The 71,818-nt window shown below is 44.1% G+C and overlaps 2 protein-coding genes across 2 annotated transcripts; one reads left to right on the top strand and one right to left on the bottom strand.

Annotated features, from left to right (window-relative positions):
• The first annotated feature begins 16,675 nt into the window (after positions 1-16,675).
• On the top strand, positions 16,676-42,470 carry FBXO9 (F-box protein 9). Its single transcript, XM_080934736.1, has 13 exons — positions 16,676-17,000; positions 21,089-21,172; positions 23,460-23,618; positions 24,954-25,011; positions 26,219-26,318; positions 28,458-28,588; positions 29,185-29,299; positions 37,542-37,660; positions 37,857-37,947; positions 38,548-38,643; positions 38,904-38,997; positions 40,159-40,310; positions 41,909-42,470. The coding sequence occupies exons 1-13, from the start codon at positions 16,998-17,000 to the stop codon at positions 42,015-42,017; spliced, it is 1,311 nt and encodes a 436-aa protein (XP_080790862.1). The 5' UTR covers positions 16,676-16,997; the 3' UTR covers positions 42,018-42,470.
• Positions 42,471-55,872: 13,402 nt separating this feature from the next.
• On the bottom strand, positions 55,873-67,286 carry GCM1 (glial cells missing transcription factor 1; the record flags this gene model as incomplete). Its single annotated transcript, XM_080933995.1, has 5 exons — positions 55,873-56,613; positions 58,366-58,494; positions 59,406-59,518; positions 60,667-60,919; positions 67,212-67,286. The coding sequence occupies 5 exons, from the start codon at positions 67,284-67,286 to the stop codon at positions 55,873-55,875; spliced, it is 1,311 nt and encodes a 436-aa protein (XP_080790121.1).
• Positions 67,287-71,818: the final 4,532 nt, after the last annotated feature.

Genomic DNA, 71,818 nt, shown 5'->3' with positions numbered 1-71,818 from the left:
TCATTCACAGAAAACACAACAGGAACAGTGTCCGCAACAGGCACTGCTGGGCTCAAACCAAGCCGAGCTGCTAAGCTGCTATTCATGTCTAGATGCCGAACTTTAAAGAGATGCTAAAGAACACAGTGGGGGCCCTCGATGAGAGCACAGAATGCTGGAGGTGAAGGAGGTTGGGGAGTACTTTCCAAGTCTGCCAAGTGATATTAGAGGAAAGACTAGTTGCACTATGTATGGAACCTGAGATCAGGACCACGCAGCTCAGGGAGACGTTAGTCAAATTAGCCCCAGTCAGGAAGTCAACCAAAAATCAACTCCTAAGCATGCTCAAGCAAGAAGAGGTTAAATATGTCTGAGATCGGTGTTGTTCAGTTATTATTGTTGTGGTCCAGATGTGATGGACTCATGTCCTAAGTTGAAAGCAGAGAAGGGATGCCCTACTGCTCTGGGACACATGGCGACAGACGGTGCAAAGGAGAGAGGATGCTCTGGCCCTGCCGCCGAGCCCACTCAACAGCAGTATTTGCTTACAGACCCTGACTTGATTCCAGACCAGCAGATCCGGGCCTTGAAGCCACCTGCTCTAGCCTAGGCATAAATTAGAGCCGTGCAAAGATGCAGGACTTCCTACTGAAAACTGCTTAGAGACGAGGCTACGGCACCAGCACAGGATACGGAAGGGGAAGCGAGTGGGTAAGGACGAGGAAGACCGGTGTCATGACAGGGACGCAGCCTGACTTTCTGTCTGGAGCAAGGTTGGAGTCGGCTGTAACCAGAGGACGTCAGCAAAGACAAGAATCTCATCTGTTAAGGATGAACAGAAAGATGCAGGCTCAGCCCTGTTTGCCATTCGCAGGGTTGCTGTACATACCCCAAGCATACCTGCCTTTGGTTTCTTCCTGTGTGACCTGATAAATGCCCTTGATGCTGGACTTCCTATCCTATCAAGAAGAGCTAAAAGCAACCCAGACACAGGTGGAGGTTATGCCAACAGGAAGGTGACAGTCTTTCATTACCAGCATAGGCACCGGGGAACAACAGCTGGCACACACGTTAAGAGGAGAAATGATGTATTTCAACCCACGGTTGGTTGGCTTGGTTGTTTGGGGGGGGGGCGTGGGAAAGCAGAACACTGTGATTAAAAAAAGATGTATTATTAGGCTTGTCCAACCTCCAGCGCCATGAAACAACAGTATTTATGAAGCTCACACCGAATAAATGCACGATCATGTTACCAAAAAACAAACCAAAACGTAAAAACATCTCCTAATGTTTTAAGTTTGTGATTCATGTTGGGATGTGTTCAGTGTTATCCTCTGCCCTGTATCCTTTAGCCAGAGGGTGAGCTCGCTCACTGAGAGCAAAGCTGTGCTTATGGAAGACAGAAAGTAGAGACACACACGGTGGGCCTGGGACAAGACTTTCCTAGAGGACACACCCTCAGTGCTCTACTTCCTCCACCTAGGACCGACCCCCAGAGGTCCCATCGCCACCCAATGCTGCTGTCCAATCAGGAAGCCTCTGCTTAGGCCAGAGCCCCAGGATCTAACCGATCTCAGTGCTCGGGTCCACCAGCTGGGAACCCAGCCTTCAGCCAGGAGCCGCTCTATTTCTAAGCCATACAGACTATAGTCACAGACATGGAGGAGAGGTCAGAAGTCACTGTGTGCTTGCCTGAGGTTCAGTGTGTGCTTGCTTCCACCATGGGTTTCCAGTTTGAAAGGATGCAAGCTATAAGTACAACATAAAGCCACCATAAGAAAGATCCAGAATTTACTCTGGTACCACTCGGAAAGGTCTGGAGAACTAGCTGGCCAAAACAGAGGCTTGTCCTCTTCACCCCTGAGTACTTTGTGCGCCATTTCCCTTGGGCTAGGAATGTAGCTCCATTGCTAGAGTGCTTTCCAAGCTTGAACTGGGTTCAGTCCCCAGCACTGCAGAAACTGAGTATGGTGGTACTTGCCTGTAATCCTGTTACTACTACTGTGACTCCGACATTCAAGGTCACCCTTGGCCTCAAGAGTTTGAAACTAGCCCCGAATACATGACACTCGGTTTCAAAACAACCAGAAGTTACCACAAAACTACTTAGTATCTAACTGTGTGGAGTTCAGGTTCCAATTCAAGTTTCTTGCTCCTCTCTATCTATCACGTTTACCCATGATTCACTGGGACTGCGGTCTAACAGCAAACTGCTGAGTTCCTTACAATTTGGTGAAAAGGCCAACTATTATCTTTTTCTACAGTTGTGAGGTTATCCATGTTTGTGTATCCACATTTGTGATGTACAATATAGATGGGTACTGTATCGATTACTTGTGCCTTTATTACAAGGCACCTGACTAAAGGAGGGGAAGGCTCCAAGTTAAGAACTGCCTCCTTCCCCGGGTCAACTCACACATCCATTTTAGACCTCTTGTCCTGTCCCATAGACACACGCAGCTAAGGACCCCTGCTGATGACATCATCACAGCCTGTCTTCACCTGTGAGGCCCTGGGACATGGTGAGTGACCCAGTGAACAGGTCTCTGCAGGGATGCAGCCCACACCTCTGTTTTCTTTCTTTTTTTTTCCTTCATGATGCACACTCTTTTTGCACACAGCAGGCTCTCAAAGGCTGGCCCAAATGTGAAGTTTAGACCTTGCTATTTATTTTTGTACCTCTTTGGGTACAGAGACCTCTCAGTGCATCTCTTTTCTTCAAGGACAAAGCAAAGATCAGGGTCTCAGCTGAGCTCTCCGGAAGCAGTCTGAAGTTCTGGAGCAGAAGATGGAACAACACAGAGCTGTTTCCATGCTGTTCCAGGAGTCTTTTGTGTTTCGGCAATGCTCTATCTAAACAGAAAAAGGCTTTTCTTTCAAAGAGTTCTGGCAAATGTTTGAAACGAATGTTACCGTTTTCCTAGGAAGGTGACTCTGGTGAAGAACTTCCTGTGCCCTGCCCCAGTTCCCTCTCCTCAGCTTCACAGGACATCTGCTCATGACCAGGCACCTGCAGCCCACTCTTTACTTTGGAATCTTGATGGTCAAGGAATCGATATCACAGTCACATACAACATACATGTAGGTGCGGACTCGGGGCTCCTCTGCTGTGCCTGACCAAACAAAGCTGCTCAGACTTTCCAGACTCCCAGGGAGTGCTTCTGACCCCCGGCCTCAGTGGGATTTTATACCCTTTTGCTTATGTGCGTCTGCTTAGGTGAGTCTGCAAGTTCCTGACCCCTTCTCACGGCACTTCTGAAACTTACAGGTTTCTAATTACTTTCTGTATCCTAGTTTAAATGTATAACAACTTTATGAAAGTAACATAATACTGCAGGTTTCTTTATTAGCTGCCTTAAACCAGCAAATATCTTTTATATTTCCCTCTCCAGAGATTCTTCCCCTGTCTACACTTTAGCAAACAAGGCTTACAAGCATTTTGACTCTTAGACGACCACACGTTCCTATGAGACCAGAAGTACCTTTCCACAGAACTTGGTTGTCTGTATCATGACAAAGGGGTGCATTAAATGTGCCTTCAGTCGTCACTGTCACACTGAAGGCACAAGAGCGGAGGAAATCAGTTATCAGCTGGGCTTTCTATGCCCAGGAAACGATTCTTGATCTTAACCCTTGTATTAGTGATTTCTTTTTCATTGCTGAGAGAAAAAAAAAAAAAAAAAAAAACCTCACTAAAGCAACTACAGGAATCCTTAACACAGTGTGTTCCTTTAGACTCAGTTTTAAGGTGCAGCTATCACGGTAGGCAGAGCGTGGAAGGAGGCAGCGGTCACGTGGCACCTCAGTGGGAAGGCGGGAGGGAGGAGCACCAGTCAGTGCTACAGAGTCTTTTCTCAGTTCTGTTGGGTCTGGGAGCCCAGCCGTGGGATGGCACCACCCACATCCGGGTGGGTGTTCCCTGGTAAGGATTTCTGGAAGCACCAGACACATGCAGCAGTATGTTTCCATGGTAATTCTAAACCTTGTCAGATTGGGATTACAACACATTTAACTAAGGAATGGTTGTAACTCAGTTTACCATGCTTGGCTAAAATGTATAAGGATAAAACAGTGGTTTAGAATGAAAATAAAAATAGAGCAGGGATCAGGAACAGTTTTCTGCAGAAGGAACAGTGAACACTTGAGGCTCCAGGGGTTACACGACTCCATAGCAATTGCTCACCTCTGCTGCTGTCAAAAGAAAGGGGCACATAAACAAATGGCACTCCACTGCAGCTTTATTCAGAAACACAGGCAGAGGCCAGGACCAGGTCCCCAGGTATAGCTTCCTAACCCCAAACAGGTAATCCCTGTGCAAACGAAAACACTCTCCACATAACTTGTCTTACAAAAGTATAGTTAGCCTCACACTCTATCTCAACACAATCACAACTGCGCTCCTAGTGTTAAGAATCAGGCAGTCAGGGGGACACAGACTAGCCGTCCAAAAGGTGTGTGGAAGAGCTGTTTAGGTCTGAGTGTAGGTGACTTCCTGTACCAGTGAGCTACTTCCGCCACCATTCTTCCCAGCCTCCTTCTGGCAATACCCGTCAACCATGTTAGGACTCGGGCACAAAAATATGTCCTTCTAAGGTGTTGGCAGTAATTTTGAAAAACACGAATATCTTGTGTTTTTTTTTTCCCCCTTCAGTTTCTTCTGAAATCATTCTCTGATAAACTTACTTACAAAGAAAATCCGAGAGGACAAAAACATTAACTATCATTCTTATGAACTACAAGTCTAGGAAGAAGCATATTTTGGAATGTTTGTATATGGGTGGTATTTGTATATACTTTAAACACAGACTATGGCTCACAGGCAGAGTCAGAGGGTAATTTCATACAGTATACATCTGCATTTCAACCACAATCTATTACAGAATCAGGTGTGGAAGTCATAAATGTCCGATTGTGGGTGTTTCACATTTTGAAGCACCTCAGATTTTGTTGTTTTGGCTAGAGATGGTACTGTCAAGTAAGTAATTGTAACTCTTCATCTTAGTTCTGAAAAATTAGATGTTACTGTAATATTTTAAGTTTTAGATTTATTTATTTTATGTATGACTGTTTCAACTGCATGTATGTACGTGTGCATGCTTGGTAAAGGTCAGAAGAGAGTGATTTTGTGTGCATGGATGAGGCATTCTATGGTGTATGTGTACAGGTCAGAGGACCACTATAGAGAGTTGGTCTCTCCTTCTACCACGTGGATCCCAAGGAATCATATATGTTTCTTGATCATATTAAAATATTTTATATGTATGGGTGTTTTGCCTGCATATATATCTGTGTGTCATATGTGTACTGTGCCCATGGAGGCCAGAAGAGTGTGTTAGAACTAGAACTTTAGCTATGGATAACTGTGAACCACCACACAGGTGCTAGGACTCGAACCTGGGTCCTCTGAAAGAAACAAGAGCTCTTGACTGCAGAGCCATCTCTTGTGCTTGTGAGCACCACACTTTAACGTGACCACATTAGCAGCACTTGACCCTGGCTTATGCTAAACCTGTGTTACATAAAAGCTACTTATAATAATATTCATTTTTTAAAAAAGTGTGTTTCAGATGGGTATGGTAATCCCAGTACTTAAGAGGTAGAAGGCGGGGGGATCACTATGAGTTTGAGGCCAGCCTAGGCAAGTACCAGGCATGACCAAGTACCAGGACCAACACAGACTAAAGAATGAGACTGTCTCAAAATAAATAAATAAATAAACCCAAAAGTTTTACAAGTTGTGTTTCTCACATACCCCAGCTCACCAGCCTTAAGTGGCCACAGAAGTCCTCCACCACAGGGGAAAGACGTGGATGAAACACAAAGCACTACCATGGCCATTCATCTTAAAAAACTGACATGCTGGAAATCTAGGAAAATATTTAAGGTATGAAAATAAATGCCTGGATGCTGACTAGAACAGATTTCAATGCTACGTTCAGCTGGATCAAGTCCAAGTGATGGACCAGCCTGCCTACATCTTGAGCTTGAAAGCCATCTTAGCATAAAGACTACCGAGTTGCATTCCCGTTTATGATTAAATCTTTTTCTCTACATTGTGCTATGCCCACCTGCAACCTTAATGACAAATCGGTCTGCACTGCCTGCTCCGGGAACCAGCCACCATGCCCTCATTTCAGTGTTATTATGCCCACTCGGCCACAGCCTCCTGCTATTATGATATGTGCTGCTTCTGTAACTCCATCTATTTGCCAACTCCCCCAATTGAAAACCTCCTCCTCTGAGCTATAAAAACCTGTGTCTTGTCAAGTCCAATGCTGTCCTCTCGAAGCCCACATCACGGGTAGGCAGTATAAAGGAAGCTCGCTTTAGTTAATTTGGCCATGATGATTTGGGTTGGTGGTCTTTCTCTTCCCGTCTTTGGAACTAGCACAAGGAAACTGGGAATTCTTCTTTCTGTATGTAAACTTGAAGATCATCCAACACCAGACCTTTGTAGAAGAGGACAGAAACACCACGAAGAAGCATCAAATCTTTATCATCTTCAGAGTGGCGAACTTTTAAGTGTGAAAATGAAAACAGCCTTTTGTCTACCACAGGTGCATCAAATGCTCCCACAAACTTTGGTAAAAGGCTTATGAATATTTTCCTTTTTTTTTTTCTTACAACTTTATTTAAAGAAGAGAGATACATGTACAGATTTTTTAAAAAGCATTTTGGCAAATCTTTTAGAGGTTTGGTAGCGTGCATTGAAATCCCACCAGTTACCATAAGCACAAAGTACACGTAGAACAGAATGTAACATGGAAACAGTCAGTGAATATTTTCCTAATCCTGAACCCACACTTAATTTCACAGAACCCAGAATGTGGATACAGTCTGTACAGTGAGTTCACGAATCACACTTCCTATGGAGAGTTCACCTTTCAAAGGTGTGGAAGACACTTCAGTAACTTCATAAGGAAATGAGGAATGGAAGCGTTCAGTTTGGGCGGCTGAACATCTCCCTGAACTGTCCAACAGGGCGATGGTCCTCTCACTGCCCACTGGGCAGCTCAGGGTAAGCAGAGAAGTGCCAGGAAGTGCCACAGCACTGAGGATGGTCACCTTCTCTGGGACAGGCTGACCTGCTTCTTTTACTTCCTGAGCTTCAAGTAAAGGCAGCTGCATTTTCTTCTTCCCATAATATGTCCCCAGGATTTTAATGCAGTTTGTACCAGAAATTATTTGCTTCACCAAAGTCTTTTTTACAAAATGAGTTGTTGGGGGGTTTTGTTAGGGGGTTGTTGGGGGGGTATATCTCCCTCTACAGCCCAGGCTGGCCTGGGACTTACTACGTACTCTAGGTTGATCTTAGACACACTAATCTCTATGCCTCAGCTTCTTGAGTGTTGATATTGTAGGTGTGAGTCACCAGACCTGGCTAGAACACATGTATTATGATAAGAAAGTTAGAGCTGCAGTGCAAAGGTACCAACCAGCATAAGTTCGGGCAAAGTCACACCATTATCTCAGAATAATGTGTCTAATTCGTCCAGCACACACCACTGTACACTCTCTTAGGCAATCACACCATGTGCAAACACTAAAGTGCAAGGGCAGAGTCTGACACTCCAGAGACAGGCCTTTTTCTGGGCGTCATGCCCAAGCAAGGTGTGCTACACCTGAAAGACCAACACTCAGGAGGCCGTGGTGATGCTACCTTGTATGAGAGCAGCCTGAACTACCAAGATCCTGTCTTTAAAACGGAAGGCGATAGAGCCAGGTGTGGTGGAGCACGAATTCAATCTCAGCACTCAGCGGGCAGAGGCAGGCAGATCTCTGTGGATTCGAGGGTAGTCCGACTCATAGCAAGTTTCAGGGCTATACAATGAGATCCAACCTCAAAAATTAACTAATTAATTACACTTAATTGTTAATAGTGCTTTGGCCTTCAAAGAATGCTCATGAAGAATGGACAGTCAACTGAGATACTGCTCCTTAGTCTATAAACATCGGCTTACACAGAACAGTCACTGTCCTATTTAGTTTTCACTGCCAACTTGACACAGCCTAGAGTCACCTAGAAGGGAATTTCAACAGAAGGATTCCTTTGATTGTTCTGTGGGGAATTGTCTGAACTGTTGCTTTAGGAAGGCCCAGCCCACTGTGGGTGGCACCATATCCTGAGCAGGGGATGTTAGGAAGGCTAACTGAGCATAAGCTATTAGCCAGCCAGCAAGCAGCATCCCTGCATGGCTTTGGCTTAAAGTTTCTGCCTGACTCCCCTCTATAATGGAAAGTATACTGGAAGATAGAATAAACCCATCCTTCCCTAAGTTGCTTATGGTCAAGTGTTCTATCACAGCAACAGAGATGAAATTAGAGTGGTCATTATAACCAGAATTCTGTCCAGAAACCAACACCAGGTAAGCAGTCTTGCATAGGTGTATATAGTCAAAGCCAGGAGTGATGGTTCACACTTTCAATCCCAACACTTGGGAGGCTGAGGCAGGAAGATCACCATAAGCCTATTAGCCAGCCTGGGCTACAGAGCAAGCCTCTGTCTTGGTTAGGGTTTCATTGCTATGAAGAGATACCACAGCAACTCTTATAAAGGAAACATTTAACTGGGGCTAGCTTACAATTCAGAGGTTTAGTCCATTACCCTCATAGTGGGAAGCTCAGTGCCACACAGGAAGACATGGTGCTGGGGAGGTAACTGAGTTCTACAACTTAAAGAGAGACTCTGGGCCTGGCTTGAATTTCTGAAACCTCAAAGCCTGTTCCCAGTGACACACTTCCTCCATCAAGGCCACGCCTCCTCCAACACCTCTTAATAGTGTCACTCCCTTAGAGCATATGGGGGTCATTTTCATTCAAACTACCAGTCTCAAAAAACAAAACAGATAAATATAAATAGATAAAAAATATATAGTCGTATATCTTTCATAAGCACCTGAGTACACTGGATAGGTATATCTTTAACTTGACAAGGTCCTACAAAATGAAGTAGAAGAGGTTGCTGATTTTTTTTTTTTTTTAAGGCAGAAATGTTCCTGGCAAGGTTCAGAAGGGAAAATAGCAACAGATTGTAGAGCAGCAGCCCACTGTGAGCTCCAGCATTGGCAGTGAGGGCAAGAATCACTGCGTGGTGAGCCTGGTCCTCTAGGCTCAAGTCTGAGTTGTCTACTGCAAACCTACCAAGTGGATGCCACTTGTTTAGGAGCCTGCCTGTAGCTGTGAGGGATAAACACACTGGGTCCAGCCATCACTGCACAGGCACCGCGCACCATCTCCGCAGTACAACTTCAAGAGGACAGTGATGCTGGGAGAAACTGGCACAGCCATGTGACTGGACCGTAGGCCAAGCCCAACCACAACTCTGCCTCGATCTGAAACCAGAAAGACATACTGCCATCCATAAAATACGGTTCTTGGCCTCAAGAGACTTAAAATAACCTAAGCCAATCAGAGAACAGTTATGACGACAGGCTGGTGAATATTTCAAGACTTTCAGGAAAAAGAAATGACAAGAAGACGCACAGGTCTTGAGACTGGAGAAAGTACTGGCTATGCAAGCCTAAGGACCTGAGTTTATCCCCACAAAACAAAAGGTCCCCCCATGGGTACAGTTAGCACAGGGGAGTGTGGAGGATAAAGAGAGATTCTAAAGAGAGTTGGATGATGGTGACATTTTGAGAAAGAGTCTGGCCCCCACCATAAGACACTGAGTGCAAAGAATTTAGATGTGAAGGATGAGGCCCGTTATGAATGAATGGCCTTGAAAGATCGGCTGGATTAGCATGGAGCAGACATGAGAGGAACTCAGAGTCGCATGGCCAGGAGACAGAAGCAAAAGTGACCATGTGAAAAACTCAGACAGGCAACAGATGAAGAGAACAGAGAGGGTAACCGTCCCACGAGGGCTCGCTAACGGGCTTGGGAGGCCGGCGACAAGGTGGTTCAAGTGTCTCAGGCTGCAGGAAGGGAAGGGCAAGAACTAGATTAGATGCAGAAGGAAGAGTCTATAAAACACATTCCAAAGGTCTTCATGACTCACTGATACAAAAGACAAAGGGAAAATGGCTAAAGACCATTCAAATGCTTGAAAATGGAAACAACTCCCAGCTTTATTAGGAGCCTTAGAAAGCCATGAGGGAAAAGCAGGACAGAGCAGAGTCTGTGAGAAGGGCTTTGATGGAGTGAACACTCAGTAAGACTCCATTTTCCTGATGGCCAACTCTTTATCCTCTTAGCAATTATGCATGGCACAGAGAGATTTCAAGAGGAGACACGAGTTCCTTGTGGCTAGTATAAATGCTCAGTCCCCTTGGCAAGGACGCCCACGCAGGCAGGCCTCACGGACCCTCCGGCACACTCCTCCATTATGGGAAACTGGCTAGTCTCATTAAGAATTGAAGCTGCCCTCTTCCCACTCAGTTACCAGTGTGACTGAAGAAAGGAAAGAGCAGAAGACTGGGGTGTGTGTGTGTGTGTGTGTGTGTGTGTGTGTGTGTGTGTGCAAGGCTTCATCTTGGAGGCAAGGATTACACAGGATGTCATCTTAAAAACTCCCAGCACTGTCCTGGGTTCTACTCTGACTTACAGTCTCCTCCAAGTCTAGGTTCTTAAACAATCTACCAAATTGTTCAGAAACTATTTCAAATCTGCATATTTATGCAGACATTAGCTACTGTAATAGTTATGCACAGAGTCAAGGCACAATAATTTATATGCCGACTACACTGATTTAAAGCTCTTTAAAATTTCATATGAGGCAAGGGTACCATTCGTTACTGAGACACACCCCAAGCCCCTGACTCACCAGGAAATGGACGAAATAAAATCTGCTAACTATCAAACTCCTCTCGTTACAAAGAATGCTGGGCTCAAAATAATAAAACAAACAAACAAGCAAACAAAAAACCCGGTGTTGATAGCTCAGAGATCAGTCAGGTGGGCAAAATCCAGGGTGGAATCTCCTCAGACTTAGTAAAAGCTATTCCTTCGTAATAAGTGGAAATGAATACATTCCTCTGCAGAAAGATGCATTGATTTTTACCTCCTGTACAATCGATAAATGCTAGTATCAAACTTCTAAAAAGGTTAACAATAAAAAATAAAAATAAACGTTCTGAAAAAGAAATCTTTCAACATCCCCCTCCAAACATCTGATTGAAGTGGAAAGAAAGAAATCAGAGTAAAAGGAAATCTGGGGTAAAATGGTTGCGAGCAAGTGTGTTGCTGAGACCCGGGTGGGACTGACAAGGGCCTAGTTAGGCAAATGATAATCCCAAATCGTCAGCACCCACCCACCCGCAAACCCACCCGCAAGAGGTTTCAAGTCGGCCAGGGTACTCTGCTTCTTCAGACCGAAAGGTAAACACACCCATCAAGAGCCCCAGGCTCGGGAGTTTAGTCGGCAAAGGGGACCCACAGGACCGCGGGGGGTCCACCGAGAAACCGCAGCCCCTAGCCTTCTCGGGTCGCTCGGGTCAGCCGGTACCGCCCAACATCCAGCGACAGGTCGCGGTGTAGCCCTCCAGCCCCAGCCCCACTTACTGGCGGCGATCGCAGCCCGGCGGCGCGTGCACCCGAGCGGGCCCGGCAGGCAAGGGCAGTGGGATCCGAGCGGGCGAACCCGGCAAGTCCACACCCAGCAGCGCGTGGCATCCAGCAGGAACCCGCCGCTCCGCGGCCTCCGGTAGCAAAACAAACAAAAGGCGGAGTGGCTTCTAGTGGGGACGACCAGCAGCTTTCCCTGGAAAAGCTGCCCTGCAGCTCCCCTAGCTGGCCCCGCGCGGCCCTGCACCACGGCCGTCTCTCGGATGCTCGGCAGAGGGCAGCGCTGAGCTCCTGGGCTGGTTGACCCCAGTACACCCAAAGGGAAAACACGCTTCCTGCTTGAATGTAAATCAATGCGATTGAATTGCACATTCCCAATGCTTTCAAACAACACATTGTGATGTCTGTATTTAACCACAGTAGAAAGATGATTTCAGCAGTATTGCAACTCTAAGTTTGCAAGACTGGATGGATACCAAGGAGAGGCAACCTACACACGCCTTTCTATGCAGTGGTAGGAAGTCTAACACTGCCTGCAGAGGTTCTCAACCCCTGGTTAACCCCCTTGAGGATTCAAACATGGCCTAAGACCATCAGAAAACAGAGATTTACACTGTGATTCTTGACAGCAGCAAAGTTATAGTTAGCAAGTAGCAACAAAAATAATTTTAAGGCTGGTGATTACAACTGTATTAGGAAGGTAGAGAACCATTGGAACAGGCTCACATCATAAGTTATATCGTAAAACCTTAGTGGTAGTGCACACCTTTAATCACAGCACTTGAGAAGCAGAGGCAGATGGATCTGCGTGAGGTCTGGGACAGCCTGGTCTACATAGTAAGTTCTAGGATGGACAGAACTGTGTAATGAGACCATGTCTCAAACCTCCCCAAAATAAGTAAGTGAATATATATGTGTGTATGTGTTATATATATAATATTGTGGGCTTCACCTTAAATCATCTTAAGGGATAGCTCTGAAACATTTTGAAAAAAACCAAATTACCACTCGGCCTCTGGATTCTATCGTCCCGCAGGGTGGAACCCTAGAAGGCTAGTAAGAACAAATTGCTAGGCCCCACAGCAGAAGTTCCTGGAGCAGATGCTGCTGGGGAGATCCACACTTTCCTATGCAACACTATTTGAGCCAATAAATCAGTAACTCTTTAAACTGTACATCTTTTTTTTTTGAGTTTAACTCTTCCCAATCATGCTGGGCAAAGTTAGTGACACACACCTGCAGCCCCAACAATGGAGACAGAAGAGCCAAGAGCGCTCGGCCAACGTGGGCTACGTGGAGAGCCGGCCTTACAGATAAGATCAAGTGATCCCCGCCTTGTCACCATTTCCTTTCATTTTTTGCTTCTGAAGGCAGTTTTTCTCGGACCCTGAACCTATCAAAGCTCCGATCCTCACTCCTTGTGCTCCACTGTTGAAGAAACCTACAGGACAGTCAGCTTCCCTTAGGCTTCTGCCAGCCTCAACTTATCTCCTTGTTTACCTCTATGATAACCAGCCCATATGACAAATGGAAATCACAAGTCATCATTAGTGAACACAAGATATGGAGCCTAATAAGTCATATTGTTCTAATCTATATTGTTCATAAAAAGGCAGTTTTTAAACTAACTAACATGATCACGTTTTAGTCAAACTTAACAGTTCAAGCCAGTCTGCCTTACAAACAGAGGAACCGTTTCTGTCTACTTTTGGCAGAGGTAAAAAGTAGCTTAGATTAGTAGTTCTGGCCCTTGGGAAATTATGACCCAGTAAATACATGTTGAGACAATAAACACCAGTGATGAGGGTTACTGGTTATGATGGAGTTCATCTAAAACACAAAGAAGCAGCAGTGGACTGTTTAAAAAAAAGGGCTTGTCACCATGAAGCAAACAGTGCTTCAATAATAATCATAATGATAATAATAGTAACAGGGCTTGTCACTATGAAACAAACAGTGTTTCAATAATAATCATAATCATAATAATAATAGTAATAGGGCTTGTCACTATGAAGCAAACAGTGTTTCAATAATAATCATAATGATAATAATAGTAACAGGGCTTGTCACTATGAAACAAAAAGTGTTTCAATAATAATCATAATCATAATAATAATAGTAATAGGGCTTGTCACTATGAAGCAAACAGTGTTTCAATAATAATCATAATGATAATAATAGTAACAGGGCTTGTCACTATGAAACAGTGTTTCAATAATAATCATAATCATAATCATAGTAACAGGACTTGTCACTATGAAGCAAACAGTGTCTCAATAATAATCATAATCATAATAATAAAACAGGCTTATCACCATGAAGCAAACAGTGCTTCAATAAAGTAGGTACTGAATTTATCTTCACAAATATTTATTTTGTTAAGTTTGTACTACTTCATTAACTTGTTAAATAATAGGAAATGCGTTAATTGGCCGGCCTACTGTCCTTAATCATTCAATCCTTTCAATAAAGTTGACTAGTTCTAAAAGTGTGTAAAATCATTCTTCATCTGAAAATTGATGTTTAGGACTCATTTTTGTTTTATGTGCATTGGTGGTTTAACTGCATGTCTGTCTGTGTGAGGGCATCAGATCCCCTGGAACTGGAGGCACAGTTATAAGCTGCCATGTGGGTGCTGGAAATCGAACCCAGGTCCTTTGGGAGAGCAGCCAGTGCTCTTAACTACTGAGCCATCTCTTCAAGCCCTAATCTGTAGAATTCAAATCACTTCCATTATAAGCCTTTTTTTCCTCATCTAAAACCCAATTTTAAAGGAATCATTGGGAGAAGTTTTTTGTCTTCAAAGACCTGAAATGTAGAGTCTCCTTTAAAAACAAAGGAAACTACTGATGTATTGGCATCCATTGGACATCTTCACTATAGGTAGTTAATGGTGTACAAATAAAAACATTCACAGGAATGGGTTTTCTAAAATATGGTATTTAGGCAACATGTGCCCAAAGATGCAAGTGGCATGAAACTTACAGGGAAAACCAACTGCTTTCTCATTGGCTCTGAGACGTGCTCTAAAAGTCCATGGCCCTATGGAGGAAGCCTATGACTGCTGTTTTATTAAGTGGATGTTGTTAAACTGCTTTTTACATCTGTCTATACTCAGCTTAGTGCTGCTTTTAACCTTCCCCACAGAAACATCTTCTACAGTGGGCAGCAGCTAATGCAGAGTCATAACATGTCAAGAGGATGCTGTCCCGGGGCGGAGGAACAGGTTCCTGTTCTTTGCTGATTAAAGAATTAAGACCCAGGGAGCTGCAGAGACGACCTGGCTGCCAAGAACACTTAACTGCTCTCTCAGGGGCTCCAGTTTAGATTCCCGGAATCTATGTGAAATGACTCACAATCACCTGTCACCCCAGTTGCAGGCGATCCAGTGCCTTCTGGCCCTTTTGGGTACACTCACATTCACGGTGGCACATAAACTTACACAGGCATACACACACAGAAATAAAAGTAAAGCCTTTTAAAGAAAGAAATTAAAAGGTGGGTAAGAAATCTCAGGGAGTCTCTGCAGAGCCATCATATGATTCTGAAGAAACAGAAGCCTCCTCCTAGGGTCTCATTAATAAAAGAATTTAAATTTGGACACAAATGGAACCTCAAGAGTTAAAAAAAAAAACTCTAGGACAGGCAAGTTGTAAAACAGGAAACCACCAGGAAGAAGATAATGAAACAGAGGAGCAGGCATGGAACACTACCAGAAGGGTTGAGAGAACAAGGAAGCCCAAAGCGTTAGTGAGTGAGTATAAAACAATTTTTGGGCTCTAGCTAGAAAAGAATTTACCTGGGTCTGCCTGAACACGTCATGGTGGCTTCTAGGGAATGCCACCCTAGATTCTGGGAAGGAAAATTACAATATCTTAAACCGTTTCCACCTTCCTAAGAGTGATCCTGCAGCCAAATCCCTGACCTATCTCCCACTGGATTAATCTATAAGGGAGGAGACCAGTACAGTCTCCACCTAGAGGTGGATTCCATTATTTACAAAACCTGCTGAGAATAGGTTACTGAGTGCGCCCTAAATGGGACATCTATATCCACTCCCCAACCCCCAGCTCCGGGGACATTTAAGAAGATGGGGTGGAGAGAATGTAAGAGCCCGAGGATGGGAAAGTGCTCCGAGATGCTGTCTTCTGGACATGTCACGACAGGTGTATTCATCAACCCACTGCAATTATGATAATTTCTACAAAATCAAGCCCAAAAGATGAGGTAATATTCCAGCATTAACTGGACTCGGTGGATTACAAACTATAAACAACATACACAAGATTTTGCAAATTCTTACTGTAATCAAGTTGCACCCCTTCCCTTTTACCTCCATGTCTTTGCCGAAGACGTACTTCTTTTCTGAGCTCCAGAATAAAGTAGCACAATAAAAATTTTAATTCTGTGAAGTCGGGTGAATGTGGCGTCCTGGCTGTTAGGTTCTAACACTTACAGAAACTCAATAAATGTTATCTAAATGTCTGTCAGAGGCTGAGAAGCCTGTAAGTTTTGCTAGCATATGTCTGCAGGTGAAAAAGTTCTAAAATGTGCAACCCAAGTGCCTTCTATTGACGTGGAATCGGATGTTTGGACTGTAAGAAGTGGCACCGGGTTGGGGGTGGGTGGGTGTAAGTTCCGGCTGAACGTGGAACAGTCGACTACAAATCCCAGCGTGCATTGTAGAGTCTTAGCCTTCAGGAGTCAGGTTTCAGGGCTTGGAAAGGCACATCCTTTCCCCGCTGCATTGTGGGATCTGTAGTTCGACGTGGCTTGCGTTGGCTGTTACCACTCTCGGGCTGCACACATGAGCGTACGTTTTCTTCGGTTCAGAGGCTGTGGGGTGCAATGACGGTTGGGTTTTCGCTCTATCGTCTCTTTCTGACAGGGCACCCAGTGTCCAGAGCGCCTATAGAACTATTTCCTAGTGTCCAATTAGGGTCGACTCAGGGACTCTACTCCAAATTCAGGTTCAAACATTTTAAGCAAACATCTGCTCCTTCCTGCCTGGGTGTTCTCAGCATCCGGCAGGCGGCTTGAGTGAGGCAGGTCAGCTTAGCTACACCGACGGCTGCACACAGTAGGCCCACCATCGCCTTAGCCCGCGACCGGTGGCTGCCAGCCAAGCAGGCGGCGGCGGCGGTGCGCATGCGCGGCGCGGCGGCGCAGTTTCCGCAGCAGAGCCGGCAGCTCCGCGGCGGCGTCCAGACGTCTCCTGCCGGGCGGACGCTCGGGTCCTCCCTCGGTGCTCGGCCTCCGCTGACGACCGGCGACCCCCCTCCGCAGCTCGAGTCCCGGGCCGCCGCAGCGCGCCTGCCTCCGGCCCCCTGTCCCACGAAGATGGCTGCCGTACGCCGGGCCCGCAGTTATTGCCGCTGCCTGGTGCGCTTCTCCGACCGAGAACTCTGCTAAGCCGCGCTGCAGCAGACGGGCAGGAGTAGACACCGGGCAGCAGCCACCCCTCCGGGAGCCGGGCGCGGGGAGCCCCTCGACTGGGCAGGCCGGCCGCCAGCATGGTAACCGGGGAGGGAGGGCAGCGAGGGCCGGGCAATCGGAGAGGGAGGTGGCCCCAGGTGAGGATAGGGTTTGACGGACGGCCAAGGAAAGGCCCGCTTCGGTCGCTCGAGACTGTGCGAGCCGGGAGTCGGGTCTCAGGTGAGCTGTCCTGCCTTCTGCACGAGGGAGGTGGTCCCCTGCAAGCGGAGACACTTGTTGATTGCTCATGTTCTGGCAGCCCGGCTCAGAGATGAATTCTGGAGCTCCGAGTTTGGGACGCACGTCCCCGAGGCTTCAGTGGCGCCGGTAGGATATTGGCATACAGTCCTGGCAAACTGGGCTTGGGAGATACTCCTGCCTAGTTTCGTGGTAGCGAGGGCCTAAGCCGCTTTTCTGCTGTGCAGGACGGAGCCACTGCGCTAAGCTCCAGGTGTGACAACTCGGGTCTCACGGGACTGTTGCATGGTAGGCTCTGCAATGACTTAAGGAAGTAATCTCTGGCTAGGGCTGAATGATTTAAGAATGAAGGATACCAGACTGACGGGGAGAACACTCATGTGGCTGTCGTGTTTTACTCGAAATGGCTGGAACGGTTTATTTTATGCAACTAGACTGGCGCACAGAAAACACACTAATTGATTATTCTAAACTTTCAAAAGTAGTCCTCTGACCAGGATTATGCCCTTAACCTTTATGTTTAGTTAATCTCTAAAGTCTGTGAAGAAATTAGCCCACTAAAATAATGTGGTGAATATTAAATTAACTAAGCTCCTGCTTATTTCAATTGAAATCAACCAAGTGTAGTAAAATTCCAGTTCTTACTATCAAAATCAAGGTTAACAAAATTCTGTTCTAAGATAGGCATTCTGTATTCACCTAGTTATTTTTGAGCCTCTTACTGGCGTGGCATGGTGTGGATTTTGGAACAGTACCAGATCTTCAGTACCAAACCTATAAACAGCGATCTGTGATAAACTTTTAATCACAAATGTTACATCTGAAAAGATGACCCAGAAATCACCAACTCTCTTTACAGATCTCTCTCTTCTTAAATTAATGTTTTAAATCGTTGTGTGCTAAGATAGTTTCATGTCAACTTGATACAGGGTAGAGTCATCTGAGAGGAGGGAGCCACAGTTGAGAAAGGGCCTCAACTGTGGCTCAAATTAAAAAGTGTAGGGCATTTTTTAATTGATTGATGGGTGAGGGCCCAGCCCACTGTGGGTGATGCCATCCCTTGTCAGGTGGTCCTGGGTTCTATGAGAAAGTTGGCAGAAAAAGCCATGCAAGAACAAGTCAGTAAGCAGCACCCCTTCATGGCCTCTGCATCAGCTCCTGCCTCCTAGAGTTCTGCCCTGTTAGAGTTCCTATCCTGACTTCCTTCAGCGGTGTAGAAATGTAAGCCCAATAAACCATTTCCTCCCTAAGTTGCTTTTGGTCATGGTGTTTCATCACAGCATTTGTGACCCTAACCAAGACACCATGCCATGTATGTGCAGGTGCCCACAGGGGTCAGAAGAGAATTCCAATCTTTTGCTGTTGGACATGAATGTTGGGAACCAAATTCAGGTCCCCGGGAAGACTATTCAGTCCTCAACTGCTGAACCATCTCTCCAGCTCACAGATTTCTCTCCTAAGAAAAGGAGGAGATCACAGTGTAGTGGCTCACACACAAATTCCTCCTAGCATTCAGGAGTCTGAGGCAGGAAAATCATTGCAAACTCAAGGCCAGCCTGGGCTACGTGTTGAGTTTCAGTCCAGCCTAGGCTACACAGAATGAGACCTTGTTTCAACCAACAAAGACTATGGAGGCTGGCTTTTTACCAAGAATCATGTGGTGTGTTTGGTCCTAAAGGTACCAGCTGTGACCAAGATGCGTTTCTGCCTTCAGTGTACTGAGGGAGACAAATCGTTTCACTGTGAATGTGTTTGTAGGGTAGCACAAAAGACAACTAGAAAATGCTGCTGACTTGAACTCTTACCTGAATGTTGAAGTAGATGCAGCTAAGCCAGGAGGGTGGCAGTCCAGGTCCAGAAAAGCACATTGACTATCAACAACCAACCAGAGCAGGAGAGCTCTTCAGATAAGGCTAGTTTAGTCTGACTGCCCAGCAACAGCAAGAAGGTCTTACTAAAAACGTGCCCTGTGGGACTCAGGTCCTCTCTCATTACCTATAGGATTTGCAGTGATAAGCCAGACTCTTAGAAGTATACTTCTTAGTGGGATCCATGCATTTCAAAGTCCCTCTTGTATTTCCTAGGTAGATCAGTTTCTTATTACAATAAAATAGGGCTAGAGGTTAAGAGCACTAGCTGCTCTTCCAGAGGTCCTGAGTTCAATTCCCAGCAACCACATGGTGGCTCACAACCATCTGTAATGGGATCTGATGCCCTCTTCTAGTGTGTCTGAAGATAGCTACAGTGAATTCATATAAAATAAAATAAATAATTCTTTTAAAAAAAATGCCTGAGATCATTTATAAAGAGTTCATTTTGACCCACGGTCTGGAGGATCAACTCTGGGATCCAAGTGGTTCCCTGGCTTTGAACCTCTGATGAAACAGCACATCATGGCAGGAACTGTTCCCCTTCCTTTAGGCCAGATCCTACAGGTTCCTTGGACCTCCAGGAGTGCCACCCTGAGGACCTTTATTTACACAGGGATCCTTTGGGGAGCAGCTGTCCACCCTTTGTCCAAACCCAGACTCCCAACTTAGAACAAATGCTTCTTTCATGTATGTCCTCACCGCAGTAACTTTACAGAGCACCAAGGATTTCACTCTACCAACTAGTCAAGTTTTACAGGCTCCCTGCTTTGAGTCTGGTTGCCAGAGATAAGGAATGAGCAGAGCTTGTTTATGTTGCTGTACTTACGTGGTACAAGTGTGTCTGGTTGCTGTGCTCAAAGATCAGTGGTGGCAAAACCTTTTCTCCCCTGGAAATAACTTAGAGCCAAAATTTGCCAAAATAAAAGTTACTGTCTACTGTCTTTGGGACTAGGTGGAATTGCTTTTTTGTCTTTTCTTTTTTGTGGGGGGTGACGGTGATATGTATATGTGTTTCCCTATGTGTGCAGGTACATGTGTGTATTAAAGTGTACATGTAACTTTCTACACGTGTGTAGAGACCAGAGGCAATAAAATTCAGTTGTTGTTCCTAGCTAGCCGACAAGGTCATTTCCCTCATTGGCATGTTTCTGTGTAAGACTGGTCATGCTGAGTGTTGAGCAAGCTCCCTTGCTGATTAGTTATTAGCTAACAGACTGAACTAGGCAATACTTTATTTTCCCAAGGATTCATTTTAGTTATTTAACTTACTGAGACTAAAAGTATATGATGGTAATAGTAAACAGAAACATTTATTAAGCCCAAAGCTACATTCTGTTCAGTCCACCTTTATTCCACTTGAAGCCACTCCAATGTAAAAGATTGGGTTTTTACTAGAGATAAAATAGGTTAGTTTGGTTGGGATATAGCTCAGTGCTCTGTTAGAATACTTGTTTACATTGCAACGCTCTGACTCAGTTCCTCAGCATTTAAATAGGGAAAAGGAAAAGGGCTGCTTTTCTCTTTCTTTCCTTCCTTCTTTCCTCTTCTTAAGACAAAGGTTTCACTGTATTCCTTAACTTGGAACTCATTATATAGACCAGGCTGGCCTAGAACTCAGATGTGGCTTCTCTCCCCTGAACGTGGAAACTAAAAGCATGGGATGCCATGCCTGGCTGAGATGTCATGACCACTGAAGCCAGAAATAGACGTTGTATCCGCTGGAGTTGGAGGCAGCTGATTGTATGTCACCATATGGGTGCTGGGAACTGAGCCTGGGTCAACTGGAAGTGCAGAACTGATTCTACAGTATTATAGGAGTTAAAGCACAATTTCCTTTTTATTGGTATTACTTAAACTTAACCAAACTGGATACCCAGAGAGAAGGAACTGTATCTCATTGACATGAAACATCTCAGCCTCCATAACTTGAACTTTGTGCAGCCTTGATATTCAAAGTGGGTCCCACAAACTCAAAGGTGTATTAGTTAACAATTGCCTGAGAAGATCACAGAGGGAAACTAGTGTTTACAGTTTCTGACGCTGTTCTGGTTTGTTCTCAGGCAGAAGCGGAGGAGGATTGTCATTCTGACGCTGTCAGAGTAGGCGATGAAGGAAATGAGAGTCCAGCCGAGAGAGACCTGCAGGCATGTGTCTTCAGTTCTGCGTTGAACTCTTCTCCCTTAAGTAGAAGTTGGTCACGATTGAGAGCTTTTATCAGTGCTTATTTGTGTGGAATTTAGCTGAACTCAAATATTTGTGTTTTTTTGTTTGTTTTGAGACAGAGCCCTGGCTGTCCTGGAACTCACTCTGTAGAACATGCTGGCCTCGAACTCTTGCCTCTGCCTCTGAGTGCTGAGATTAAAGGTGTGCACCACCATGGCCGAGTTTGGGCTTTGATATTCTTTTATTTTTAAGATTTATTTATTTATTTAATGTGTATGAGCACACTGCAGTTGTCCTCAGACACACCAGAAGAGGGCACTGACTCCCGTTACAGATGGTTGTAAGCCACCCTGTGGTTGCTGGGAATTGAACTCAGCAGTCTGTGCTCTTAACTGCTGAGCCATCTCTCCAGCCCCTGATATTTTTTATAACATATTTAAACCATATTTTTTATAAAAATATATATATCAATAACTGTAGCTATGAAACTCAATATATATTTTAAATTTTTAACATTTGTTTATTTGTGTGTGCATGTGTGTGGTATTCTCATGTGTCACAATGCCTGTGGGGAGGTCAGAGGACAATTGGTGGAATTCTTTCCTTCTAGCTCATGGGTCTCAGATATAGAGGTCAGGCCATTAGGCTTGGCAGCAGGTGATTTTACCCACCTAACTGTTGTTTTGGACCCAGAATGTAGGTTTAAAGTATTAAAAGTAATATTTAAGCATGACTCAGAACACATAACTCTTAATGAACAAGTTTGAGATTTGGTCATTTGAAAGTTTAAAGCCTGTTTATAAGAAAAGGTACCATAAAGGTGAAAGAAATAGAACAGCTGCTTGCTATGTGATCAAAGGGTTAGAATCCTCAGTGTATAGATCATGTGCATGAATGAGGAATACAAGACAGAGGTGAACAGACAGTTAATGGAAAAATACGAGTGGTTGTTAAATATTTGACGAGGTAATAAGTCTCATTAATAATTTAACTCAGTGAATTAGTAATTTGCTGAATAATGTTCATTTTTGTCTGGACTGTGAAAACACACATTACACTAGAGATTAAAAACAACCATTATTTTTCTGGCGCATACACGAGCAATGTGGATCAAAATTAAAAATATTCACCCTTTTGATAAAGCAATTGACCAGGAAATTAAGTCTCAGGAAATAACAGAAACATGAGAGGATGCTGTAAGTGTAACATGTTAGAAGACTGGGAAGCAAGCGCTGTGCAGAGTATTTCTAAAGTATATATAAGACTCCTTTCTAGAAAGTTAGCCAGAAATACTTCATGTTTCTACTAGCAGTGGCCCTCCTTTTCAGGAGATGTACAATGGCTTGAGTCCCTCAGAAAGAAGGCAGCGAAGTAGAGATTACTCTTTAGACCCTTTTAGAAAAGGGTCAAGGCCTTGGGAGGAGGAGGATGGGAAAGACAGCGAAGGAGGAAGCCTGGCTGCCCACAGTCTATATGGACCTCCTGAGCTAGTCCTATGGGGGTTCTGAGGATGGACTCTCCTCCCCAAAAGCCAAGTCCTTGGGTGGGGAGCAGGAAACTAGTGTGATCCTGCTGAGGTAGTACCTACATTGGGTGATAGCTTGACTGTTTTCAAGAGTTGGGGTAACAATTTCTTCATTAAAAGTTTACCACATAGGAGGATTGACTTTTTCTGTGTTTTGTATTTAAATGACCTGTGTTTAAAAGAATTTTCTTTTTGGATTATAGAATGTTTATTAAAAAAGACTTTTCCTGACCTATAGAACTTTTTAGTAACTTTTTATTACCTACTAGATGTGCATTAATAACAAATGTTCAGTAACATAAAATCTGCCCCTCCATAAGGGCAGATTTTATAGTTCAATTCTAATTAAAATTTAGTGCTCCAGTATTTTTAGGCTTTTTACCATATGGACAGACTTCTCTCTGGTATTCATTCTTTAATGTTTTAAGTAGAAAATGATTCCTTTTGCTGTTGTTTTTGTTTTCATTTGTTTGTATTTTGAGACAGGGGTTTCTCTGTGTAGCCCTGGCTATCCTGGAACTACTCTGTAGAGCAGGTTGGTCTCAAACTCAGAGGTCTGTCTGCCTCAGAAAATGATTTTTTAAAAGTATGTTTATAAGGTATTTGATTTTTAAAAGAGAGAGGCTGTTTTCTGGTCTTGGAATTGCAACAGTGTACAGTGAAGTGGATATTGGAAAGGTTGGTGACTCACTCCAGAGTTTCACTGCCTTCTATGATGAGTCCTCAAATATTCTCTGTCGCAGACGCAGCTCCAGATGTTCAGAGCTCAGTGGATGTTTGAACTTACCCCAGGTGTAGGTTCCAGTAATGCAGAAACTCGGCCTTGCAGAGCAGGAAGAAGCTCTGTACTGAAAGCAGCTGCAGACACCAAAGGAAGACAGGAACTGGCAAAGGAAGAAAAGTTAAGTGTTGAAATGCTCTAACAAAGTAACTTAACTCTTGTTGATACACAGCGAGTTTCACGACAGAGCGGTGGTTTGTAAAGCAAAATAATGTCTTTTTGATGTGGGAAAATTTTCACTGACTAGCACTGTTGCTTATCTTACCTGTACTTGTAAGTGTTTCGGTTGGTGATCCTGTATGATTCTGTATATGGAGGAAGTATGTCACTGGAGGTGGGCTTTGAAAGTTTAAAGACTCGGGCCGTTTCAAGTTTGCACTCTGCTTCCTGCTTGCGGTTAAAGACACGAGCCCTCAGCTTCCTGCTCCTTCAGCATGCCACTGAGAATGCCAAACCTCTGGAACCATGACCCAAATGAACTTTCTTTTACAAGTTGTGTCGGCCGTGGCACATTTATCACAGTAACTAGTACAAGCCTATTTTCCTGTCACCCACCTCCCTATACTGTTTGTTACTTTTTTTCCTAAGTTTCCCTTAGTCTAAAAACATCGATGTCCAAAAATTACAGCAGAAGCCCTAAAGGTGGGAGTAAAATGTCTTCGCCTTTTAAAATAATTTTATTTTTCTTGAAACAGTTTCTTCTATAGTCTAGGTGACCTGGAATGTACCGTGTTGGCCAGAAAAGTCTAGAACTTACAGCGATCTCCCTGCCTCATTCTCCTTAGGCCTTTGCCACCTAACCAGGTGCCTGGGTTCCTTGTCTTTGGGAGGTTTCACCGGGTGTTTGTTTTCAGGTTTTAAACTAAGCATCAGCTGTGTCAGTCATCACCTCATCAGGAGCATTTGTAGCTGTTCACACAGGAAGGTCTCCACTTGGCAGCTGCTTGCCTGATGCCTGCCATTTCATTACAGTCTTCCTCAAACATGGGGGCTGTCACCATCACATCCAGCAGGTGTTCCCCGCAGAGTCGTGAGTCTCTATGAGGCAGAATGTGTCACCTTTCCTTTCATGGCCCACATATAAGAGCCATCTAGGTCCCCAAGATTTTTTGCATTTTCCTGAAGTTTTGCATTTTGCTTTTAAGTTCATATTCATTTTGAGTTATTTTTATGTAAGCTGTGAAGCTTAGGTCAAATTCCATTCTTTTTCTTTAGATGTGCAGTTTCTACAGCACCATTTAAGAATGCTGTCTTTCTGCTCCAAATTTACTGTTATTTACTTATTTTTATACAGGGTTTGATGGAATCCGGGCTGCCCCCACATAAGGATGACCTTGGACTCCTACCCCTGCCCCTCTGCCTCCCCAGGGCTGGGATTGTGGTTTCTGCCGCCACACCTGGCTCGTCCACTTACCATACAGATTTTCAAAGTTTTTTTCACCTTCTCGTTTCACAGGCTCGAGAACTCTTCCTGAAGGCAGTAGAGGAAGAACAGAATGGAGCTCTCTATGAAGGTAGAGCTCTGCTTCTGACCTGCACTCTTTGTTAGTGATCAGTACTTTTTTGTACTGGAATTTATTTGGTATAAGACACTTTCCTCCTCCTACTTGAAATCCTTTTTTAGGTAGTGTATGCCTGAGACTAGAAGATCCTTGCAGGTCTGGGGCCAGCCAGGTTACATAGTAAAGACCTTTCTCACAAAAGTAATTTATTAAGACAAATAAGTACAAAATACATTGTAGGGTAGTATTATGTCTGTAGGATGAGTAAGCTACATTTTCTGTATTTAGTTTTGTTTTGGTGGCTCACTGATGAAGATCATGTGGTGTTCTTTTCACGTGGGAAAATATTTCAGATGAATAAAATACAAAAGGTAAAATCTAAGCCTGACTTTTAGTTTACCAAAGCTTCTGTCTCTGTAAACCCAGTAGAAGTGTATTAGTGATGGAGTCCTTGCCTGCCCTGCGCAGTACGTGATCTAGGTTCTGCCTCCAGGGAGAAGGTGGGTGACAGGAGTAGGATAGAAAACACACACTGAACAGAGGGGTCGTGCTCAACAGTCTGTAGTAAGGTTTTTTTTTTTTTTTTTTTTTTTTTTTTTTTTGGTGGTAATTATAGTAACCGAAATGTTTTAAAAAGCATGAAAAAAAACGTTTGAGGTTGAGTCTTTTGAAAACACATAGAAAATGACATTATTTGAAGTTATTATATTTATTTGCAAGTTTCTTCTGGTGTTTTTATCTGCATGTTAAGCGTCTAACTGGTCCAGTCCCTTTCATAAGTCTGCATTAATTTGTGAGGTTTCCACATCTGCTCAGGATGCAGAAGATGCAGAAAACATGACAGGATATAACAAGTTGGTTGGGTGGTGGTGGTGCTCACCTTTAATCCCAACACTTGGGAGGCAGAGGCAGGTGGATTTCTGTGAGTTCAAGATCAGCCTGGTCTACAGAGTGAGTTCTAGGATAGCCAGGCCTGTTATACAGACCCTGTCCTGAAACCAAGCCAAACCAAACAAAAAATGCGCCCCAATCCCCAAAATAACAACAACAACAACACAAAGAACTGAGCAGCATGGTGTGGAGATATTTGTTCAGTATGCATGTTTGCGGGATTGTGGTATTCAGCTGTTCATAAAGTCTGCCAACCACAGTTAACGGCAGTCAAAGTAAGTGAGAGAAGTGCGTGGCCATAGCTAATTAGCTTTATCTCTTCTTCTAGCCATCAAGTTCTACCGTCGGGCTATGCAGCTAGTACCTGATATTGAGTTCAAGATCACTTATACCCGGTCTCCAGATGGGGATGGCGTTGGCAGCAGCTAGTGCGTATCTAACTTGACAGAAAGTAATATGTAAAGTTTGTAAGTTAAGCACTTTGCAGTTCTGACTCTTACCCTGCTAAGAAGGTGGCACTGTTCTGTTACTGTTGCATTTAATGTGTCCATATTTATAACCAGGCTTGTTTAATTAGAGACATTTTAAGATTTACATTTTAAATAGCTATAACAAACAAGGTCACTAAAGTTTGTAAAATTAAATTGATGATTATTAAAGAATATATTTCAACTTTTCAAAATCTATTTGAAGTGGAAAGTACTAAAATGTAGTTACACTAGTTGACAAATATGTTACTAATGCTTGAAGTTGGGTGGTGGGCTTGGAGAACTTCATTTATACTAGTCTCTGTGTGTTTGAATCTTTTTGACATTTCAAAAAAGGCGTCTTGTTAGGCAAATGCTAAGCTATAGTGATTTCATTCTCCCAGTATATCTGGAATTAGCATCATCAAACCTCGAAAACACCGCTGCCTAAAAGCATAGGTGCAAGGCATAAATGATCATCTGGAGGAGCCGGGTCCCCTCTGCCTGGTGGCACTCCATTCCGCAGTGATGGTTTCAACGGAAAGAACTGTAAGAGGAGATCTCGAAGCCAGTGCTTTCAAGACCGTTATAAAATTGTTTTGGCCTAATTTTTCCCCAAAGCTCACCTTGGTACATGAAAAGTGAAGCTATTTGTGGGGTTTTAAATAAGCATGCCAGGATTAAGGATACACTCAGTTGGTAGATAGCGTTTGCCTAGCATGCTCAAAGCCCCGGTTGTGGTCCCTAGAACCATATTCACCAAATTAGATTGAACAGTGGGAAGTAGTTCATGTGCAAGTGAATCATTTGGGCTTAGTCACCTAGACATGGATCTTGGTCAATTTTGTAAGTATTTGCTAGGTGCTTTTAAGAAAAAAAATGTATAGAAACTCAGATGTTATGGGAGGTACATAAGAATTCAGTCAAGTTGGTATTGCCACATCTTACAAGTTTGTGTTACCAAATTTTTCCCTTTATGTTACTATATGTGTTAGGTTTGGGTTACCAGATCTGTCAAGTTTGTACAGCCTTATACCAAATCTGGGAAGTCCTGAAGATTCTGTTTTGGTGACAGTTTCATCTCCGTTGAAGTGTTTGCTTGTTTGTTTGTTTTCATTTGAATTGGGGGGAGGGCTTTTTAATTTTAATTTTTATTGTTTTTGACACACAGTTTCCCTGTGTAGCCCTGGCTGCTCTGTAAATCAGGATGGCTTCAAACTCAGAGATCTGCCTGCCTCTGTCTCTTGAGTGCTGGGATCAAAGGTGTGTACCACCGCTGCCATCTGTGCCGAGGGTTTGGTAGATGGGCCATTCTGTTTTTCTAAGACCGACCATATCTGCTTCTGTATTGTAACATGTCCTTCCTGTTTTCCTAACTTCATAGAAAGTCTTTGTAACTGATCACCTTTAAGCCTAACTTCCCAGACTGGGAAGCTGAGAGAACCTTGCAGCTGTGAATATCGCAGATGGTTTGTAGATTCTAAGGCTCATTCAGGTTTGATAGTTTACTGTTTAGGGTAGGGTGACAAGTTAAGACAGTTTTTATTAGAAAACGTAGCAACTCAAATGGCATTTTATTTTTATACAGTCAGAAGGGATTAGACCACTAAATACAGGCTGGAGAGATGCCTAGTGGTTAAGAGCACTGGCTGTCCTTTCAGAGGACCAGAGTTCAATTCCCAACACCCACATGGCAGCTCAAAACTGGTATGCTAGTTCCAGATGGTCTGATACCCTCTGAGGGCTCGGCATGGTGCACAGGTTCATAGAGACAAAAGTTTACTAAAGAACTTACACAAAAATTTCAAATCACTTGTTTCTTTCACTAACTCATTAACTTTCCACAATTGAACTAATTAAATCTCAGCACCTGAGCCTAAACATCTTAACTCTTTGGATAATGACCAAAACCTTTTTGGAAAACTTGGTATACTTTGCAACAAGGCAGGGTACATATTAGCACATCTTTTAGAAGTACTAAGGAAGTTGGTATTTTAGATTGTCTTTCTAAGCATTTTTGAAGGTGCTGTGAAGACCAGTTTTAAGCTGTCTGCTCCAGTGGTCTGACGACTCAGTTTACTCCTTTCCTCTTCATTTCAGCATCGAAGATAACGAGGACGCCAGCAAGATGGCCGATCTCCTGTCGGACTTCCAGCATCAGCTCACATTTCAGGAGTCTGTGCTCAAACTCTGTCAGCCTGAGCTTGAGACCAGCCAGACTCACATATCAGGTGTGGCTCCTTGGCTGTTGTCACTCAGAAACCCTCGAACCTCAGGGTGAAGTCAGGCGATTAGTGACCTAGATGATGTCGATTTAACTACTACAGAAGTAGCTATAGATACAAATCTATGCTCTTCAGAATCTGAAACAACAGACCTGGGCATGCAGGTGTTTGGGGACACCACGCATTTTTCAGGGACGCCGTTTAGAAGCTGGAGGAACACTGGGGCCACACACATCAGCCAGAGTGCTCAGTGGCCGAGATGAAGATAAATGTTCAGGAGTTAGCATGTTCATATATTACCTTCTGCTTGTTTGTGGGAGGATTGTTTAAAATTTTCTTAAATAAAAATAGCTTTAGTGTTAAATGTAAGCATCACTAATTTTCCATATTTTAATATATCTTGGTGATAAGATAATGGTTTTTAGTATTAAATCTTAGCTGAAGAGTGAAGCCCCCCTGTGTTGTAGGAGCTCTTGTTCGCTGCTGGCTAGTTAATGCACCTGTCTGTGTCTGGGCCGCCGGCGGCTGTGGCTTACGGGTCTCTCAGATGCACGAATGCTCTAAGAATAAGGGACGTCACTGAAGATGATTTTCTGTTGCAGTCCTGCCTATGGAGGTGCTGATGTACATCTTCCGATGGGTGGTATCAAGTGACTTGGACCTCAGATCGTTAGAGCAGTTGTCACTGGTGTGCAGAGGATTCTATATCTGTGCCAGGTACTGGTTTCTAGAAATGACTCAGGCAGTGAAGTCAAAAATGATAGCCTTTTGTCACCTCTCCAAAAGACCCCCAAAGCTTATGTTCTGAGTAAAAGCTTAAATAGAAAATTTGCAGAGCTGTACCTAATGTGATTTTTCTCAAATAACAGCACATAAAGTTAAGAATTTACTAGATTTCCAGAGTACAGCACACTGTGGCAGATACAGGTGCACTGACGGCTTCCACAGTTCCATGCTCAGTAGAAGTAGCAGGGAGAGTACATTCCCAGTGTTTGTGTACAGCTCTACCCCCATTAGGAGTTACTGATTTAACTTTAGATTTACTGGAGTTTTGCTTTGACTCCTTCGATAGACTGTTGTACACTTTAAAAATGAGGCAGTTCAGTGTGAAATCTTATTTGCAACTGTTCCTCCACAGGTTTCCTACATAAAACACTGAATCTTTAGCATCTAGAACTTTTTTATATCTGTAGTTCTTAAAATTCAAATGCATTATTTAAAAAATAGTCCAATGCCATTTAGAATCTAGAATTTTACATTAACCATTTGAATTATCCAGAGCTTGGGTTTTTAATAAGTCTGTGTGTTAGTCTATTGCACAATATCCATCCAGTAGTTACTGGATTGCTCTCAACCCTTCAAAACTGGTGAATCTCAGTATCACTCCATTAACTGTATGTGGGGAGAAGTGACAGTTTGATTTTTTAAAAAGGTGAAATTTCAGGAATGAAACTTAATATATCATCATAAAATGAGTAATTGTTAAAGAAACTTTGGGGTTGGAGAAATGGCTCTGGGGTTAAGAACACTGGAGAAGTGGCCCAGGGGCTACACTGCAGCTATGTCTTTTGAGAGCTGTTTAGTTTCTTGCTCGATTTTGGTGTTGTCAGATGTGTAGTATAGCAGGTAGAGATGGTTTCTGTTCTGTAGACTGCCTCTTTACTTGGATGATGATGCTGTTGTTGTAAAGAAGCTCTTTGGTTTCACTACGTTACATTTTTTTTTTTTTTTTTTTTTTTGGAACATTTAAAAAATGTTTTTAAAATTTCATGTGAATGGGTAGTTTGCCTGCATGTATATCTGTGTGAGGGTGTCAGATTCCCTGAAACTGGACTTACAGACAGTTGTGAGCTGCCATGTAGTTACTGGAAATTGAATCTGGTTCCTCTGGAGCCAGTGCCCTTAACTGCTGAGCCATCTCTCTAGCCCTCAGTTGTTGGTCTTAATGCTTGCACTGTGCTGGTCATGTTGAGAAAGCCCTTTCCTGTGTCTATACATTGAAGTGTATTCTGTACTTTGTCCTTGATCACATCCAGGGTATCAGATCCTACTTGACTAAGGTCCTTGATCCATTTGGAGTTGAGTTTTGTGCCGGATGAGAGATAAGGATGTATCTTCATTCTTCTACATGTAGCTGTCATAGGTATCCAGTTTAACTAGCATCATTTGTTGAAGAGGCTGCCTTAGCCAATGGGATTTAAAAATACTTTGAGCTGTATCAAAACCATGACTATATTAATTTTTGCATTTTCTGGTGTGTGTGTGTGTGTGTGTGTGTGTGTGCGTGCGCGTGCGCGCAAGCATTCACAGATTCATCGGCCTGAAGTTGAATAGGATCCTTCCTTCATCCTTTTCCACCTTACATATTGAGACAGGTCAGGCTAGAACATAGAACTTACTGACTTCGATAGCTTGCCTAGTGAGCTTGCAGTGGGGCTCCTGTGTCTCCACAGGGATGTGTGTGTCAGGTGTCTGTGTGGCAGCCATGTCCACCCAGCAGTGTGTGGATGCTGGGAACCAACTCAACAACATACACACTACCACTCACTGACCATCTCCTCAGCCTCTTGCTTCCAGTGTCGGTGCTATCCTTAAAATGTATTTCCAGTTAGCCATTGCTGTACAGATTTAGCCACCGTTTCTCCTGGTCCCAGTAAGTCAGTGACATTCTGCAAGGTCTCACTTCCACTCAGGGACCCATAGAACGCTTCCTCTGTAAACCACCAGAGGGCATTTGTTTTTGACTGACAGAAAAAAAAATGTATTTATTGTTTATAGTGTGATGTTTTAAAATATATTTTCATTGTGGAACGCAGCTCACAACAACCTGTAACTCCAGCTCTGAGATCTGATGCCCTCCTTTGACCTCTGAGGGCACTGACACACCTGGCACACGCATACACACAGACAGACAGACACACACACACAACACACACACACAGTTACAAAAGTAAATGCTTTAAAAAAAAAATCTTTTTCCAAAAAGGTTTATACCCAGTAGTGGGATTGCTAGACCATACGACGAGTGTGTTGTGAATGTGTGGAGGAGACGCTGTGCCAGTCTCAGTGGTGACTGCACTATACACATTCCCACCAATATGCAGAGTTCCTTGTTCCCTGGAGTTGCTACCATTTGCCATTTTTTTCTTCAGTGAGTTTTTAAAAGTCATTATTACATTTTTTATTTGTGTTTGTAAGCGTGTGGTGTACAAGTCCCACAGCATGGGTGGAGCTAAGAGGGCATTTGCCAGAGTCAGCCATCTGTCTATGCTGTCTGCCTTGTAGAGGAAAGTTAACCCTCTTGTACACAAGGTAATTATGGCTGTGGGAGGGTTTATATTGTCATTGTTTTTGTCTTTTTTTTTTTTTTGGTGTACTTATTACAGGTTTGTACTGGCATTTATTTACCATGAAAGTTGCAAAAATTATCTTAGTTATTTTAAGCTAATAGCAACTCTATCTCACACACACACACACACACACACACACACACACTTTCACACTTTTGATTCTGCCCCCCATATTTGAATACTTTAAAAAATTAAGACTTACTTCAGTGTGAATGTTAGACTATATGCATTATCTGCACCATATGTGTGCCTGATGCCTGCAGAAGCTGGAAGAGGACCTTGGAGTCCCTGGAACTGGAGATAGATAGTTGTAAGCAACCACAGGGGTGCTGGGAACTGAACTGGGGTCCTCTGCAAGAGCAGCTAGTGCTCTTCACCCCTGTATTGGAACTCTTGATATGATAGTTTACATTTTTACTTAAACTTGAGTTATTTGTGTTATTTATCAGTACTATTTTCTTTTTTTAAGATTTATTTATTTATTATATGTAAGTACACTGTAGTTGTCTTCAGACACACCAGAAGAGGACATCGGATCTCATTACAGATGGCTGTGAGCCACCATGTGGTTGCTGGGAATTGAACTCAGGACCTCTGGAAGAGCAGCCAGTGCTCTTAACCACTGAGCCATCTCTCCAGCCCATATCAGTACTATTTTCATTCATCTTAGAAAATCTCCTCTAGTATTTCTTGTTAGCAGGTCTGATGACGATAACCTTGAACATCTTTGTTTCTCTGGAAACATCTTTCCCTTGTGTCCGAAGGACAGTTCTGGTGAGAACAGGTCTGACTGGCAGTTTTGTTTGTTTCTAAGAGTTTGTTTGTTGGTTTGTTTTGGGTTTTGAGGCAAGGTAGCCTTATCTAACTTGGTACTGACTGTGTAATATGCTAGTCTCATATGCAAAGCATTCCTGACTCAGCCTCCCAAGTCCTGGTACTATAAGCATGTACCTTAATTTTATTTTGTTTTAGCTAATACATAAAAAGGTAAAAATTTTTCTATATTAATGGCACTGTGGAATGTTTGATATATGTGTATTGTATACTATGTAATCAGATTAAGCATATTTCCTTCCATTTTTGTACTAGGAAAGTACTCTTTATAAAACCACATGTCAGCATTTGTTATTTGGAAGCTAGGTCTTGCTCTATTGCTCAGGATGGCATTGAACTCACTATATAGCACAGCTTGTCCTCTAATCCAGAATCCTCCTGCCTCAGCCTCTGCAATACTAGGGATACAGATATGTGCCACAATACCTGGTAAATTTCTTCTCTTTTGTGGAAATTTAAAAAATGTCCTTTTTTCATATACATCCACCCTGTTGTATCAGCACAGCGCTTCTTGCCATCACTGTGACTGCCATCAGTCACCTCACATCACCTCTTCTCTGCTCCCCGTCTTAGCTAGGGCTTTACTGCTGTGAACAGACACTATGACCATGACAACTCTTATAAGGACGACATTTAATTGGGGCTGGCTTACAGGTTCAGAGGTTCACCATTATCATCAAGGAACACAGCAGCATCCAGGCAGGCATGGTGCAGGAGGAGCTGAGAGTTCTACATCTTCCTCTGAAGGCTGCTAGAAGACTGGCTTCCATGCAGCTAGGACAGGGTCTTAAAGCCCATGTCCACAGTGACACACCTATTGCAACAATGCCACATCTCCTAATAGTGCCACGCCCTGGTCCAAGCATATTCAAAGCACTTCACGCTCCTTCCCAGTGCAGATAAGCCTGGCCACCATTGTTCTCTTCATCTTTATAGGATTGACTTTTTTAGACTCTGCATAATGAGTGAGGAATGAGGCAGTTGTCACCAATATGTCACACAACTTAATGATCTGTAGTTCCATCCAACTTGTTACAAATTATAGGATTTTATTCTTTATATGTCTAACTAGTATCTCATGTGTAAATGTACTACACTTTTAAAGGCCCATTCTTCTTTCTGTTGTTAGCTATTGTGAATAGTGCTGCATTGAGGTGAAGGTGTGTGTGTCTCTTTAACAAACTGATCCCATTGCCTTTGGATACATACTCATTCCTGGGATTGTGGCATCAGCTGACACCCCTATGTTCTGCACTGATTTATGCTCTTACAGCTTTTCATAGGGGAGTCCATGATACCTGCTGATCAGTGGCATGGAACATTTCTTTCATGTGCTCGTTCTTCATTAAAATACCTCTTTTTGAGAAATCTTTTTAGATTTATTGCTCATGCTTTAATGATGTTGTTTGGTTTACATATTCATTTCGCTGTTGAGTATTTAAAGTTTCCTATTCGTCGTGTCAACTCCATTTCATGTGCAGATTTGGCCAATGTTTCTCCCATTCTGTAGGCTCTCTCTCTCCACAGTTAGATGTTTTCTTTGCTATGCAAAAAGAATCCTTTTAAATTATTACATTCAGTTACGTGTTTTGTGTGTACATGTATATGGGCATGCACTCGGTGTAGTGCACGTGTGCAGGCAGAGACAGCCCAGAGTCAGCTCTTTCCCACCATCGGATCCCAGGGGCCACACTCAGGGCATCAGTTTTGTTGGCAAACACCACGCTTGCTGAGCCATCTCACTGACCCAGAAAAGATCTTTAGTTTGAAGTAATTTCATCTTCCTTTGTTCTTGTTTCCTGTGCTTCTTGGAAACATTTTTTGTCTTTTTTTTTTTAGATGGGATATAGAGTTAGCTAGAGCTTTGGCTCTGGTTAAAAGGGAGCTTAAATGTGTAACATCTTTGTGATTTCTTTGGTTCTGATTGATGTCAGTAATGTCTGTGAATAGTCTAGACTGCAGTGATTCATAAGTCAGTTAGACAACTTTGCAGTGGGCACAGGCTTCCAAATACTCATGTGTATTCTCAGGCTCCACTGGGACTTGTCGTATCTGCCATAGTCTTCATCGTATGAGATGTTGAGGGGACTGTCCTTAGGTCTTTCATGACAAGTGCAAGTGATACCAAGAAGTATGATGTCTGTAGCTGCCGTTCCTGAACCATAGGATTTGAAAAAGCCCCTGTCACAACTCTTAGGGTAGATTTAGGAAATGCCTGGACCTTGGTGTCAGCAACCAGTTTTAGAGGTATGTGATGGGATGTAGTCTTCCCTAGCTCCCATGGGATAAAACCAAGTTGATGATGGGGTTTGCAGTATCAGTAACCCCAGATGTTGTATGATGCAAAAGGCATCTTCTCTATAAAGGACAGTTTTGGGTGGCTTTGGGACTTGGACTTCTGACAGTCACTTTTCTGGAGCTGTGGGAACCAGATCTCAAGGGACAAGTCCAGCAGCTTGGTCCATGCACATGGGCTTTGTGGGGCACATGTGGTAAGAGTTCTGTGACCCTGGTGTCCATAATCTTGAGGATACCAAATGTGGTGGCCATGCTAGATCCTATGAGCTGAGTATTCATGGTTCTGGGGACTGTGCTTTTGATACCTGCTGTTCTGCAACTGCGGAATACAGGTATAAAGTTCCTAGGCTGTGTGGGGCAAGCACTGGTAGTCAGAGTCTGGAGCGGCAGGGCATGAGTAAGATGGGCTGAGGTATTGCCAAAGCTTTTTGCATCCTTAGCTGCAGTACTAAATTTGTGAACGGGGAAGAGACCTTGCCTAGTTTCTTGGGGGTGGTGATAGCTGGGTTTCTGGAGCTGCAGGCATAGATGGGCCTGTGATTGTGCCTCACGAAGAAAGCGTGTGAGATAGACAAAAAGTTATTTGGTGGATGGTTTCAAAGGCCTTAGGTCAGTTGGCTCCGTTGCTTTGGAGCCGATAGTAAGATAGACGTTAATGCTTTGGAATATGTGGCACACTGCAAGCCTGATGTTAACTGGGAAGAAAGGACAGGAAGCCAGCATCCTGTTAGTCTTCTCAAAGGTACTCCACGGTGCCTCACCTGCACCAGTAGCATCCGTCTCCTAACATTGTCCCCTCCCAGGAGCACTGTAAACTGAGGGTCAAGTTGTAAACACACAGCCTTTGGGGACATTTGAGGTTGGAAGTATATCAGGATTCTTGCCAAGTTCTGAGAGACAGTGGTGGATGGTGCTGGAATTTTGGCACTCGTAGCTAACATCAAGGCAACAGGCTAGAGAGGAAACCTTGCTCCATACCCAAGAGTGCAGATGGCACCAGGAAGTGGAACCCTGATAGTTGAATCCTAGAGCTACTGGAAATGGCCGGGCCCTTCCTATCTTCTGGTGGACAGCCGTGGGTGAAGCTGGGATTGTACCAGCAGCTGCAATATCAAGAGAGAGGTGGGACAAGGACACCCTCCCAGTGTCCCTTGGGTAAATGCAGACAGGACTCAAGCTGTGGCAAACTGGTGATCTGAGAATGCTCAGTGAGTACCTGTGAGTTCCACAGAAGCCCAAGGCTTCTGCCAGTATCAGGGGCCTGGCTGCTAGTCCCTGAGGCAGAAGGCTGTCCAGCATTGGCTGCTGTTGTTGCAGCTTGGGTTCTGCCATAAGGCAAAGGCGTATTTTGTTTTGTTTTTGTTTGTTTTGTTTTGTTTTGTTTTTATGGAACGTGGACCATATAGGCCCAGCAAGCATCTTAAGTTGTATTAAACCCCTAGGTAGCTCAGTGATAGAGTGCTTGCTGAGTGTGGATTCAGTCCCCAGCTCCATTTCCTCCTCTGTCACCTCAGAGCCTGTGAGGACAGTTAGACCTGGCAGCCTGCCGTGCAGCCGATGCTGGCACGCAGCTACTTGCCTTTCCTGACAGCATGAAGACCTGTCCCCAGCAGCTAGCCCAGAGCTATGGCTCTTCCGTCCTCAGCATTGCCCTCTGTTTCAAGCCCTCTCCCCTTCCATGCTGTTCACAGCGTTCTGCCTGAGCTGCAGGAGCGTCAGGTCTCCCTTCGCTGTCAGATCCTCTGTGGCAGTTGACAGGGGCCTCTCTCCAGCTTAGTGGTTACTTTTCCTTCCGGGTTTAGAATGGATCATCCCAGGCCCCTGACCTGTAGAAGTTGTAGTTGGAAGTCTGTTACCAGGCACAGTGGGTCGCCTCTTTGTCATTTATCATCCTCTATTGTCTGGATGCACTGACTTTGCTCCGATGATAATGTCTCAGACTCTGTCCCTTTTCTTCAGTCCATCTCTTCCAGAGTTACTTTTTGAAAGCATAGCCATGCGCAGAGCTTCTGGCACATGCATCTCTAAGCTGGTGCTGCCTGGCTAGAGGCCAGCAGTGGTGTGCTGGCTCCTCCTTGCCTTGCACGGCCTACCCACTTCTGCGGCCTGTGCTCCTGCTAGCTCTGTGCTGAGCCCACCTTCAACCCAAACCTCACACCACAGCTGCTGCCAAGACAGTCTTCCCTGTTGCTGTGTCAGCCTGTCTAAAGGGTCAGTTTCTTGAACAGTCCTATTCCTATCTAACTACCTCGGTGGTTGATTTTTGCACTGCGCACTCTACCTGAACTTTCCTCTCTCGCCAGTAAACCAAAGGTCTTCACCCTGTCTGTCGCTCTCTGCCTGCCCCTTGACACAGTGTCTTGCAGGTGCCCAAAAATAATTGTTGAATTAAAAATAAATGCATGATAGTTCAAATATTCATTTGCTTCGAAGGATTTAGCTTTTACCGTTTATTGATGCTGTGGTTTCTTACCTAGAGACCCTGAAATTTGGCGTCAGGCTTGCTTGAAAGTATGGGGCAGAAGCTGTATGAAACTTGTCCCATACTCGTCCTGGAGAGAGATGTTTTTAGAACGGCCTCGTGTTCGGTTTGATGGTAAGTTGGACTTGAACTCAGGAGAAATCCTGATCTACAATGGTAATTTTGGTAAAACATAGTTTTCTTTTTTTTGGTAATGGGCCTAAGTGCACATGAACACAGTTGAAGGAGGCAACACTAAAGATGGAGCAGGATGTGCTGCATGATTGTGACCTAAGTTTTACTCATGTACTTAAAGCAACTTTTTTTATAGGAGTGTACATCAGTAAAACCACATATATTCGCCAGGGAGAGCAGTCTCTTGATGGTTTCTATAGAGCCTGGCACCAAGTGGAATATTACAGGTACAACTGTTGTAAACTGAGTGAGTGGAAAATTCTCTCTCAAGTATCTCAGTCATTTGGTCTGTTTTCTGTTGCTTATGATTTATCCACAAAATGGTCTTCAGTATTTTAATCGAATACTGAACTGCACTCAAAAACCTAAAGGTTATTTATAAATGTCATAATCCCTCCAGCCCCTAATAACCTTCCTAAGTCCCCTTTCTCTGTCCTGGTTGTAACATATAAGGCTTGTCCCAGCCTTTGTTCAGCACATGGGTCTGAGGCTGAGAAGTAAGTGTAGTCACTGTGTAGTTACTGGGTCTTGCTTTCGTCAGGCATTAGTTAGTGCCCCAGGAAAACACAGACCTAAAGAGACAAGGTTAACATTTATTTGGTGAGTGAGGTGAAAGGTCAGCAGACCCCCAAGGAGTTACAGGCCTCAGCTCTCCTGTGTGGACTGGTGCTTGATGCTCGGGCCTGGCTGCTTCCCTGTCTCATCCATGCTTTGCTGGTGGTGTTTCAGTCTGGGTTTCACAGCTACAGCTAAGTGTAGAGACTGTAAACTGAGGACATGTTTTATACGGTGTGTGGCGGTATTTGGTGTTGTTTCTTCTTATGTAGATACATAAGATTCTTTCCTGATGGCCATGTGATGATGTTGACAACCCCCGAGGAGCCTCCATCCATTGTTCCCCGCTTAAGAACCAGGAGCACCAGGTAGTGTTTCTATATGGCCTTCTAGCTAGTACAGATGTTCATATTTTACCTAAGACAGTGTTTCTATGACTTAATAATATATGTCATAAAAGCAGTACCGGGGCTGGGGAGCCTCTGGAAGCCTTTCCTGCATAGCCTGTGCAAGCTCATTTTCATCCCAGTACTGTTGCAGGCACTCTGAGTACATGGTGCTGCTACTCAGTTTCCTAGGTTGTGCACATAGGTATAACTGATTGATTTAAGGTGTGTTTATTTTTTAGAACGGATGCAATTCTGCTGGGCCATTACCGCTTGTCACAAGATGCAGACAATCAGACCAAAGTATTTGCTGTGATAACTAAGAAAAAAGAAGAAGTGAGTATGCACTGTGGAGCCTGTGCTGTTCTTATCCCAGCCTCAGCTAGGAAAATACACAATGCTTTGGCATTTCTGCCGGAACTGCTGGGCTTGTATGTAGAACAGTGTGTTTGTCTTTATGCGTAGGAATGTGGCACCAGCATCTCCTGCATCCGACTTCTCTGTCTCTGCTGCCTGTCCAGGCCGCTCGCTGCCAGGAGACTTTTGCAGAGAGAGCATTGTAATGGGAAAAAGCTTTCCTCTTTGCTTTTGTGAAGAAAGAATAAATGCCCAGTCAGTGTGATTACTAGCATATGTCATAGTCTATTAATAGTGCTCTAGATTCTTAGTGGATTGAAGAGCTAATATTTTTTGCAACTTTCTCTAAATTGTTTTATTTAGTCCTGGATCACAGACATAATACATACTTGTCACATTAGTTGGGCACTTGTCTGTGTCCATATAAGTGGTGGGTTTTGTGGGTTCCTCCTCCCTTCCTATTGTCATGTACTGAGATGGTGCAGGGTTTTAGGTGTGAGTCATGTCGTGGCCCATGGTACTGGCTTCCCTGCCTCCTTTGGTAGGTTCCTGCTGCAGTCAGAGGCATTCCCCTGTGGCATGTCGGTGTGTTCTACAGGGTACCATCACAGTGTTCACAGTGTACAAAAGTACAGCTGGAGTGAATCCATCTTACCTGTTTATCTAACTGTTCTGCTGCTGTTATAAAACACGAGTTGTACTCTACACTTTATGTATAACTGTATAGGAAAAAAAATAATAAGGTCTTACTGTGTAACCTGACTGGCCTGGAACTCGCCGTGTAGACCTGGCAGTACTCAAATTTACGATGCGAGCTGCCAAGCCCCACTCCAGGCTTTCTTTGGTAGTCTTCACCAAAGGAGATAAAAGGTTCTATTTCCGGACCTGCTGAGTTACTTTAGCTAACTGCTTGACCTCCCTAGCGCCTCATTTCTTCAGCCATGTGTTTAACACATGAAGTAGCCATGGTGCTGGGGAACAAACCTAGTAGTTTACCTACCATTCTTTCAAACACTCCCAGATTTCCATGTGATACTCAGGGTGACCTGCAGTGTGTAACTGTTAGGTTATTTGCAATGTGACTCTTACATCATATATTCCTATAACGCTATCCTAGCTCACAAGTCCTTTCTCTCACAGAAGCCACTTGAGCATAAATACAGGTATTTTCGCCGTGTTCCTGTCCAAGAGGCAGATCACAGCTTTCATGTGGGACTGCAGCTGTGCTCCACCGGCCACCAGAGGTTCAACAAACTCATCTGGATCCACCACTCTTGTCACATCACTCACAAGTAGGTGAATGCAGGGACAGTGACAGTCAAGGCCACTTGTTGATCTTCCAGAGGACCCAGGTTCCATTTTCAGCACCCATATGTTAGCTTACAACTGTCTAGAACTCCAGTCCCAGGGCATCTGACACTTTCCTCTGGCCTGCACAGGTACAAGGCACACATGTGCTGTAAAGACATGTATAGGCAAAATAACTATGTACAATTTTACAAGAAAAATTTTACAAAAAGAATGCCAAGACTAGCGTAAAAGTAGACTTTTTGTCTAGCTTGAGAAGCTCAGTATGTTTGTAATTCTTCAGTGTCTTTTTACAAAGTACAACCACAGTGTAAAACTATAAAGAACACCTCCCCCATCCCCAACCCTCCCCAAAAGACAGGAAGATTGAGCTTGAGTGAGGAGGTAGAGCCTTGGCTGACCTGCTCACACCTGAGAAAGGGAAGAGTGAACACAGGAGTAAGGAAGCCCACGGCCCACACCCACTCGGAAGTGAAGGGGGCGCTCGTCCTACGGCTGAGGTCTCAGTAGGCTGGGGTCCATTCTCAGGAATTATACAATGATTTTAAAAATTATACTTAAAAGAGTAGTCTGTTGTTAAAATGGTGCTCAGTGTAGCCCAAAGCCAAATGTATTAGGTAGGTGATGCCCATGTAAAAGTCTTAATTCTGTTTGGTAGGGCTTATTCTGTATTAGCTAATTAAGAGCATCAAAAAAGAGCAGTGCAGAAATAAGAGTTTAGAAGACAGCAGAGAAAGGAAACACCCGGTCACATGACTGCCAGTTTGCAGGCAGTGACCTTGAAAGAAGTCTGCTGTCTGGGCTCTTCATGCAGGTTGAATCCAGAGTTCTGAGAGGGAAGTTTTGAAGCAGGGTTCCAATCCGCTCTGCAGTCTTGACTCTGGGGTAACGTTCTCCATCCCATTTTCCACCCTGTGAGTGACTTCAGAACTCGTGTGGAGTCTCTGCCTACCCAGCAAGGCAGTGTCCTCACACCCCAGGCTTTCCCTTTCCCATGTAGTCTGTGATCTAATGCAGAGAATTTCCAGAGGAAAACCCAAAAGCCAAGGTTTATGCTTGGCCCGGTAGGCAGTGAGACTCGCTTTTCAGAAGGAAAGTGCTTCAGAGCAGTGTTGACTGCGGCTGTTAATGACTGCAGTCTTTGTAGTTTTCTGCTGTGGTTGATGTGTCCTCAGGAGTGGTAGCGTAATTAGTGACCTCCTCAGCATGCACACACACACACACATTTGCTGTTGATCCAGTACTAAATCATTAGTTTTGTTGTAATGAAACAGTTTAAACGAGGGCTACAGATTGTACTCTTTGACCTGGGAATTCTCTTAGGAATATGTTGAAAGTCATAATGAAGAATAGCACATTGTTTTAATTGCAGAATATCAGAAACAACCTGAACTTCCAAAAGAATAATGAAGTTATGATATAAGCAGGGGTCATATGCAGCCAATAAAAATAGTTTCTGAAGGAAGGTCTGTTTTACACTGTGCCTCCACTGTTAGACTTTAAGCTCACACTGTACAAGCATGCTGGGATACTAAATAAACTGGAACTTCCTCATTCTGGTGGTTTTGTGCTTTGTTTCTAGATCAACTGGTGAGACTGCAGTGAGTGCTTTTGATATTGACAAGATGTACACCCCCTTGTTCTTCGCCAGAGTGAGGAGCTATACTGCGTTCTCAGAGAGGCCTCTGTAGCGCCTCGACGGCATGTCACTGCTGCATGAGCAGAAGCATAGAGCGCCAGAACACCTAAGTTATATGTACATATACATACATGTATATATACATGCAGATATACATACTTGGAGTTGGAACTTACTTTTAAGTTGTTGGAATTCCTTTAAGAAGAGTATAAATTATTATTTTTTATTTAAAAAAATAGTTGATTTCTGGGGCACTTTGTTTTGAAGTTGTTAAGAACACTTTTGTTGTAATAAACCGTGATGTAGAGTTAAATCATGTTTTCAAGCAGGTTTCCGAGCAGATGTGTCACGCACACTGCCTTGTGCCTGAGCATCCTCATACTCACACGCCAGGGAGCACACTGGGTACTATTTATTCCTGCATGAACTAGTGTCTCCGCATCAGACTCAAAATGTGAAACCTATTCTGGATTTGTTTGAAACTGTTCAATAAAGATCATAAATAAACGTTTCGTTCAAAGAAATGTATGTGGATGTCCTTTCGCAGTGTGAGAGTTTTTAACGACGGTCCCGAGACAGCCAGCAGACTGACGGAACTCTGCCTCAGACATCACTGGTCTTTACCTTTGCCCAGACCGGGGGAGTCCTGATCTCATGTAGGCAACTTGCAGACGGGAAACAGTGGAGTCAGGCGGGAAGTCAGCAAGCGCAAGCAGCAGACACGGTAGAGGGGAGTAAGCGGATGAAGCAGCAACAGCCATTATAAAAACATGAGCCATCAAAGCTAAGTCCCTCCAGGGGCTCTCAGCCTTCCCAACGCTATGACCCTTTAACATAGCTCCACATGTGATCCCCAGCCACAGAAGTATTTCATCGCTATTTCAAAACTGTAATTTTGCTACTATTATTGATCGTAATGTAAATATCTGATATGTAGGATGTCCGATATGCAACTCCCAAAGGGGTTGCACCCACAGATTGAGAACCTTGCCTTAGACATTTTTAATTGGTTAACTCTTCTCATGGAGGTGGTGAGGAAATGCGTTTGAAATATATATATTGTTAACGAGACAGGGTCTCACCATGTAGCTCTCGCCTTCTTGGAACTCCCTCAAGGTCTTGAACTCAAGACTAGGCCCTTGAACTCACAGATCTGCCTCCCAGGTGCTGAGATTAAACATATATGTCTCACCATGGCTGGCCCTATTTTATTTTTTTGAGATAATTACACCATTTTTCCTTCCTTTACCCCCTTCAGAGCCTCCCATATGCCCATCCTTGCTCTCTTCAAATTTACGACCCCCTTGTTTTATTATTGTTATATACCTTTCCTCCCCTCATCCATAAGCACAGCCTGCTCAGTCTGCAAAATGTCACTCGTGTATGTATTCAGGGCTGACCGTTTGGTACTGAATAACCAATTGGAGTGCTCTTCCCTGGTCTCGGCATTTCTTAGTTCTTTGTGTGGGTTTGAGACCTAGGCTTTCCCCTGTCCATGATAGCTTGCCTACTGCTGTCCTCGTTCAGCCAACGCAGAGACAGTCCTGCTGATGAGACATTATTGGGAGGCATTCTCATATCAAACTTCATCTGATCTTCCTAAGCCTCAGGTGTGGGAGTTGTTCTGTAGGTGCATCTGTGGACCAGGCTCCCACAACTTGGCATTTTGAATGGTTTTGGTTTTCTGTAATAGTTTTTTTGTTTTGTTTTTTTTTTTTTTTTTTAAGATTTATTATATATAAATACACTGTAGCTATTTTCAGACACACCAGAAGAGGGCATCAGATCCCATTACAAATGGTTGTGAGCCACCATGTGTTTGCTGGGAATTGAACTCAGGACCTCTGGAAGAGCAGTCAGTGCTCCTAAACCACTGAGCCTTCTGTAATGGTCTTATTGACAAAAAGTTTCCTTGATTAGGGACGAGAGCTACGCCGATCTGTGGGTATAAAGGTAAAAATTTAGAGTGTGGTTGGGGAATTATGCTTTTTTAATGGTATTGTTTAATGGTAATTACACTGTATGTACATCTTCAAGAGCCATGACCTCATTAGGTCTGTGTAGGTGACTAGGTTCAGTACCAGGTATGATTTCCCTCTTGTTGAGTACATCTTAAGTCCAATTAGCTGCCAATTACTGCCACAATGTGTATGTCACTGTCCTTACAGTTACCTATCTCATCATGTGGGTCAATCATAGCTGAGTAAGACTTGGTTGCCTCTCCTTTGGAGCCTGCATGCTGCCTTCAGGTACCATGAAAATAGTTCCTAGGAAGAAGGCTTTTATGTCAGTTTCAGCTCGAGGGCCTTTGGCCTTCTGTCTGAAGTGCATGGCGCCTTCAGCAATAAAGAGGGACCTCACCAAGGGCAGTAGCAATAGTCTGTAATGTTTTGGGGAGTCCTTTGGACAACCCTGACCAACAACTCAAAAGGGGGCTTCTCCTGTCTGGTGTTGGAGTTTTCATCTGGTGGTCTTTGGCTCAGGGAGGGAGTACCGTCAGCCCAGATGGAAAATTTTAATCTACACTATAAATATATATTTACAGTGACTCATGTGGATTACCAGTACTTTGGGTAGATAATATCTGATTCCTTACAACTTTCCCAGACTTCCCTTTACCGTTATTTTGCTCCTTCCTGTCACCATCTCCCTGCCCCTAACTAAACGTCTACTATTTTTCCCATTTGGTCCACAAGATCACTTGCACCTGCTATTCCCCACCCCCTCCACCCTGCAATGGGCCTTTCCTACTCTGTTTCTGAATCTACTCCAGGACATGTATTCAGTTCTGAAGATTTGTCATTCTGGGTTACCTCACTCAATATGATCTTTTCCAGTTCCATCCATTTACCAGAAAATTTCATGGTGTCATTTTTTTCTTTACAGCTCGGTAATGGTCCATAGTATAGATTCCCCACATGTTTATTATTCATTTGCCCATTGAAGGACATTTAGATTGCTTCTGAGAAAATGGATTTTTAAAATTTGAAGTTGGAGAGAGGCTCAGCAGTTAGTAACATGTACTGCTCTGTAGAGGACCTGAGTTCAGTTTCCTGTACATACATCAGGTGACTCAAAACCGTTTGTAACACCAGCTCCAGGGCCCTGACATCAGTGGGCACCAGGTATGAACACGGCACACACACACACATGCATGCAAACACTCATCTACATCAAACCAAATGGAATACATCTAAATAAAAACAAAGTTGCAGTCTCTAAATAGGAAATATCCTGGCAGAAACCAACCTAAGGTTGAAGGAAGGGGTTTATTTCGATCTTTCTTTGTGGGAAAGTCAGGCAGGCAACTCAGACTTTGTTTCTGCCCTCCCTCCCTTCCACAGTGTCCCCTGAACCTTGAGAGTGGGGAAGAGGGTTGGGTGAAAGACATCATATAGTTATGCTTGTTTCTTGAGACAGGGTCTCCCCATGTAGTCCTGGCTGACCTGGAACTCACAGAGATCCACCTGCCTCTGGAATTAAAGGCATGTACACCTGGCCAATTCCTTTAAAATTGATTCCAGTGCCTTGTGGTTTTGCCACTAGATGTCACTGCTGTCCCAAGTTTTTAATATTACTTTGTAGTGTTGTCCTCTCTGTCTGCCTGTCTCTGTCTGTCTGTCTGTCTCTGTTTCTGTGTGTGTGTGTGTGTGTGTGTGTGTGTGTGTTCAGCACCAAAGTTTCTGTCTTAGTTAGGATTTCCATTGCTTCTATTACTGTGATAAAAGTCCATGATCAAAAGCTTTTTGGGGAGGAAAAGGTTTATTTCTTCTTCTAACTCTCAGGTTATACTCTAGCACTGAGGGGAGTCGGGGCAGTAACCTGGAGGCAGAAGCTGATGTTGAGGCCATAAGGGGTGCTTCTTACTGGCTTTCTACTCCTTGTCCCTCCTGCTTTCTTATAGCACCCAGAAACTTGTCCATGGGGCACCTCCCACAAGGACTGGGCCTTCTCACATCAATCACTTGGGTCCCTCCATCTGTACTCTTTGGTTGGTGTTTTAGTCCCTGGGAGTTCTTGGGCATCTGGGTGATTGATATTGTTGTTCTTCCCATGGGGTTGCAAACCCCTTCAGCTCCTTCAGTCCTTTCTCTAACTCCTCCATTGGGGTCCCTGTGCTGCACAGGACAGCCAACAACCAGGCTAGACAGTTTTCATATCCTAATCGCCGCCCTGTTTTCTCCTGTATTTAACACCCAACTTCATTTTAGCAATCCGCCTATGTTCTACATTGCCTCTCTCTCCAGCCTCCTCTCACATTTTAAACAGTTCTTAAAGTTTTACTTTCTCTTATTCTCTCTCTTTCTATTCTTTGCTTTGTTTGTAGGGTCCCAGTACTTCAACTTCCTGAGAGGAAATGAACTATTCTGTGTCACCTGATAGCACCCCCTCTCCCTCCCTCTCTTCCTTTCTCCTTCCTTCCCTCCCTTTAGTATATATATTTGGCCTCAGCTCCCCCACCCCCATTTTTTCCCTACAGACCCAACTCCTTTTAATGTTCCTTCCCCTACATTCTCCCTACCATTGTAGTACTAATTGCTAGACTTACCGTGGGTTTTTCTTCTTTCACTCTTCTCCCCCCCCCCACCTCCACTTGTACCCACAATAACTAATATCACCACACATGGTGCCACCAGTGCCCCCTTTACTCATGAAAATGATGAGCATCTAAGGGAGTGATTGTTGACTGGTTGACTATGACTTTGTGTTCACAGTAGGTCTACCCATGGATAGTTACTGCTGTTGCAGGAAATGGTTAGGAAATAATCTGGTGTCCTGCCCAGAAGTTATAATGGGGGGGGGGGAATGATGTGTCAACCCCATTACAGTCTAGTCCCACCCAATCATTTCAAATACTTGCAAATGAAAGAAGAAAGATGACCTAAATCATTAAGAAAAAAAATCAGACAACTCTCTGACTCTTGATGTGAAAATTCCAGATGAAAACCATACGGGACATGAAAACCAAGTCAGTGTGTCTCCTCCAAGATCTATCGATCCTGGAGTCCATGACCCAGTGAGAGTGACAGACACAAAATCCTGGACAGAGGACTGAAAAGTTTGTTCAAAGAAATGAATAGATGCCTGAAAGAATTCCAAGAGAAAACAAGTCCAAATGAAATGAGGGAGTCAGTTCAGAAAACAAAAATGGAATTCAGGGAAGAGAGAGAGACCCTGAAGAAGGACTGTGACATGACTCAGCAGGTGAAGACCCTAGTGACTACTAACCCCGTGACTGACATAGATTCCCAGAACTCACATGGCAGAAGAAGAAAATTGGCTCCTGCAAGTTGCCCTCGGAGCTCCCCATGTACTTGATGACATCAACATGCTTGCACACATATAACTATGCATAAACAAATACATTTTAAAATAAATAAGTATTGGAGAAAATCAAATTGAAATGATGCTGGAGACGACGATTGCAGGAAGTCAGATCAAAAGCTCAGTGGAAAGCCTATGTATGTTGAACTGACATGAATCATTACATCATAAAATGACTGCACCTTTGGACCTTGGAAAAACACAAACAGGTCAAACTCAGAAGCATCAGATGTAAGAATCATTAAGATGGAAAAGAAATTAAATAAATAGAAACAATAAGAAAACTGCAAAGCCAATGAAATAAAGTTGGTTCATGAAAAGATAAACAAGATTTATAAACAGCCAAACAGACCAAAAGAGAGAAGACCCAAATAAATAATTGTAGACATTAAAAGATAGGTATTACAATAAAAATGAGATTCTTACAATCATATATACCTTAAAACTTATGTCCCACTAAGCCAGGAAATCTGAAAGAAATCGGGGAGTTTCTAGATGCATATGACCCACTCAAGTTAAACCAGGATGAGATAGAGACTTTAAACAGATCTGCAACAAACATTAAAACTGAAGCAAAATAAACCCAAGTCTAGGTGGATTCTCTGTAATTCTACCAGACTCCTCAAAGAAGAACCAACACCAACCCTCCTCGAATCTCCTAAAACAGAAAAGGAAGGGACACCTCCAAATGTATTTAGCAAAGCTGGCATTACTATGAAAACCAGAGCTCTGTAATCTGAGCACTTCTCCAGCGGTGGACACAGGAAAGCAAGGATTCCGGGAGGATGATAATGATTAATGATGATAATAATAACAACAACAACAACAACAACAATAATATAATAAACAACCACAGGAGAGCAGGGATTCCAGGATGATGATGATGATGACGACAACAACAGCAGCAATAACAGCTACTATAATAATCTCCAAAGACTTAAAAGTCTGCAGAGTTACAGACGCGGAAAGATTGGATACGAGGCCTCGTTACTGTTGCCAGGACAAAAGCCGCTAAGACGCGTGTGTTCACCACAATTAATATCACTCTTCTCACTGCACCGAACTCCATTTTCCTCTTCCTCAAATGTTTCTCTCTAATCCCCACGGCTACCATCTGTTCACAAGCATTCCCCCTGCAATGGCTGTGTTAAGAAGAGTTACCAGGGACAGTCTAGGGGTATGTTTTCTTAGCTCAGTTAGGGAAATTTTTCTCTTTGAAATCTGAATAAGCAATTTAGAATTGGAAGACTTCCTATGACCATTTATTTCTGGCAACACTGGGCTCGGGAGCTGATCAAATGACGATCAGCTGTAGTGAGTTCTGGGGAAGGAGCCTAGTCCAGTCAGCGAGGCCCTTGCCCCACACACAGTGGACAAACTCCCAACAGGCAGCCTGCCTGTAGACAGCCAGATAGTGTAAGTCTTACCCCAGTAATGATCAACATCTGCCGGTCTCCAGGCACTGGCGGGGGTGGACTTGAGCTAGGCAGAACAGAAGGCTCTATGCCTTAGAGCCACAATACTTTCAGACATTTTCTTTACTGCTGATTGATGTAGGTGCTCCAGCCCACTGTGGGCGGTACCATCCCTTGGCAGTTAACAGCTTTCTTCCTTGGTTTCTGCTCAAAGCTCCTGCCTTGAGTTCCTGCCTAGGCTTCCCTTGATAAAATCAACTCTCCCTACCAAGTTGCTTCTGGTCATGACATTTCTCACAACAACAGAAAAATTAACTAGAATAAAACAAGATTTAAAATAAATGGCAGCTAAAACTTGATTTAGTGTTTTCCGAGTAATATGTAGTAAGAATTTGGGAAGCAGCCTTCAAAAGGAGGTTGTCTCTGTGGGATTTCCATTCTTCCTGGTAGTACTGATTGCCTGCTCCCCCCATAGGATGACTGGCCTTAAGATAAAGACTTCACTGGCTGCTTCCCTCTCCCCATCCTGAAAAAAAAAAAAAAAAAAAAAAAAAACCCAAGTTTTTTGCCTGATTGGAGCTGGTATGAAAAAAAAAGCCTGCCTGATTTGCCATAAAGAGACTGCCTTTGATAGTTCCCCCAGCCCCCTCTTTGGAAACATAAAGATTCCCTGGAGATCAGAGATGTAAATTGTGTCAAAATTAAATTTCTCGGGCTGGGGAGATGGCTCAGCAGGTTAAGGGCTTGCCCCACAAGCACAAGGACTAGAGTTCAGATCCTCGATCTAGTTATGAAAGGAGTTCAGCAGTCTGCCTGCGATCCTGGCTTTCAGGAGACAGAGGCTCCCTGGAGCAAGCTGGATAGCTACATGATCTGAATTAGTGAGTCCAGGGGCAGTGAAAGGCAGAGAGTGGTCAAGGAAGACACCCCACCTCCACATGCTTCGTCACACACATGCATGTTCACTTGTTTTTATTCTCTCTCTCTCTGTTTGTCATAGATATAAAATGTGTGTGTGTGTGTGTGTGTGTGTGTGTGTGTGTGTGTGTGTGTGTGTGTAGGACCAAAATGATAAAATACAAAAATCCAAAGATGGGTTGGTAGTGACAGGTTGAAGAGAACACAAACTACTGTTCTAACTGCGATTGAGGAAAAGAATGTCTTTACCTGTGCAGCAATCATTGTATCAACAAAATGAATAAAGCCTCAGTTAACCAACTTAAGCCACTTAGGAAGAGTAAAAGGGAAACTGCCAAACCGTATTTTAAAAGGTTGATAGCCAGGAGAGATGGCTCAGTAGCTAAGAGCACTTATTACTCTTACAGAGGATCCAAGTTGAACATCCAGTACACAGGTCAGCTGGCTCACAACCGCCTGTAACTCCAGCTCCAAGAGATCAGAAGCCTTATCCTCTGTGGATGTCTATAGCCACAGACAAAATACACATAATTAAAATAAAGCAAATCTTCAAAAATAAGTTGAAAGATACAAAAAGATACAGAGACCTCCTGTGTTTATGGGGTAGAAGATTTAATGGCTTTTAAAAATATTTATTTATTTATAATTACACTATTGCTGTCTTCAGATACACCAGAAGAGGGCATTGGATTCCATTACAGATGGTTGTGAGCCTCCATGTGGTTGCTGGGAATTGAACTCAGGACCTCTGGACGAGCAGTCAGTGCTCTTAACTGCTGAGCCATCATCTCTCCAGTCCTCTCCCCTTCTTAAAGATTTATTTATTTTATGTATACGAATTCACTATACTGTAGCTGTCTTCAAACACACCAGAAGAGGGCATCAGATCTCATTACAGATGGTTGTGAGCCACCATGTGGTTGCTGGGAATTGAACTCAGGATCTCTGGAAGAGCAGTCAGTGCTCATAACCACTGAGCCATCTCTCCAGCCGCTTTAATGTTTTTAAAATGTCCACATTTCCCAAAGCACTCTGTAGATTCTGTGTAATCCCTACAGGAGTCCCAATACCATCCTTCATAGAACTATATAAAACTATAAAATAGTCTGCTGAGGCAGGAGTTGCAGTTTCCAAAACCTCTGGGCATCTGCCCACTCCTCACCTTTGCTCTGTTGGCATAGACATGCCCCCATTCTCTCGTCCTGTAGCATCTCTGCTCTACCAGAGAAGGTGTGTGACATCTTGAAACATGCAGCTCACCTCCGCTTACTTTCTGCCATTCCCTGGAAGGAAGCACATGTTGGAAACGCCAGAGAAAGGCTGTACATGCTAATTCATATTTCATTTCCCTCCTGCTGAATTATAAACATAGAGGCCCCCTGTCTTTCCCACTATCACTAATCCCAAACCCCAAAACGGTTGCAGTTAGGCACCATATATGTGTCATAATTTTTCTTTCTTTTCTTTCTTTCTATCTTTTTTTTTTTTTTTAAAGCTTTGCCTGGGAAATTCATGGACTGGGAAATTCAGCGGGCTGAAATGGAATTTCACTGTGAACAGAACAAACCCCTTTGTCTCTCTGCAGCCCCAGCCTCTGCTCCTATCCTGTGAGCTATATCTGGGCACACCCTTCACCCTGCTGGGACACTAGCCCTGATGACTAGCAGTGTATTGGCTGGTTTTGTGTTAGCTTCACATGATCTGGAATTATCACTGAGAAAGGAGCCTTCTTAAGGAAATGCCTCCATGAGATCCAGCTGTAAGGCATCTTCTCGATTATTGATCAAGGATGGGAGGGCCCAGCCCATTGTAGGTTGTGCCATCCCTGGGCTGGTAGACCTGGGTTGTATAAGAAAGCAGGCTGAGAAAGCCGGGGAAACAATCCAGTAAGTGAGATCCCTCCATGGTCTCTGCATCAGCTCCTGCTTCCTGACCTGCTTGGGTTCCAGTCCTGACTTCCTCTGGTGATGAACATCAATATGAAAGTGTAAGCTGAATAAACCCTTTCCTCCCCAACTTGCTTCTTGGTCATGATGCTTGTGCAGGAATAGAAACCCTGACTAAGACAAGTAGGGAGAAGCCAGGATCACTTCTAAACAGGATGAGATGCCTTGAAGAAATAGCACCTGGTTTTGGTGACCCAAACTGTCCTGCTATCACCATCCCGAATGGTCAGGATGCAGGGAAATCTGTCTTGGTTAGGGTCACTATTGCTGTGATGAAACACTATGACCAAAAGCAACTTGGGGAGGAAGGGGTTTGTTTGGCTTACTTCCCTGAACCAAAGTTCATTGAGGGAAGCCAAGGCAAGGATTCAAACAGAGCAGGAGCTGATGTAGAGGCCATGTAGGAGTGTTGCTTACTGGTTTGCTCACTGTGGCTTGCTCGGCCTGCTTTCTCATAGAAGCCAGGATCCCCAGGCCTGGGTGGCACTATCCACAGTGGGCTGGGCCCTCCGCCATCAATCACTAGTTATGAACAAGTTCTACGGGCTCACCTACAACCCATCTGATGGTCACATTTTCTCAACTGAGGATCCTCTTCCCAGACAACTCTAGCTTGTTGATATAAAACTAGTCAGCACAGAAGTATTATCCTATTCAGGGTAAGAGACAATGCTATGCAGGTGTGTGTGTGTGTGTGTGTGTGTGTGTGTGTCTGTGTGTGTGTGTCTGTGTGTGTCTTTGTGTTTGTCTGTATGTGTCTCTGTGTATGTGTGTGTATATGTGTGTCTGTGTTTCTCTCTGTGTGTTGTTTGTGTACCTGTGTCTATGTCTGTGTTTGTGCGTCTGCACTTTGAGGCAGAACACAGTGAGGGAGAACTCCAGATAGGATCTAGGACAACTAACTTCAGTTTTCTTCTATCCACGGATTTGTTACTCTTATTATAAATGTTCTAAGCAGTTGGTGGTGCAGGATGACTGAGTTGTCATCTTCTCGTGGTTCACATCCATCACAAACATGGGGGCATAGGCAGAAGGGGTCGAGGCGATGACCCTTTAGGCCCAACCTGGCTTTCTCCATAGCAGTGAAGACACCAGCAGACTCCACAATATACTCAGACACAGCATCACCCTGACATTAGCAGGACCTCCCTCCTGGAAAATGGGGATGACTTTTACCACATGTCTAAGAGACAAGGTAAGAGGATTTTAATTATGTGTATTTATGTGTGTCTGTGTGCGTGTGAGTTAAAGTGCACAAGACCCCCTGGAGTTAGTTATGAGTTGTGAATCGCGAGCTATGAATCCTGTAGAACAGAATAGAATCTTCACTGATGAGCCATCTCTCCACCTCTTCTGCAATCTCACACCAGGAGAAAATTTTAAGGAAATGGTAGTTTTACATGTCTTGATTTTAGTTGGGTTTCATTACAAAAAACAATCAAGTACACTATGAATTAAAAAAAAACATTAAACTATACAGTTAGGAGGATGGAGGTGGGACTGGTACCACTATGTAAATCTTAGATCCTCATCTGTGGCCAAATACCACAGATAAATGAGAACACTCGTGTGTGACCTATTATTTGAAAATCTAGAACTAATTGTGAGAAATATGAGTGTTTAGAAGTAGAAGCCTTTTGGGGGGTTGGGAATCAGACTTAGTCATGGAGATGGTAGTCAATCATGTTCTTGCTTTGATAAGTTTTTTTTTTTTTTTTAAAGAAAAATGTTTGAGATGAAGGGGCACTCCAGTCTAGTGGAGAAAAATGTTTGAGATCCTAAAAGAATATCAAACCAATAGAAACTAACCAGCAGCTATCGGTTCTTACATTTTCTTTCAAAGCAGTTGGAACTCTCTAGGTATAGGAAACTCCAGTAAGCCCATAGCGACATCCCACAACCCAGGTGATTTTCAGTAAGGCCTCACTGGAAGGTCATTGTAAGCAGCTATAGATGTCAAGCAAATGGGGTCATATCTGAAAAGCACAGTTCCCACAAAAGAATGTACACTAGCAGCATGGCAGACAGACCGGGCCACCTCATGTGCTGAGCTATGTGCTATGATTTTTGCACTCTTATGGCTGTTTTACTTCAACAATCCTTTTCCACATCTACCGCGTGTGCTTACACATATAAGCCTGAGTGTGTAGAGGCCAGAGGATAACTTGCTAGGGTTAATTCTCTTTCTTCCATGTGTGTTCCAAGCATTGAACTGAAGTCATCGGGCCTGGTGGCAAGTGTCCTTACCTCTTCCTTAACCATCCTTTACAATGCACCAAGTGGCTTGTTTTGTCAGTACCCCCCCGAAATGCCCCCCCCAAAAGACAAAACTCAGCTGTTGTGTGGAAGCACACATAAACTTAGCAAAGATACAAAGAGCCACCGAAAGATCAGTTTTGAGAGGAAGGGCCTTGGGGTGGAGTGGGATCAGGCCTGCAGTCATGGGAACTCCTGCAGGAGTTCTAGTTTCTGGCCTGCCTGTGAATATACAAGCATTTGTAGAGGAACTCTGCTAAATTAAGTATTTTTTTTTCTGCATTTACACCAAAGCATTTACTGAATTCAAACAATGTGAATGTCTATGGTGAGGACTATCTAATTATAATATTAGTCTTTGTGTGCCATTGAAAATGTAACCACTCAGTTTCTTATGTGCTTATAAAGGTCCAGGTTAGACTGTAACCTAAAATGGCAAAGCCAGGGTAATTCAATACTAGATATGACACCACACACAGACACATAATGCACATAGAAAACAATATATTTTTTATCTTATATATAACAATATTTATATACGTCTCTAGAAAAAGTCATTAATCTATAAAGTAGACAAGCTTAGGTACTGCAGAGAGGCAGAGCAACAAGAGACATTTACTTTTGAATCTTGTATCATACACATTAGTTACCAATCAAATGGTGAAGATTATTTTGAAAACACTTGCTTATAGCAAGGTTCATTCCAGATTTTGTGTTGGGCTATCTTTAATGCAAAGTACTTCAGCAGAGAATAGGAACTGAGTAGCTAGCTAAAGAACAGAAGCTCTTTATTTAGCTGTTTGGGTTTTTGGTACTGAGGCAAAAGCCCAGCTCAGCACCACACGCTGAGTTTATGTTCCACTGGGTAGCCATGCCTCCTGTCCACAAAGAATATTGTTCTAAGTTTGTTTGAGAAAGGGTCTCGCTAAGTCACCTGGGCTGACCTCGAACTCACGATCTGTCTGCCTCAGCCTCCTGAGGTCTGGGATTACAGGGGTACACTGTCATGCCCAACAAAGCTTTGCTGTTGAAATTTGTTGCTAAGGATTGAACCCAGGACCTTCAACATCTTAAACACACTCTCAACCATTGAGCTGTCCTTCAAACCCTTCACAAAGACTTCAACAAAAATTCCTCATCTATGAAGCTGACATGGAGACACCATAAGGGATAAAAATGAACAGAACAGAATCTTAGCCCTTGTGGGAGAAGTCACTCAGGAGCGGGTGAAGGAGAGGTGAACCCTACTCTCTTCCTCTGTCCGTTTGTTTTCTGTTCCTCATAAATAGGATAAGGTCATGCCTCTTCTTTTTTTACAAGTTACAGATCTAAAAACAAAACAAAAAAAAAAAAACATTAAAAAATAAAACTAAACAAAGTATCTAACACTTCTTTGGTAAAGTATTCAACCTTCAAATGTCCACAGTTCTTCTGAGCTCTTTCTGTTCCTTCATTTTTGGCTCTCCAAAACACAGATGAAATGCTAAGTTGCCATGGCCACAATAAGACCCCTCCAGACAGCCCTGCTGAGGGGCTGGATTGGCACTTGGACAGAGGTATCAGAGAACATGTTGCCCCAAAACCAAGTGCTTTTCTTTTTTTTTTTTTTACTTTTCCTCTTTTTTTCCCTCTTCCCTCTTTTTCTTATTCATCTTTCTTTTTCCTTTTCTTCTTCTTCTTCTTTTTTTTTTTTTTTTTTTTTTTTGTTGTTGGGGGAGGTGTTGAGACAGGGCTCTCTACCTAGCCCTGAAACTCACTGTGTAGACTAGGCTGGTCTTGAACTCACAAAGATCCCACTGCCTCTGTCTCCTGAGTGCTAGGATTAGAGGCATGTGCCATTACATCTGTCATGGTGACTTTTTATTCCTCACTAAGGATAGCCACATTGGCGTTGCCAATAGCTCCAGTGAGAAGGCCTTGTCTACTATTTGTTACAATCGATTCCAACATTCCTCTCAGGCTACGCTTTGAACCCCATCTTCTAAGAAAATTCTGCCAAGCCCTTTAACAAATCACAATCGGGAGAGCGGGAAGGTGGAGCTTTGAGTTATCGCAAAGAACAGAGGTTTAGGAGCATCTCATTGTTGAAGTGATCCACGCCCATGCATGCCATCTCTTCATCAAAATCCCACTTGTTGCTTTTGGCTGGCAGTGCGTACTGCTGCTGAGGATGAGAGCCATAGGTGAGCAGAAGGGGGTCCTGCTGAGGTGAGTGGTATGTGAGGGAAGGCACATAGTTGCTGAACTCCACGGGTACTTTCTCTTCGGAAGGCTCACTCATGGGATTGGTCCATAAGGGTGGACGGCTGGGTTGGGCTGTAGGTGGTTCCAATGGAACCTGTTGGGGAAAGTGCTCCAAAGAGTTCTGGGAGGGAAGGTAGTCATAGGGCCAGCTGGTCACAGGCAGAGGATAGGGTGGATAGCAGGTGTCATCAGTAGGATTTCTTCCTAGGGCAGCATTTATATTCCAAGCTTGCAGATCATCATAATCCCCGTACACCCCATGGACAGGTGGCTGAAACTGGTCTTCACTGCTGTAGATCCTACTGCTGGAGAAGCTATTTCTGTCATAGAGCTTCGTGGCGTCTAAGATGGAAGTTGGATCCTCCAGCTCAGTGGTTCCCCCCAAATCATAACTCTTGGGGAAGGAGAGGCAATCATTCAGAGAGTTCTGCTGGGGAACGTTAGCTATTAAAGGTGTGCTGTAACTGCTGGGCAGTTGGACGCCTTCCTGGAATGACCAAGTTAAAGGTAAACTTCCCTGACTCGGGATTTCGCCTGGAAGAGCCTGGAAGGGGAAATGAACACCCACGTTAATAAGTTAAGCAAATCCACATGGCTACCCCAGGCACCCCGAGCTATTCTGCAAATGTCCCTCGATAAGACTGCCTTCATTCCTTGCATACTTCCAGCACAGGCACAGCCTCTCCACTGTTGCCAGGGACCCGAAAGGAAAGACTGACTCCTTATTCCAGTGCACAGATAGAACAACTTTCTCATCTGTAAAGAGCCAGATGCAGTCTGTGGACATACTGGATGCTTACTATACCTTATATACAGACATCAGATACCTGTCTTTTTAAGGCATTTGTAAGGGGCTATTTAATTTAAGAAAAACAAACAAACAAACCCTGCAGCTTCAAAGACTTGTACTAGTCCTGGTACAACTCACAGGGCTATCCCTCACTCCCATTTCTGCCTCTCCCTTCTCCTTCTCCCTCACCTAGACTTTTCTAGCTTTTAGTGAGGAGCAGGGTATTGTTGGGTTTTTTTTTCTCCTTTAGAGACTTTTCTTTGAGCTCATGGAAACTGCACAGAATAGAACATAAACTGGTCAACTTCAATTTCTTTATGTAAATGAAGTAGCTGTCGTTCCACAGTTAGTCACAGGAGGAGCTACCAGGTAACTCTTATGTTGCTCTTTATGTATTCCCCTCAGAGTGTAGTCTGAGGGGGAAGAGAGAAAGGTTCTGTCCAAGCAGAGTAGCTGAGCTGACTGACAAGGACCAGTTGTGTGATTTGAGAGCTCAAGGTCCCTTGCAATCACAATCTCTTCTAGATAAGGTACTCTAAGAGCTTAGCAGGAATTAGCATCACATCAAACAGACAAGCTGATGTTACGAGGCCATGGGGCAGTGGGCTTCCTCACACTCCCCTCCACCACTGGAGTGGCCATCATTTTCAGAAATTAAGAAAAAACAAACAAACAACCCCCCCCCAAAAAAAACCAGTTTCACTATGTAGCCCAGGCTAGCTTTAAACTCTGGATCCTAAGTGTTGGCTTAGCTCAGTGTCTCAAGAGCTGGCACCACACTAAAGATCACCCAGCTTAACAGCTGTCTGGTTCTTTAGATCCATGGTTCTCAACCTGGGGGTCACGACTCCTTTTGTGGGGCTGTCACATAACTGATGTCCTGGATATCAGGCATTGACATTCCAATTCATAACAGTAGCAAAATTACAGTTCTGGAGTAGCAATGAAATAATTTTCTGGTTGGGGGTCACCACAGCATGGGGAACTGTATTAATGGGGTGCAGTGTTAGGAAGGATTTAGAAGTAGGAAGCATGGATTGAGATGAAATTGGACACATTTAAGGTGATATGGCCCTAGACCATCTGATTATTTAGGCCAGTTGAGAAAATGATCCGTTATAAGGATGTGTGGAAATGTGAGAACAAAAAACCCCAAACACATGAGGCTGATAACATTTTGTGAAGACCATTTTTGATTGATTCTGTGTCTATTGGAACTAAAATGTAGAGTTGCCAACTATAAGTTAAATACCGACTCAAGCTTTTTGTTTTAAAACCTGCAGTAGGGATGGTGAGCTGTGATCATATGGAATATTTGCAAGCCTGTATCAAGTATAATAAGAATAGTCACATCGCAGATTCAGCTTGCCTGGTGGATGTCTGCTTATAGATGGGTCATCCAGTACAAAATGTTTGCTTTCCCTGGTCAGTAAAGGACTGGGACCATCTACCGTGTCCACTGCAGGGGGAAGGCTTCCCACTCAGAGCACAAATGGGATAGCTGACCTTCGTTTCTGATTTCCCCTTCATCCGTAAGGAGCTGGAGGCAGAAGCCAAGTGCACTTTCTTCATGGCTCTTCTGGCCTCTGCTTCCAGCTTGGTCTCTGGCCTGGGATGGTCATGTTCTCCTTTGGACTTAGGAGAGACAACGTAGGAAGAAGGAAACAAAAATTAGTAACTGAATTGCCCTTGAGAATGTGTAGCTTTCTTCTCTGTGCTGTTCTCTTGCGACCCGGGTTAGCAAAGTTGCTTCCTGCAACAGAAACTCTTCCTGAGCCCACCTGTGCTCCTGTCTGCTGCCTCCTGTCCTGTGAGGTCCCATGCTTATGTGGTCTCTGACTCCTGCCATGTCCCCACAGTGACACTCACCCCCTTCTCTCTCTGGCTCAGTGCTTCCACACACACTGTTATTTTTCAATCCCACTTACAGAATGAGGACTTGAGGCTTAGAGAAAGGATGACATTTGGATAACCTCCTTTAATGAGCAGGGTCCTGGGGTCTTCACAGCCAAGCTGGGAGCCCAGTGGGAGACATTCAGTACTTGTGTGAGCCCGTCTTTTAAGTGGCCAGTAGCTGGAGCTCAGCCTCTGTGGGAACAGCTATATCACAGCTTGGCAAATGCTCCAGAGCGAGGCCCTGCCTTTGAGAGAGCTGGTTTGCCAGTCTTCCACCGACAGTCTGACCCAGAGCCTGGCCTTCACCCGTTTACATCCAGGCCTCATTAGTGTTTCTTACAAATCTCGCAGGAAGCTGAGATTCCAAGGAGGAATCAAATGGTTCACTGTGTGCAGAGCTAGTGCTGAGTCAGCACCGGTACCCAGGCTGGGGTTGGTGGAAGGCTATGAGCCGAATGCTGCCTTCCTGGGTTTCCAGTGCTCTACCTCTGGTGAAGTAGGGCATGTGGGCATTTGCTCCCCCAGAGGATGGGCATGGTATGATATAGCCCTGCACCCCAGACCACTGATAAGATTCCTCTATAGGGAACATGATAAGCAGTCGCCACGTGAAAGGGAAACCGAGTAAATAAAAATAGCTGAAATTCAACCTGGAAAAAGATGAAGCGTCCGTCGTGCCTCCAGAAGTTGGTGACTGGGAAGCCGCCGTGGCCTCGGCAGGGGATGAGCTTCAGGGGCCCATTGCAGTTGGGACAGCTTTTCCCTACAGAGGAAGCAATGAAATCAACTATTGGGCCTCAGTAGAAGAGGATCTCATGGTAGGGCGGTACCCAAGGTGCGCTCGAGTGTGTGTGTGTGTGTGTGTGTGTGTGTGTGTGTGTGTGTGTGTGTGTGTGACTTCACCCCTTCTCTGAAAGGGAGTAATGGGAGGAGGGATATGTGAGGGTGGGACTGGGGAGAGGGAGAGGGCCCCACCATTGGGATATAAGAGAATTAATTAATTAATTTAAAAGGGAAAGAAAGAACAAATGAAGGAAAGGAAGGAAGGAAGGAAGGAAGGTAACTGACTATGCTACCTGGGCTGATTCTGAGTCTGGGGTACCCAGCTGGCTTTTACCTTTGATTCCAGGATAGTGGAGAGAGGCCATGCACAGTCATGGGAACCTCCTTCTTCTGGACTTTACTCGTGACTACAGCACTGTCTACCAATGGCCAACTGGGATCCCACATGGACACAGTCAACAGCTGTCTGACAAGTGGGATTGTTTTACAGGTCGAATTCTGTAGAAGTCCTCTCTATAGAGAAGTGTTTTACTTTATAATTAAGTAATAAGACTTAAGGAACAAAGCTGCTTGGGAGAGAGAACACCGAAATGTCACCAGGTTGTAAATGTCAGAGAGGGAGTTTTGAAGACACAGGCTAGGAAAGAACATAAGTAACAGGGGGGTAAGGTGGTTAGGTGCAGGAAGCTGGGAGCATCTGTCTCCCAATCCATTGAGTGTGAGAAACAGAAAGAGCAAAGACTTCCATGGGTAGTTATGGCACGAATCCGAACGGACCAAGTTGAGGTCACAAATTTAGTCCCGAAGACTGTTCATTGGGATCTCCCTGGGACTCGGGGGCCAGGCAGTAAGTCTGAACTAATTTCTCCTGAACTTTCCATGAGTCCATCTCTCTCCAAAGCCATGGGGACATTCATGGGGGTGCTCTGCACACGACAGGCATCGGAGACACACAGGGGTTGGGGGAGGGGAGATAGGAGACTCTTCAGAGGGTTCTCTTTCAGATTACCTTGCCTGTCACGGAACTCCAGGGGGAGGGTTGGCTGAGCCCTTGGTACATGTCCACCCTGGCTGGAGCATTAAGCAGACTCTGGGTCCCCCTGGCTGCCACCCCCAAACCTCACTTACTCTGTTGCTTCTGCCTGGCTTTGTCACAGATGGCAGGTCTCAGGTAAATCTTGCGGCCTTCCTCCGTGGAACAGTCTCTGCTGCACACCACCACCCCAAGGCACGACTTCTTGAGGATCCGGGAGTTGTGGTTGTTGGTGTTGCGCATGGCCCAGCTGCTCAAGTGGCGCTGTGCGTTCCTGTCGTCTGAGCTGTAGATGTGTTTCACGTAGGAGTCTGGCCACTCCTGGAACCAGTCGGTCTTTTTCACATTCTGACAGGAACAGAAAGAGTCTGTTACAGTTTCATGCTGAGTATCTACCAGTCTGCCTCTGCAGAGCTGGTTAGGTGTAAGAGATATCCAGGCCACAGGGGCAGAACAAGAGGCCTTAGGTAAAGCTTTAACTGAATTAAATTCCGGTGGTGACATCTGTGAGCACAAGTGGTTCTCAACCTTCATAATGCTGCCACTCTAAAGCTCAAAAAGAAGGAAGGACAGAAGGTGGATGCCTCAGTTCTTCTTAGAAGAGAGAACAAAACACTCACAGGAGGAAACACAGGGACAAATAGAGGAGCAGAGACTGAAGACAATGTCATCCAGAGACGTCTCACTTGGGGATCCATCGCATATGCAGCCACCAAACCCAGTCACTATTGCTGATGCCAAGAAGTGCTTACTGGCAGGAACCTGGTATGGATGCCTCCTCAGAGACTATGCCAGAGCCATACTGACACAGATGAGGATGCTTGCAGCTAACCATTGGACTGAGCATGGGGACTCCAATGAAGGAGCTAGAGAAAGGACTGAAGAAGCTGAAAGGCTCTGCAAACCCATGGGAAGAACAACAATATCAACCAACCCAATTCTCCAAAGCTCCCAGAGACTAGAACACCAACCAATAAGAGAGAGACCCATGGCTCCAGGTGCATATGCAGCAGAGGATGGCACTGTCTGGCATCAATGGGAGGAGAGGCCTTTGGTCCAGAGAAGGCCCATTTTTCCAGTGTAGGGGAATGCCAGGGTGGTGAGGTGGGAGAGGATGATTGGAAGAGGGAGCACCTTCATGGAAGCAAGGGGAGGGGAAGGGGAGATGGGAGTTGGGGGGGGGATAATATTTGAAATGTAAATACAGAGAATGTCCAATAAAAAATGATTTAATAAAACAGCTCTCATGTTGTGGTGGTTCCACCCTCCCCCATCACAAAATTCTTTTCATTGCTACTTCATGAATTAATGTTGCCTCTGTTATGAATCGTAATGTAAATACTTGCACTTTCTGATAGTCTTAGATGACCCCTGTAGAAGGGTTTTTTGACCCCCAAAGGGGTCGTAACACACAGGTTGAGAGACACCATCAGGTGTCTGCTGTGCCTGTCAAGCATTTGGTCCCTGCACGAAGATGAATTCTGCTGTGTCTGCAGCCTGTGGTGAGAACAGTAATGGCAGTTTCTCAGCAAGAATCTTTGAGCAAAGTCATCTCACCAATACGCTTACGTAGTAACTATGAAAATCACAAAGAAGAAAAGAAAAGCACAGCAAGATGATGTCTCATACCACACTGCCTAATATCCGACACATATTACAGATATATTCCGAATATATCACAAAGTCACCAGAGATAGGGCAATGCAGAGCTCAGGTTCACAGAGGTCCAAAAGTCCTTCGTGGACAGTTCCCTTGTTTTCCTCTACTGCTTAGGCATGCAGAGGACTCAGGATGATTACCTGGTACTACCCTAGTCCCTGCATGTGAGCATCTGACGGAACTTTGATGTGCAAGGACAGCGCTGTGGCTCAGTCTGGAGTTCCGATTCAGCAAAGGAAACAACCCCAGAGGCTGCTTAACAGCGTGCCCCGGTGGCTACTCATGCGCTGGCAAAGCAGTTATGAGAGCAGATTTCATGTTACATTTTGAACCACCGTAAAATCATACCATAGAGGTCCTTAGGGCATGAGGTACTGTTTACTATTCTGTGTTTACTATGCATGTGTGAAGTAGGCGTGGTGAGACTTCTCCTTCAGGAGTTCTGAGGATTAAATAGTATGAATGTGAAATGCTTGCCACACATTACAGCAGGAGGCCGTAAATAAATGGAGTTACTGGGTGTGGCTCATTTTCCCAGGCTCCTAATGGTGATGCTTCAGATGGCAGATCCCGCTTAGCTCTTAGAACGAGAGCCATCTTAGTTTGACTCTGCCCATCATCATGACTCTCAGAGACCTGACATGAAATAAGAACAGCTTTCATTTAGAAGATTCTCAAAGGTCATGGTAGAAGATTCTGGAAAAACCAGGAAAAAAATTTAAGGTTCCAATCCTTTGCTTTCCCAACAAGAACATACGACACAGAACATTAGTTAGCAAAGCCTAGGAATGTCTGAAGGCAAACATTCGTGTCAGGACGAATGAGCATTCTCTTGGTTAGGCTTCCACCCAGGAGTGTGTTGCTGGAGACACCCCTGGGGCCCAGCAGTCAGGGGCGGTTCTTCCCCACCGGAAGGTACAACCAGGGAGGATGCGTTGTTATCACTCTCCTACTGGGCACCCTGACCACTGTGGCCTCGTACTGTTCAGTGTCCACGTGAGAATCCCCGTACAATTTCAACACCCGTCTTCTCTCTCCTTTCCCTGCTCACCGAAATTCTAATCATTGCCTTCCAGCTTTCTCTCGAAGGAGAGCATAGCAGAATATTTGGCTTTGCTTTTAAAAGATTTATTTTATTCCTCGATTATGTGTTTGTGTGGAGAGAGGTATGTATATGCGTGTGAGTGCAGCTACCCAGTGTGGGTGCTGGAAACTGAACTCCAGGCCTCTGAGCAGCAAGCACTCCTAACCTCGGAGTTATCCCTCCAGCCGCAAAATGTTACTTTCGAAATACTTAAAATACAGATTAAAACACTAAAATGTATGCTTACCTTTAAACGTCTGAACTATAAAGGTTTGGTGGATCTGTATTATTCTGATGTGACATACAGGTATCAGGATAGGAGAGACAAGGGCAGACATTTAGAGGAAAGCATTGATTTTCTATGCGAGAGTCCCACCTTCCCACTCCCACCATAGCTGGTCAGAACTACAAATCCCATGAGCCCAGAGGAGTGAGAGCCCCTCTGACGTATAGGTGAGAGCCCCTCTGACATTCTGACCAAAACAAAGATTTGTGTGCGCGGAGGAAGAAGTAACGCTCAACAGCTTTGAGGCTATTCCCCTGACACCTTAGTTTTCTACTTCCATTAATTAGTAGTGTGAGGAGCTTCCCAAAAGGAAGAGTGACCATGTGAAGCCGCGACCGCGTGGAGCTGTGACCACATGGAACCCTGAACACATGAAGCTCTTCTCTTGGCTGTCGCTTACTTATTCTGTCCTTTGTCTGGATGTTTAGTGGACTCTTTGGCAACTTTTTATATTAAAATGGGCGGGGTGGTGGGTCCAGATGTCCAAAAACCTAAGGAGCAAGAGGAAGGCAGTTCTGAAAGCTCTTGTAATTTGCCACCGGAAATGTAGTTTTAAAATCAAGAATGTTGCTTTTTAACCTTGCTAGCAAGTCCTGTTTCCTTCTTTTTAGAACTTGCTAATTTAATTTCTAACTTTTCATAAAACACTTTCTTCCTTTTTAGATACGATGTTTACTTTAATTTCTAACTTTTCATGAGTAACTCTTTGCTTTGGCTCTTGGTTAAGAAGTTTATAATTGAAAGGGGACACCCTTAAGTTTCCCAACATGTCTCATCTAACAAATTTGTATTTTTATCATCTCTTGGGTAGCATCATTAGGAATGTAATTGATATCTCTATGACTTATGTGCATAATTTTGTCCTATAATTTACTCAATCAGTACCTTTTAAGTTATATGAAAATACAGGACACTCTTTATATGCTCTTCATTTTAATTTAATTTAGTCATTTTTAGTTGTAATAGACTATCATAAAATTACATATACTATTATACAAAACTAACAAAATAAAAATTTTAAATTAGGTATCAAAACATTGAAAAAATGAACTAGGAAAGATGGTTTTGTCTCTAATTTTAGCATCGGAGAGACTGAGCCATGAGGATTCCTTTCATACCAAAGCCAGTCTGGATTACACCATGGAGATCATCTCAAAAAACAAAAAGAAAAGAAAAACAAACAAACAAACAAATTTTGGGCTGGAGAGATGGCTCAGCGGTTAAGAGCACCGACTGCTCTTCCAGAGGTCCTGAGTTCAAATCCCAGCAATCACATGGTGGCTCACAACCATCTGTAATGGGATCTGATGCCCTCTTCTGGTGCGTCTGAAGACAGCTGCAGTGTACTAATACATAATAAATAAATAAATCTTTTTTAAAAAACCCAAATTTTACATCATGTTATTCCATTAAAAAATATTTTCATTCTTAGTATGGTCCACTCTTATCTAGAGCAATTAATTACCTTCCAGCATAACTAGTTTATTAACCCTTTACATGAAGTATCTCCAAATAGAACAAGGACACCAAACACACAAAGCAAAGGAGGGCTCATCTAATCCACGTTCTAGAATCACAATGTAGCTAAGGCTGGCCTTATGCTAGAGTCATACACAGACTACCACAGCATACCTAGATTTTCTAACAGACACTTTCAGCAAATCTGGTGAAAGATAAGATGTTACTTACTAAAAACAAAAGTAAAATGAAAGTCAGGTGTGGTGGCACACCTTTAATCCCATCACTCAGTAAGCAGAGGTAGGCAGATCTCTAAGAATTCAAGGCCATCCTGGTCTACATATCAAGTTCCAGGCCAGCAAAGGTTACATAGTAGAACCCTATAGGGTTTCTTCTGGGTTGCCTATAGGCAGATGGAGTTTTAAATGTTGCCAGGAGTCAACAAATGTCTGCACCAAAAACTGCTCTCTAGAGTAACCCTGCTGCTTCCCACCCGGGGAATGACCATATTAAAGGGTGTTTCTGTTTTAGTTATCCCCTGAGTTTTACCAGCACGAGAGCTTCTCTGTTCCCTAACTGCAAAGGGTCTGTTTCTAGAGCAAAAGTGGGCATGTTTACCATGGACTTTCCTGTGTGGTGGCCTAAGGAGGCAAAAATGCTTTGGAGTTTGAAAATTCATGCTAGAACAGGAGCTTTTGGGTGTTGAGTTTCCCTCCAAGTTTCTGATGAATGATATGAATCCTCTGTCGAGAAAGTGTGTGTGTGTGTGTTTTCTTTTTCTTTTTAAGGCTAGCCTCGTGGTCACTTGCTTTCTCTGCCTCCTACAGGGGAGTATCACAGGCATGCACCACCATGCCTGGAAAACTGTATGTCAGCACACATGGTGGCTCTGCCCCCCATATTCAAGTTCCTCCATCCACATCTGCCGACCTCAGCTCTCAACATCATCTCCAGCTCACATTCAGGGGGGTGCAAGCATGAAATTAAAAATAGGGAGAAATATGGGCCCCCTAGCCAACAGCTATTAAAATTTACTCTAAAATTTTCCTAAGACGGCGGCAGCAATTTGCAGCGTAAGTTAACAGCAAGTTCCGACACAAGATCTGGAAACCGATGTTTGCTTGGCTTGGTGACAGTTTGTTTGCCCTCTTGATAAATGGGTATGTTTTTCTGTCTTTCAGCTTTCTCACACCCACCAAAGGAGAACTGGAGGAGAAACTGAAGGAAACCAAAGAGAAATAGAAGAGTCTCCATTACCATGAAAACCCAGAAAAGTGATGAGCGGAGACTGGCGTCCCCAGCCCCTCTGGCCTGCCCAGGACAGACTGTTTCAGCATTTGGTACTAGTGGAAGCCAACCTTACTAATCTTAGTCACATACCCAGTAAAAGTATCTTTAGACACCAGGGAGAGAGGACAGGACAGAAGTAATAGACTCAGAAATCTGCTCTTAATTAATGCTTTCCATCAAATCAGAGTTCAAAGGTTATTTGCTAGCTGGGCTTGTGTCTCTAGCACGTGAGAGGCAGAAGCAAGAGGATTGTGAGTTCAAGGCAAGCTTGAACTCTTTTGGGGATTTAAGGTCGGCTTGGGCTGCTGGGCTGCTGAGAAAGACCTCGCCTCCCCCCCCCCCCACACACTCTTTCCTGCACATGCGCACAGCACAGTTATTGGCATAGGGGAGCCCAAAGGCAGCGATAAGCAAAGCACCCTGGGTAGAGCAGGGACTACCCAAGGAGCCCACGGATGGTAGTACCCTATCAAGAGCGGGCTGTGACCCCAAGAGCACCACCATTCACATAGTCCAGCATCGGGGTTGTTAACTGTTAGAAATACTACAGTAAAGAAGGCGCTATGGGGTCTGACGCCTTATGAGGAGTCAGTTCTCTGGCAAGTACTGAGTGTGTGAACTGAGTGAGCTTTGAGAGGGAGGAATCAATGCTTTCTTTGGCTCTATCTGTTCTTGGGGTTTCTGGAAAACCACGAGGCGCTCAAATCCTAGGTCTTACATGTCCCCTTGAAATACCTCAGCTGTAAGGGTGAAGGTCTGAAGTAGTTCACCTGGTAAGGATCTGACACATTCCTTTCTATAGCCCGGAGGGTTAAGCACCGGGCTTCCCAGCCTCCTGCAGAGGTCGTTCTGCAAGCAGTTACCTGAGGCAGCTTCGGGTCGTTTATATCCCAGCTCGGTATCTCTTTGTCTTCGGGATCAAAGTCGTCCAGTTCCATGATAAGGTCGGCTCAACACAGGTTCTTCTCTATTCAAATTGTCAGAGCCGCCTAGAGGGCTCCCAGTCTCAGAACTCTTGCCTGTCCACGAAAAGCAGCTGAAGGGCTTGTTTTTCAAAGCTTTAAGTAAATAAATGATACCGACGCAGAAGATTTAAGAGATTAGAAACTTCGAAGCCAGTTGTGGCTCATACCCTCGAGAATGAGGCAGGAAGATTGCCGTTGAGTTCAGGGCCAGCCTGAGTTACCCTGTGAAATTGTCTCAAAAGGGTGTGGCTGGGGGGGGGCTTAGGAGATAACTTCATTGACATTTTTCCAAGTACCAACTGCTAACAAGAAAACAAACTGCAGAGGCCACTACTAGCATTTGTTACACAGTAGGCTTCTTTGGGGTTCCAATACCCTGGTCCCTATTTTTATCGGCAGGTTTATTTTCATCCTCACTGCCAGACCTGGGTTATAAGAGCCTTAGGAGCCATTATTACCGGGAGCCACCAATTTCTACATAAAGTATGTACATTTACATAAAGACGCCGCTAGCGGAGGATATATCCCCCCTAGCAATTTAGATTAACTAATCTGTTCACAGGTCCCAAGTACTGCTCCGCACCTTTCCAGGATCTGCTACTACTGAAGTCCCTTCTCTGCAAACACTGGCACATCTTTGTCTTTCTTACTGTGCTGAGGTGTCTGTGGTGCTGATAGATGCTGGGGCATCACGGAACCACCCAGGCACTACCATAGTTCCTAATCTGTAACTGCTAAGTAAATCTCTGTTTAGGAGACAATTCTCAAGCTGCTGGGGGAAAAATTGGTTAACATCCCAATTCAGACAGCATACATGACAGTGAAGTAGTGAATACTGAAGTCACCGCCACAGCCCCAGCTAGCTCTGCTAGCCCAGACTTGGAATTAGAATAGATGTGGCCCACAGCATACTTTACACGAAATGGAAAAGACTTATTTTTTAAAAACAAAGTTGGAAAACAAGATTTATATCAAGACCTAAAAATGCTGTTCTTAGCTAACTCTAGGTACCTGATTTTAAATTAAGAGCAGAGGAATAAAAATTTTACTCCCCAAAAGTACAGTAATATTTGAAGCTTTAAAGAGACATACTTTTACGAAGTGAGTGAGGATTCGTTTAGTATTTCTTTAAACGTTAAGAATAAGACATGGGGGAAAACTGCTTTATCCCATCAGTAAGCAAGCTTAATCTTTCCCCAGGATTAAAATAAAAGATCTAAATGTGTCAAGACTTGCTTTTCTTTAAGAGTCATGACCAAAGCGTGTTCAGTTTTCACCATTTTACAGACCACAACCTAGAACAGATAAAGCAGTGTACAGGCCTGTGGCCATGGCCACACAACTTACCCCTTTCCGCCTTCAGTGCTCCGGAGTCCTTCTTTCTTGTCCACCTTCTTGTCCAGGTGTCACAAAAGTGTCAGCTCTGGCTCAGGTCCTGCAAGTTCTGGTCATTTCTAAGTGGTTGCTGTTCCCTAATCCAGGTCAGGGTACACTATGCTAATGACTCTGGCAACTGTCCAATCAAAATCAAGATGCTTTCAGCCAGGGACAGGTAGGAGTAACCCAGCTCTTCTCAGGGTGTCAGCTGTGTGGTGAATATTCTCTGGTGTGCTTCTGAACTTTCCCCTCCTTTATGCTAAGAGGACATCTAACTTAAAAGGATGTTGAAAAGAAAAGAAAAAAAAAAAAGAAACTCCGAAAAGAAATATAGATTTTTTGCCCCTTATAGTTTGTAGGTGGAACCCAACAGCGACTGTTTTACAGTAGATGTGTTTTTCCTGCCCATGTGTGAGAAGGCAGAGAGGGAGAGCCATAGCAGCGTACTCACCAAGGTGGTGGTAGAAATTACTGAGATAGTTTTTAGACAGCCAACAGACCTAAACCAGAAAACCCCGAAAGCCATCCCTAATTCAGAGTGTATCAATCCTTACAATGAATGCAATTCTTCAAGCCGTCCTAGGGAGTTCTCTCTGGAGATATCAAGGACACTGGCTGGGTTCAGTTCCTCTGATGAATTCCAGGTAGTCTGCTAGGCTTCAGAGATGTAACGGAAAATCAGAGACATAAAGAAATCTGTGTAGCTCAGGGTGGTAGGGTGGGGCTGTAACTCCAGGGAGTGTTTCTGCCAGTTCAAGGACAGGCTGGGCTAAATAGCAAGCTTACCACCCCTACCCCAGATCTTCTTCCACGTCCATATCTACATCAGACCCATCTTTTAGGAGTTCTAACATACCATCCGATACTTTCCAATACTGTTCTAAAACACATGACTTCTCATTCCGATGACATCCGAGAACCTTAACCACATCACAGTAACTTTCCTAATTATAAAATAAAATCAACATCTTTTTTTTTATATCATTGCTGCTAATTCATATTGTAATCTTTCAGTAGACTTCCGAGACTCATTTTGGTCACACACCTTCAAATGTTTGCTTTTTTCCTGCATAAACCAAACACAGATATCGTTTGCTTCATTCGTGGGATTACCTCCTCTTGTTGGTATAGATCTGACCTGGCTTGCCAGCTCCTCTGAGTTTGTTCATTTGTTCGTTTTCCTTTCCTTCACTTGAAGTCCCTGTTGGGTTCTAGCAGCAGTAGCAGAGCCATCCCTGTCTCAAGGACAGGTCCTACCCAGTGAGCTCCACACCCTAAGGTCAAATCCTGTCTTCTGCTTACTGGTTCTGCGAATTCTTTGGGTTTGTTTGTTGAGTTATTTGTTTGTTAGTGTTTTGAGATAGGGGTGCCTCGTGTAGATCAGGTTGATGTCAGATTTAACCATGTAGCAGGAGGTCACTTGAAACCCCTTGTCCTTCTGCCTCTTTCTCCCAACCGTTAGGGTTACATGAAGCAGCCCACATGGGGTTTTAATGTGATCGGTAACAATGGCAGCCATAACAACGTCCTTTAGCTGAGTTCTTAGTGAATCAGAGGCCATGCCGGGCATGTCCCTGAATTACACTTGATGCTCATAGTGACCCTGTCACTACTGTCCCCTTTCCAGGCATGCCACCATGCTCAGCTAGGACCTATTCTGACTTGTCTTCTTCACAAAGAAGGAAATCAAGTCTCGGAGAAACAAAATTGTACAGTCAAGCATCACAGACATCCAATGCCAGTTAGGTGTGGTCTTTGTCTCAGCCTCTGCGCAAGTAGAAGTCTCCTTGTCTCTTGTCCATTTTGCCTCCGCTCTGGACAAGGATCTTGCCCTTAGCAACACGGATAGAACCTCTTGTGGAGCAGCTGGCTACGCCCCCTGATGCTTCCTCTCCCAGCCCCTGAGAGACAGCCACCAGTGTGTTGGGATCTTTCTAACGGATTTCATGGGTTTAGAGTAATGCTTTAGGCATTGGATGAGACGGTCCCACACAAACTTTTGTTTGTGTGGGACCGTCTCATGTACCAAATCCCTAACCATTATATTTGGGCCACATTCCCTCTCCGTGGCATTACGTGACCCAGGCGTCAGCCATGTTTGAGATGACCAAGGAAAAAAAGCAAGAGGTATTTCCTGCTGCCTCTCTCTGGCTCAGGACCTTTCTGCAGTCTTGCTGCTGAGGGTTCTGCCTAGCTATGACCTCTGATTTCTAACAAATGGTTGGACTTCTTCCACACTTCAAACTTTCCTTCCAGAATCTATTTCAGTTAGTGTTCCAGAGTCCAGCTCCCCAGTTCTGCTATGCCTCATCTCGTTACCCAGACGTCTTTTTAACACTCATTGTGTGTTAGACATCAAATCACTCAATCCTTACCTCTGCCTCAGGAAACGGGCTTCATTCAGCTATATTAAGTTGAAATTATAAAGAGGATATTTAGAGTAAGGCCAACACTGGTCAAAGGATGAATATCCACCAGAGAAGGGTGATGTTAGAAATCATTTCTTGGGCTATGGAACAAAGCTGCTGCTCATTCTGGTTCTTTCTGGAACCAACTTTATCTCGCCACCCCCCCCCCAAGGCTATCAGAGCTTTCTGTCCCATCTGGCATGGGACCTGGCCTGACCCAGCTTTTCCCTAGAATTTTCCAAATTAGAGGCAGAGAAAACTAGTCTTTCATCTCAGATGCCGAATGGAAGGTTGACCTCAGACCTGCATCTCTACCACACTGCAGCATTTCAAAGGGCAGAGCCAGCCAAAGGGCAGAGCCAGCCAGAAGAAAGAAAAGGCCTAGGAGGGGAGCCGAAAGTCTGGACAGCAACCTGGGGCCATACCACACTGTGTGACACAATACATGTTTTGCATACCTTCAACCCTTAGAACTGGGCTCTTTTCAACATACACCTGAGAGAGGTCTATGAACATACCTTCAGCTCCTAGTCCAGGACTCTGGAGCTCACCCATGCTTCTAAACAAACCACTTTCTTTGGTCATTATGAATCTAAAGGTGAGCTGGTAGGGTTTGTACAGCATCCCTTAATATTAGAAAAGGTTTTGGGAAGTCTCACCCAGATCAGGGTGAAGAACACGAAGATGGGCCACACTGACAGCCTCCCAGACACCCAGTTC

This window comes from Micromys minutus (genome assembly GCF_963924665.1).
Source record: "Micromys minutus genome assembly, chromosome: 21".
Lineage (NCBI taxonomy): Eukaryota > Metazoa > Chordata > Mammalia > Rodentia > Muridae > Micromys > Micromys minutus.
Note: the sequence above shows the minus strand (reverse complement) of the source record. Positions and strands in the feature narration are given on the sequence as shown.

Bases quoted from the DNA above. Each gene is read 5' to 3' on its own strand.
- FBXO9 (XM_080934736.1), top strand. The intron at 26,319-28,457 runs GTGCGTATCTAA...TCTTCATTTCAG, and splicing joins GATGGCGTTGGCAGCAGCTA to CATCGAAGATAACGAGGACG. The intron at 38,644-38,903 runs GTAGTGTTTCTA...TTTATTTTTTAG, and splicing joins TTAAGAACCAGGAGCACCAG to AACGGATGCAATTCTGCTGG.